We start from the raw sequence: 62,369 nt of genomic DNA on the forward strand, positions 1-62,369 counted from the left end.
ATATACTGGAAATATGTGTGAGCAGAGGCATAAACTGAAGGTCCTGGGGCCCAGTGTAAAATATATAATGTGCCCTATTCTACCTTGTTCCATCTAGAATAGTGGTATCTCATATATATATGTCTGTCCATCTGTCTGTCTTCTATGTGCGAGCAAATGACAGGACCGATCTTCACCATATCTGGCACACAGATACATCAGGTGTCCGGTTTATAACTGGGCCACAACTCTCTTGGACGTACCGTTCCAGAAATACAGTATTCCCGAAACAATTACCTGCATTAGCCAATACAATCCTGCAAGTCTTTCAGTCATATTCCAACTGCCACATACACAGTCACTCCACATGCACAATCTAACACTGATATATTATCCAAACTGATATCCAAACTGAGATATACACATCAGAGGATAAGATACACAGCTCAGAACACAGTATCACACATTGGTGGATTAGATTCATGTCTGAAGATTAGATACACAACTTAGCATACAGTATCACACGATGTAGGATTAGATACACAGCTCAGCATACAGTATCACACGACGGAGGATTAGATACATAGCTCAGCACACAGTAATACAAGTTGGAGGATTAGATATACAGCTCAGCATACACCATCACACATCAGAGCTTTACTCCAGGTTTCCATAACAACCCAGCCATTTTTCTTCACTGCTATAGGTCAGCTTTAAAGGGGCAGGGCGCTGTGGATGACAGTGTTTCACAAAGTCACATTCACGCAGCTTTACTCCAGGTATCCATAACAACCGATCGAAGGTTTTTCACTTATATCCAAACTGAGATACACATGATGCTTATGGACACACACACACAAAAGACATACAAAATACCCCAGTGCAAAACTGGACAATTCTTATGGGGACACTACACAAACAAAAAATGAAATATACTTGTGCGACTCTGGATCATTATGCTAGTATTTACCGTATTTTCCGACGCATAAGACGACTGTTTAACCCCAAAAACTTTTCTGGAAAGTTGGGGTCGTCTTATACGCCGGGTATACAGTGGGGCAGGAGGCGGAGGAGAGGGATCGCAACGCTCCTGCCGCCGCTGACTTCCTACAGCGGCAGGAGTGGAGCGATGCTGCGGCCGCAGCCTACACAGCATCCGCTGTGCTATTACAGCGGATGCCGAGTATGTAAAGCTAATTGCGACCACTCTGCTGCAGAGCGGTTGCCATAGCAACCGGGTCTCCGCTACACGCAGAAGCGCGAAGCTTATGCCCGCAATCAGAATGCATTTTAATTGCGGGCATTAAAACTTAACCCCCTGCCCCTCCCCCCCCAAAAAAAAAAGAAAAAAAAAAAGAGCAAAAACACCCCCGGGGCCGGTCCCCACCGGCCCCATACCTTTAAAGTTGCAGGCCGACTCCTGAGCGGCGAGTTCGCAGGAGCTGACCTGTTTTTATGACAGCCGGGAGCCTACTGAAGGCTCCCAGGCCTGTTATAGCAATATTAGTATTACGGCTGGTCTATGACCATCCGTAATAGTAATGTACAGAATCTTCCATAGACGGCAATACACTTGGGACTATGGGACTTGCAATCAAATGATTGCAGGTTCAAGTCCCCTAGTGTGGTTAAAAAAAATGTAAAAAATAGTTTTAAAAAACATATTAAAAATTATTTTAAAAAAAGTTCTAAATCACCTCCGTTAACTAGAATACATATAAAAGTAGAAAAATACTGCGATACACATACACATTAGGTATCGCTGTGTTTGAAAATGCCCGGTCTACTAATAAAATATTTTTCCTTTACGGTGAATGTCAAAATTAAAAGTGCCAAACTACCGTTTTTTAAATGTTTCACGTCCGATTTAAATATAAGAAGATCTAAACAATAGACATTCCCCAAAATGATATAACTACAGTAAATCTGGCCCCGCCACATTGTCCGTGCAAAAAACGTTTTCCAGGCGTAGAGGCCTCAAACAGACACCAGCGGTTTGCTTTACCACCCATTTAAATGAATGAGTTGTAAAACAGACCACCGGCAAGCCGTCGCCTGTCCAGTTTCTTTGGGGTTTAGGACGGAAACCCCAGGCATACAGCGGCGGTAGTGTGAAAAAATGGTTCAGGACTGGAACGCAAATAAAAAAGTATTAAAGAGTATGCTAAGAGGTAAGTGTGCATTAAGAATAGGTACCTAACAGAAGAGGTAGTCTTATACGGCGAGTATATCCCAAATTCTTTATTTTAACTGGAAAATTTGGGGGTCGTTGTATTCGCCCAGTCGTCTTATACGCCGGAAAATACGGTAATAAAAAAGAGGGAACCTTGGGGCCTGAATATGCTGCATCCCCTATGCGACTAAGTGTGAGGTATGTAGTCTGCACTATTTTTTCTTGCCATTTAGAACAGTACAGCATATTATAAAAGCATCAGATTTATACCACACGTATAAGGGCTCGTTCACATCGGCGCCCAGGGTCTCTGCTTTCAGGTTTCCGTTTCCTGCCCGAAACTGGTCATGGAGACGGAAACCTGCCGGCATTCATTTGAATGGGTTTGAAAAGTGTCTGGCCGTGAGCCCTGGTGAGCGTTTTGAGGTCTCCGTGGTTAAATCGCTTTTTTTTTTTAACCGGACACAGAGTCAGACATGCAGGACTTTGTGTCCGGTTTAAAAAAAACGGTTTTGCCACAGAGAGCTCAAAACGCTCCCCGGTCTGACAGGTTTCTGTTTGGTATGAACCCAGCGTCAACAGTGTATGCACCTTCCTAGTTCTACTGCCTAAAGACTTCTCTCCTGACAGGGCCCCCCCGAGCAGACTTGCTTGGGAGACACATAGCACCACAGCACCCTATGTTTTTTGGTAGTAAATTATATGAAAAGTTTGTGAAAATTTATGTAATGTTTAAGTAATGTTTTTATAACTTTCTTCCTTTAGGTATTTATTAAAGTCTTAGATTTGTGGTGTTTTTCCCGCCTTTTTACCTCAGCTGTTGGTCCAGGGTTTATCAGCAGGTCACTCCCTCCAGCTGATTCCACTTCTGGAAACTTCTAAAGGGGCGTGTACCGCTAACAGCTGATTGGCTGATTACATTTATGATTTATTTATTATTTATTGCATTGATTGTTAACATTTGGTTTACCTTAATAAACGCCGTGGCCAATATTCACCATTAAAAACTTGTGTCTGTGTATTATTTATTATATTGTATTAGTGCTTGTGGTGCCACGTGCTGCAGCTGTACTCTGGAATGCTCCATGGATCCAAGCATACATGTTTATGGAATAGGTGTGAGGGATAGCTATCACCTAGTTTTCTTAATACGTGGAGACAAATATACATCAGATTCTCACTTCCTATTAATATGGTGATACAAGAGAATTTAGCAGGACTTACTTAGGAAATAGCTCTCCGCGCATCACTCCTCCTTCAGACTTCTGTGATCAAAAACAGCACGGTTACATACAGGTAGACATGTACAGAGCAAACACATGCAGATGTACGTGAGAGGAGGACTAAAAGATGCAGGCACTGCAAAACACTGTCTAGTCCAGAATCTATGGCGTGGTCCCTACTATAGGGAAATACATGCATTGAAGGGATAACAGAAAACATTACTTTTGTCATAACTACGAGCCCTGTGATGGGAGAGATCAATGTAGCATGCTTGGGATTAAGGGATGGTTGAGCTATTAAATCCTTTTTTCTATTACATAGATTCTGAAGTTCTCCCTTCTGCATTGTGGGTCATTCAGTGTCAGTAACGTCATCTGTATGTAGGTATATACTATATTTACCTATCCCTTATGCCAAGCACACACGCACAACCTCAACCCACGCCTTGCAGTGAATTATTTCCACACTATATATGCAGATATCTAATCCCCCTTCTACTACAGTGTAGGGATCTCCCATGCAGGGTTGGCAGGGGCCACAATGATCATACGTTTAACAGTCAGAGCTGTCATTCTGTATCCACCAGAAGTGTGGCTCAGGTGTCATGGATGTGAGGATGGAGCTAAAGGGACCCTGCTGGGAAGAGAGACGAGGGTGAGCGTATGCGGCCACAAATCATTGTGACGATGAAATAAGAGGTAAAAGATGATATACTCTATAATCTACTGGTACTTACTAATGCCAATTGTAGGGTTAAAATCTCATTTTGCCTATGTGCTTGAGCTTTTGTAGAAAACTTAAATTAAGAGGAATCTCTTACAGGATCAAAGTGTTTAATAACGTGGCGGAATGGGTTAAAAATAATAAAATAAGCCAAACACACCTTTACCGATCCCCCTCCTCTCCTCTGCCATTGCAATTACTTTGGTTTCTATTTTCTGGTTCAATGTCAACATCAAGGATTTGACTAGATATGCCCTCATAGCCTGTCCCTGGGACTAGAAAGGGTAGGTAAGGAAGAAGAGACCAGCTGGGACGGGGTAAATGTTGGAATGGCAGCGGCGATACATGGGTGAGTATTGCTTATTTTATTTTTTAATCCCTCCTTTCCCCTTATCAAACATTTGTATTCACACTAGAAAACCCCTTTAAGAGTAACAACCGGTAACCACATCAAGCTGATCGGTCTGATGGGTTCAGCAACACAATATTGTATACAATTTATATTGAATACTCTTTATAGCCCAATAGTTATTTCAGGTCATTTGTGATTTTATTTCCTCCATCTATATTCTTCAGTCTCTAGACTGAGAGGATCATTGTCAGGGAATATGCTTATTCTACATCTTGTAGTTTTGGGTCTACGGTCCATATTTTAATGTAGTGTATATTGGCCATTTCACTGCAAAGTATGGCTTGTGGACTAGTGAAGAATTAAAATGATTTAACACATGTGATTTTAGTCCATATTGTGAAGACTGGTGCCCTTACTTTAACACTGTTGTTCATCGGTGGTGGTGGAGGAGCTTTGCCAATAGGCCTCTCATCTGCGACATTCTGCCGGTAGTCCGGCGGTGGGATGTCATCTGAAACGTCCAGGAGATCATTGGTACTGTGTGCACTACGCAACACAGAGGACCTGCACAGACAGATCAATACTGTCATTATAGGACTGCACATCATATATAAAGCTATACTTACTGTAGTATCATATCATTTGTGTTATTCTAATACTCTATTGATGTAAAAAATGCACCTATCATTATAAATTATACATTGTATCTTACCTGGGATTAAAGTCTGTATCCATTGGTTTTACATATGCCTCAGGAAACCAGCCAGTCCTGCGAAGACAAAGGGAGGAACAATTGGGGATCATATTGCCTATTATATCTATTGCTTACAGGACTATAAATGTCAGTGTTGTAGTAAAAAATAGGTTCTCTTTATTATCTCTAGTTATACGACAGCGTTGCTCAATGTTCCCTCATAATGGTTAACCAATATTACTGCCACAATCTTTTACTAGTTACAGGTTTACATTATATATAGCCAAATGGGACAAGGAGGATTGGGTATGTTGGATGAGAGCTTGATAGTTTAAAGGAGTTGTCCAGCTTCAGACCAATAATGAGAGACATTCGTTATCCAAACAATAACCTTTGTCTCTCAATATTGGTCTCAAACTGGACAAACCCTTTAAGTAACCTGATAAGTGCTTTACTCATCAACAGATACTTATTGATCATTGTTATTTCTATGAATATCCACGAGGTTTCATCAGTACTATAATACATTAGACTGACCAATATACAGTATATTGCTGCCTTACGTGGACAAAGCATCCAGTCTTCCATATAGCCAACCATTCCTTGCTTCTGACACCATTACAGTGATAACATTGCCTTTTGAAAATTGCAGCATTGTAGGGTCCCCTCTTGGTTTGTGGTCTACAATGGCTTGGACCTTCCTATTTCCAACATTAGTCGCTGCTGCTACAACCGCAGCTACTGCAACCTCACCAAAGGAATTAGAACGAGCACGAAAACTGGTGGTGGCCCCTGTAAGAGACGCCATAAAAAAACTTATTTATATCTGGTCAAATGATGGCAAGAGAAGTGAGATTAGAGCTGAAAGCGTTAGTTACCATTAGATGGTGTTCTTTGCAGACCTCTTGTAGTACTTTCAACTGGACCTCTGATGCTGTTCTGTTCTTGAAGATTTACCATGGTTAAAACATCTGACACAGATCTTGGCGTCTACATGAAAAGTGATTACATTCGCTTTAGGTATATACTTTATTCTATTCTATATTTTCAATCGAGGATCCTAAAATTGTCCATTGTGAATCGTGACTAGGCCAGATTTCAGTTTAGACTTTGCATATTTCTTAAATAGAAGTATGATGTTTATTTTTTACAGCTGAGTCAAAAAAAAAAAAAAAATCTGAGCCCTAGAGTTGCCACTTTACACCAAAACATGGTGAAGAGGATCAGAAGACAAGTAAAGCCTGGTTCACATCTGCGTTCGGTATTCCATTCAGGAAATCCACTTGGAGATCCCCTGAACGGAATACCAAGCTCATTAAAAAGCGGTGAGCAATGAAAGCACACAGACCCAATAGACTATAATGGGGTCCATGTGTTATCCGCGCTGTGTCCGCATAAGTCATGTGGAGAGAAAAGTACTTTCAGAACTACAAACTTCCGGAAAACACACGGACCCCATTATAGTCTATGGGGTCCGTGTGCTTTCATTGCTCAGCGCTTTTTAATAAGTTCGGTATTCCATTCGGGGGGTCCACAAGCGGACTCCCTGAACGGAATACCGAAAGCAAATGTGAATTAGGCCTGAAATATACCTTTAGATATGGTTCACAATCTAGAGTTCATTAAAGATGTTCCTGCTTAAAGGAGTATTTCCCATCCCGATAGTAAGAACGTGGGACCTGCACATGTTCTGTGAACAGCTTTTGGGCCCCAACATCCAACGCCCAATGTGAATGAAGAGGTGGATACATATGACTACCTCTCTCCATTCACTTCTGAAACCAGCCATATAAGCATGTTCAGCTGTTTTGGAACTCACACAAAAGTTAATGGAGAAAGCCATACACGCACATCCACCTGTTTTTTTCACAGTGGCTGTGGGACACCCTTGTTCTCAGGATAGTAGCAAGTCTCAAAGGTGGAGATTTTGTGGATATGCTATTAATATCAGTGATAGGAAAACCCCTTTAACAGAAGACTTACCATATTCATTGAGTCCCTTGGGCTAGTTGTTGGCCTACCAGATGTATAATTCTGAGTGGCTGGGACTGTCTGACCTCGGCTTGCATCAATCTGCTCTTTCCAGTTAGGCAGTCGTCCATTAAGCAGACCATGAGCCTAAAAGCATAATGAAATGTAAAGGTTTTAGAAGGTAGGAGGTCTGATCAGAATGGATCACGTACTCTGTGTGCTGAGCCAAAGCATCATTGTGTGATTGATCAGAGACAATGATAATGTTTCAATAAAAAACAATTGAACAATTGAAGGTCTTTGACCAAATCCTAAGCCTACCGTATATACTCGAGTATAAGCCGACCCGAATATAAGCCGAGGCCCCTAATTTTACCACAAAAAAACTGGGAAAACTTATTGACTCGAGTATAAGCCGAGGGGGGAAATGCAGCAGCTACTGGAAAATTTCAAAAATTAAAATGGTCGGAGTTTTTGGGTGCAGCAGTTGCTGGGTGCTGGGGAAGGGGAGGGGGGGTGTGTTGTCTGTCTGTCCCTTCCCTGAGCTTGAGGACTGAGTTTTTTTCCCCCTCTTGGAATTCAGCCTGGCTGAATATAGGGGATCTAGGGAAAGGAGGGATTTAGAACTTTTATTTACTTTATTTTTTTGTTATATTTTTTTAAAGCTTTTTTTTTCACTATTTTATGGGAGATTCTATACATTACTATTGCGGCTGGTCATAGACTCCCCCTCCCAAAAAAAAAATTAAAAAAAATTATTTTTTTTTTTTGCTTGACTCGAGTATAACCCGAGGGGGGCTTTTTCAGCACAAAAACTGTGCTGAAAAATTCGGCTTATACTCGAGTATATACGGTATATTTGCCCAAATGAATCAAATTGCTGACTCATTGAAGTCCACTATCTTCAACACGGTAATGTTTCTAATCTTAGATTTATGTGACAAAGCTTTGAAATAAACATGAAGAAACTTCTTACCCGATTGTGATATTGCGTGAAGGAGCTGCACAATAACCAATGTCGTTCTGCCAGAAATCGGTATCTGCGCTTCTCCTCCAGCTCTGCAGCTCGCTGGCTCTCTCTGACAAATACAAGCATGTCTGAATGCAACATGTTCACTTTTTCCTGCATAAAATGGAAATAAAGAAACACACACCAAATTTATTGCATGCTTTCACTTATTGAACAGTCTCCCTGCAGTGGCGGAGCAAAGCCTAAGTCCAAGTCATACTACAGGTCCCCATGGTTCGCTCTTAATAAAAGACATACATTGCATGTGTCTAAAGTTATAAGGCATTGTGCCTTTATACCATTACATAGGCATAGAACAGTAAAGGGGGTGTCTAAGACTATCAAGTACCGTAAATAGGAGCTGAGCTGCAAGAGCACAGCATGGCCACTATGCAGTGTACAGAGCCATCTGCTTCTGGCTCCATACACTGTGTAGATAACAACTGATTAATAGGGCTGCTGGTGTTGGAAGTACACAGATCTTTTTGTTGACCTATTATAAGGATGACAACCATTAGGGGCATGAAGACCATGAACAATGCCATGGAATGGCGGAGCATTGATTTATTGTGGTTCACATCTGACAGTCTGATGGAAAAACTGAGGGATGAGCAGTCACTAGGAAAATACTTCATAACTGAAATTACAGAGCTGTAGGGATCAGAGAGGGAGAGGGAAGGTAGGGGGCTGCTTTACAGCATAAAATGGACAACAGAGAGCCGTCACCTTTCAGGTCTGTGGGGGTAATTTTGGGCATGGTATCTCCTGTTTGCCCCAGGCACAAAGGGAGGCAAATACATTAGTTTTGTACAGTCAGATTATGACAGACAGGCCAACACAAAGGCATCAAACACATTACCTATCAACACGTCAGCTCCAGATAACCAATACTCTGACACATCAGTGTACCCATCGTGTCACTGTCTCTCTGAACAACAATGACTATGTACAACTACACAGTAATGCCAGCACAGAACAGATTTCTACTACATGGTATTGCCATTGTACTGGAAATAGCAGTGACACAAACAGCAGTGCCCATACTGCAGTGCCCATAGTGTTTGGGTAACTGTTTGTATCTTGTCCTTACTTTCATACTTTGCAGGTTACGGTCTCTTTGTCTTTCCATTTTCCAAGCGTCTGACATGCATTTATCAAGGGTGGCCGCTCTCTGGCGATACTCCATTTCATAACGGCTTTGGCTGTCCTATTAGAAAATACAACAACAAACCCAATATGAGCAATAAAATGATAAAACTAAAGTCTATTTCTTTACAAGTAGGAGAAGTTCTGGTCATAGGGGAAGCAAGGCAAGTAAATCAATTGTCAATTGTCATATCATGAATGTTGTGATGGCTTTAGACTCTCTGTTGTCACCTTACACATGACATTAACAGCTAGTAGTAACTGGAGAACACATTTTCTATATGGAGAGCTATGGCTTTGTGAAGTATCATGAGAAAATGCAGCTAATGTAGTCTCCTTATATTCAAGTACAGGATATGGGGTTGTTCGGTTTAGAAAGCCCATATCACATGCACTGTTGGGAATTTGGAGTTAAAAAAGTGGGGTCCCATGTTTAGGACCGAAATATCTTGGGGAGCAGTTAAAGAGCGACTTACACTATAGAGGAGCCGTCCTGTCCTGCATTACACATCTGAATGGGTAAAGCATCAATGTAATGAATGTAATGTTTGGGGAAGATGAGACTGTTTCAATGAAAAAACTCTTGTTGCTCACACTAAGATTAGGTACGAAGGACAATAAAGATAGCGTATTTGTTAGACAATTTTCATGAGTGCCCCCTCACAAGGAAAATATATTATACAAAAGTTATATGGCGAAACCTCATTTACACAATAATTTGCAGTTGTGCGTTTCTTCTCTTCACACTTTTTGAACTTCCTCCTGCTCAGTGTTGTACTTTTACGTCATACTGAGCATATATTTAGTACACAGTGCCGTGATAGTATAGGGCTGAGATACAGCAGGCACAGAAGCTAGATTTACTACATCTAATCTGGACTCCTATTATACAGCTTGGATGCAGCTCTTGTTGCCGGAGTCAAAAATAACTACAAAATATAATGCATAAGCGAGCAACAACAAAATTTAAAAAAGGCTTTAAAATTATTTTAAAATTATAATAAAAATTAAATACATTTTTTTTCTTATTTCCCATAGTTATAAAAATAAACATAATTGGTATTTTCTTATGCATAAAAAGTACAGAATATTAAAATATGATGTCTCCCCCCCAAAAAAAGGACTCTCATACGGCTTCATCAGCGAAAGAATAAAATATGTTATGGGTCTCAGAATACAGTGCTCCCCAAGCAAAGGGAAATTACTTAGTAATAGTGGTAAAATATAATAATGACCCATTGAAAAAATTATATTTAAACAATTATGATGGAATTGTCTTTTTCACGCTTGTTACTGCCTTGTCTGAGATTACCTTTAGTGAAGTCAGTAGAAGACAGAGGGACATATGTAGGATGTGAAGAACAGCTTATGTTCTGTATATACTCACTCGTATAAACTGCATATCCAGCTTTGTGTTTTTGTCCATTTGTTGGACAATTTCACCATGTAATGTCTGAAACTAGAAAACAGTCACGTGTTATTCTGGCTCACACATGATCTTTGTATATTTGGCTAAGGTTTAAAAAACTAATGACACGTCTATAGAGCAGAAATATATAAGGGAGTTGTCTCATGGCGGTTTCTAAGAGCTTATGTTGAACCTGTTAGGTGGTTTGGGACCAATAAATCGCCTGCATGCTATTACGTAGCTGGGGCTATGGGTCTCAATACTGTGGGAATGACTGGCCTGCTCCTGAGATGACTAGAAAATGCAGTTATAATTCACGGGATGATGAGCTTGTAAGATAGGGCAACAGGAGTCAAATCAAGAATGAAATTCACCAATGAATCTGATGTCCACTTCATGTTGCATGCAAATACAGCTACAGCATCTTCATAGTGTTTGGGACCTCTATAGTGTTTGTAGCTTCTCAATATCCGTAAATCAGTATTTATATAGTAACAAATGGTGTCTTGGTAGATCTTTACCCAAATCGTAATAAATGAATCATATACTGGTTATATTGAGTTTAACTGTAAAGTATGGGCTACTTTCCCACTGTCTACTCAGGCTATATCAACTTGAAGATGTTTTATGTCCTCAGGCACATGCGGTTTTATATACAGCTAGAATTCAACGCACTGTCAGTTTTCTAGCGGTATATAAAACCGCATGTGCCTGAGGACATGAAAGGTACAATTTAAACAAAATGAACCTCCTACCCAAGAACCTGTACTTATTTTGGCACATGCTACAAAACGGAACCCCAAATCCTTCTTTAACACTAAATTGCGTCATAACCTCCTTCATACGGGGTAGTTCTAGGTATAAGCTGAGTATGGATACTTTACAAAGACCCAGAACCCAGGGAGCAATAGCCCTGCCAGATTTCTACTTATATTTCATGGCTTGCCACCTATGCTTCCTTAATACCTGGACATGAGGCACGGCTTCTGCCTCCACAAAACATTATTTAGTCTTCCATTTGGGCATTAGTAGATTGTGGCCAATGCTGGAAAAACCAAACTTGTTCCCCAGCTGTCTCCTCTTACTTCACAGGTATTGACGGATACCTAGGAGATATCTCAGTACCATGGTCTTTCCCGCATATATTATGGATATGCCATAATGTCCTTATTTTAGGAGATTTGTATTGCGAGGAACCCTCAGATCCTATCCCCAACTACAAAACATTTATCAGTTGCCTCAAACCTTTTTTTTTATAGGCCTCTTGCACTCAAGTCCGTTTCCAAATGTGCAAATGAATGATATATCAATAAACTGGAAGGTGAAATGATTCCTTAAAACAACCCTCCATGCAAAAGACACAATTTAACTATATAAGTCATGTATTAGTCAACATGCCCAATACAATACAGTCTGCTCCTGGTGTTGTGTTTCCGTTGCTCTATTCGGGTTCACTGTCAAACAATGGTCACTGATTTCATCAGGAAAAGAAGGCACCAGCCATTTTAGGATAGAGCTAATGGGGGAGCTAAACAAGCAATGGAGAACTGTGAGGTTAGATGATCAAATCCAATCTAAACAGAGTGTGGTAGATATGTTGACAAATGACTAATGTATTGTCAAATGGTGTCTTCTGCTTGGAATGTTGCTTTAAGTTTGGTATTTTTTTTTATTTTGTTTAATTACTGTTACAATGACATGCCTGTTCTGTTGTGGGAGCTATTTTTGCCATTTTTTTTTTCAATAGGGAGGTTCCATAAACATAAACAACCAAGTGGGCCATCCCATGCTCCTCTGAGGGGGAGTCCAATGATGAAAATAAAGCAGGTCTCATCCCGCTTTATGTCATCGCAGAGAATGCAGAATGCATCTGAAGCCCCCATAGAGGTTAGTACATCACTGAATGCACACTTGGTTGTGTGCTACCACAATTTACAGTGTCCCTCCAATTCACAATAAAAATTTCACAATAAATGTATAAGTACCTGGTATTTTATTTTCCAGAATTTGCTCAATTTCCCAGCCCCTCCCTCAGTTCTTTATACAGACTACTCTGTATACACTGTGCTTTGGTAACTTGTGAGACTCCCCTCCTTTCAGTTGGTCTGTCCAAGAGCAGGGGGCGTGTCTCAGACTACTAAAGAAGTGTGTACAAAGAGTAGCTGGAGAAGCTGGTGGCCATGTTATAGAAATAAAGAGGGGACTAGGAATCGGATGAGAAAGAGTACAAAGGAGAAAGGAGTGCATTGGATATTTTAACTATATATTATGCATTTTTGTGATATTTTTTTATTAACAGGAGGCTATTTTAATAGAAAAAGAGTGTATCCTTGCAGGTAAAAGTAAAATAGTTTCCAAACTTGACTCTAGCTCTACATAGCAAAGCAATATTTCCCTTATAGTGGAAGCATTTTATGTAAAGCTCCTTACCACTACATTGAGCCCAGCACTGGCATTTTTGCAGCTATCAGCCATCTGGATAAGCAACTGGCCTGAAATGGTAAAGGAAGAATATACAGTTATGTCACAGAATATCTCAGCTCTGGATACACCAGTTAGTGTCCATTATCCAGAATTCTGCAAGATGTACTTCCCTGACTTCAACGAAAGGCTATACATGCAACATTATCCAATGAGACTCATCATACTCATCTCCAGGTCTGTATAAAGGTTTGGGTTTTTTAATGTGGCCATGGACAGAATAGGCGTGGGCTATTTGGGACATTAAGCCACTGATCTATAAGGACCTGGGGGTGGTTTAGTGCCCCAAATAGCCCTGATAGGTTTCCTTTAAAGGGGCTTTCTAGGATTTAAAAACATTTTCTATGAGCAAGGAATGCTATATAGTAAAAAAAACACCCATTATATCCTCTACAGCTCCAGCTCCACCATGCCAGAGGTCCTTGGTAGGCTTGTTGATGATGAGCTATACATGTGCCCATGACTGCTGCAACTAATCACTGCTGTTCAGTTATTGATGGATTGTGACTAGGGTTGAGCGATCGGGATCGGAAAAGATCGGATTCCGATCAGCGATCAAGTAAATTTCACGATCACGATCGGAATTCCGACCCGATCTTTTCCAGTGGGATTGAGATTGGAGGTTATCTCAAGATCGGCTCAACCCTAAAAGTGACTTTTCCCATAGAGAAGCGTTGACTAGGCTTGAGAATTGTGATTGGAAAAGATCGGATTCTGATCAGCGATCAAGCAAATTTCACGATCGAGATCGGGATCGAGATCGGCTGGAAAATGATCAGAAATCGGATTTTAAAATCGATCTTGAAATCTCAAGATCGGCTCAACCCTAACTGTGACAGCTGAGGCCTGTGACTGGCTGCCAATCATGTGCCAATGTATGGCATATCATCCCAGCAGCACAAGTCTAGGGGTCATCAGAGAGTGACACAGGGGTGGCAAGGTATTAAACAGGAATTATAAGCATGTTAAATCCTGGGCAATACTTCATAGATTCAATGTAGAGACTTCTATGGGGATCTAATATTCCTCTGTATTTAACATGCATTACTGAAAGGAGTTCCTATGGGTTTCCAACTGTCCAGAATTAGCTGAGGTTATCCCGACTTTTGGGAATCAATCTAAGAAAATTTGGTAAATTGTGGTAAGTATGTACCTCGTAGCCATAACATGAGAATCTGAACATAGGCGATCTTACAATTATAGTATAATGTGAGTATCTGCCTTCCTTTTATTGGCAGATATGTGTTTGATGGGTATTATTAAAGCAGATATGTGGGTCAGTTCTTTTCTAACATATTTGAACAAACTGAAGTTGACGGCATGAACTAGGAATGTAAAAAGTTGCTTTAAAATCTAACAAAGAATTGACAGTCTGGGTGTACGTCACCACAAGGAGGGTGTGAAGGAAGTAAGTGTGCGCTTTTTTCTGTTCTTTTAGTGTCAAAGTCCTTTGTCATTTGAGTGAATCTCTACAGAGAGACAAGATAAGCGCTGACATTACAATACTTTCTTCCTGGAACAGATTTGTGTTACAAGATCAGAACGCGATGTTTGGTTCTCTGTCAGTTCTGATTGTCACAAAGACAGACATCTGGAGATAAAGGAGGGTGTAGAGATGGCATGGTGGCCAGATAAGCTAATACTTTGGGGTGCAGAGTGAAGAATAATAATATTGAAGTTCATCTTAAGATATTGTCTATTAAAGGGAATATTATTGCATGGGGCGACTGAGGGGGCATTTCACTGAGATGAACCACTGATGGACATTATATTCTATGGCGCCACTGTAGGGGGGCCAAGTGAGGAGGCACTGAGGGGGTATCATATTGTAGGGGCCATTTGGTGGCATTGAATTATGGAGGCCACTGAGAGGGCATCAAATTGTGTGTGGGTCACTAAGGGGGCATAATACTGAGTGGGACCATTTAGTGGACATCATACTGTGTGGTGGGAACTAAGGAGACATCACCAATGTATGTTATATATTGAAGGGCACTATTACTGTGCCAGGGCACAAAGGTTAGGGCCCAGCTGATTTATTAAAACACATGCCAGTTTCCTGGTGTGACTTGGAGAGGGAATCTATGCCACTTCCCACCTGTCAAAGATTTCCATTCTGGTACTGGGACCCCTAACAGATTTATGCAGCCTCTACATGAATCTCTCAGTCCCTGTGCCATTCAGGTTTTTTATCAAGAGTGGCGTATGATACACTAGTCTTAATAAATTTGCTCCAATGTGTATAGCACACTATACATGTGTACAGAACAGATTGTCCTTAGTAATGGCTATTGGCAAAGTGTCCAAGACTTTCCAGTCTACTGTTAAACATTTCTGCTATCACTACAGAGATAAAATAGACAAACTGAGAGGGGAAAAAAGGTCCTTCATGACCTGATCACCAATAGTCCCACTGCAACTTTTCCCCGCATAAGGTGTTATTCTCCTGAAAGTGCCACTGGCCCAGATAGGTGCATGTAACAAGGGGGATGAGAATGATGGGAACCTGTTGTGAGTGAGTCTTCATGGTGGTCTGGGTCCAAGAGAAGAAAAGGGAAATATAAATGCTGCTAAAATATATGAATGAGTTGTGGCTGACAGTTGTGAAGAGAAATTTTACATGGGGATCTAAGCTGAGCTTCTGTACCAGAGCCCTTGAGCCTTTACGTATGCCCCTGACAGGACTCTGACAAGGACTCTGCCCTACGTTCAGTATACTAAGTAGGAAGTTCCTGGATTTGAGAGGTGACAGTGCTGATCCTGATCAGCACATTATTCTGCAGAAATGTTTTATTTATCATAGTATCCCAGCAGCGGACTTGGCTTTATAATAAAATAAATGCCATTTACAAGAATACTGGATGCAATAGATCACTTAGTTAATGAGCTCAAAGTGCAAGGACTTTTATAATATTGCACACATATCAGACACCTTCCATTCAGCCTCACTGAATGCCATGCTCTATATTTGTTGGGCATTTATTTGGTTGTCGTACTAATTATGTATCCAATATGTTTTTGGGCCGAAGTCACTGATAAATCGCACAGATAGAGCCCCAGTCCTTGTGGTGTCGCTCTTTTGATTTTTGTCCAGATTCTACTTTATCTACTACCCTGTTGGAGAAAGACAGTGAGCATTACCCTTGGGGAAGCCAAACATACTAACAGCCCTGATACTGTGAATATGAAAGACACCGAGCTTATGCAAGACCAGCTCAAAAGTGGGCATTTTTGAGGATATTCACTGGATAGAATTTAAGGTTAAGGCCCCACATTGCGGAGACATAGCTTATTTTGCTGCAGATTATGCTGCAGTTTACTGAGACAAACCCAAGAATAGCTACAAAAAGAATGGGAAATATATAATAAGCTCTTATACTTCTACCTTCTGCTCAATCCAATCCTGGATTTGGCTCAAAAAGCTAAAACAAAATCTGTAACAAAAAAAGAGCTTAAAGGTTCCCTTGAGATATAAGTTTTAGGATGCACTTGAGACTGTAAATGTTGATTGCCGAGGTAGCGCATTCCAGAGAACTGGTGCAACTTGGGAGAAGTCTTGGAGATGAAAGAGGAAGGTTCAGTGCAACCAATGCTTCCAATGGAAGACTCTGACATGCCATTGTAAAAACATAAAAAGGCATAGGCATCTCCCAAATACTATATATATATATATATATATATATATATATGCACTGCATAGAAGTCTACTGTATATAGACAATATCAGTCCATTAAATACCAAAAGGGACACATTTTGTGCCTTTGTTAAATAAATGGGGCAATATCTATATACTAGAAATGGACGTTGGAAGTTTTCATCAGCATGTAGTTAAATATAGAGTTCAATTTGATGGGAACAGAGCCATAGAAGCTGTATATTAAGGGTGTAATGTATACAGATATTTATATCATCGTTGTTAGTTTATTGTTGTAGCAACCGTCTCTGCCTTGTTATAACTCATGTGCAATCCAGAACAACGTTCCTAAGATATGGAATGGCAGGAAGAAAACAGCAACCGCTGACCTCCTAAACGCTTCATATATCAGCTATTAGACGTCACTGCTGAAATACTGATGTCATTTAGTTAGGTGTGATACCTCTCATAAACTGTAGTCATAAAGGCAGCTGACTATCTATTTTCAAGAATATGCAGTCAATAAACTTTGGACAATCAGCCTGATCCAACACGATATTTCACAATATGTAGTTCATGGTGGATACATTGAACACACTAGTGTAGAAACTATTGCTGCAAAATCTCCAGAACATGACTTATATCCATTCAAAAAACTGAAGTGCAAAAGTTGTGTCCGGCACAGGTGACATCATGATCCGCTATATATTGACACCATATGGTTTAAACAACTATATACTGGACACTGTAAAAACAAGATATTAACTTGTATCCATCATTTTGTAGACATCTTTATATCATTGAGTAAACCTCATCGATTCTCTACATTGATTTAACTCAGATTTTATTTGGGGGCTCCACAAGTTTGAGTTCCAAGCTAAGACCTGTCAACTTTACTCAATTTGAAACATGAGCTGAGGATAAAATCATCTAAAGTACACATCAATCGCCAGAAGTGCCAAAATGGCTCCAATAACACCACCAGAGTGACCCCTTTAATAGAGTTGGCAGGGTGCCTCTGCAAATACAGTGGTCCAGATTTACTAATAGGGCTGCATGAAAACTGTCCGAGACTAAGGCCCTATATTTTGCCCCCCCCCCCCCATTGGTGCATTTCAGGTACATGACAATGACAAACATTTGTAATATGGTTTTCTCACCAAAGGGCTCAAAACGCAGAGAAAGTTGTGGAGTAGAGAGGTAAGTGGCCATACAGGTGCTCATCCCCAACACTCACAAGGGATGGGGATTGGGTTTTTTTTTTAACAGGAAGCCAATTGACCTATCAGAATATTTTTGGTATATGGGAGGAAACTGGAGTACCCAAAGGAAACTCATTGCAAACATGGGGTGAACATACAAACTTCATGCAGATGTTGTCCTTAGTCAGATCCAAACCCAGGACTCCTAACCACTGAGCCACTATGACACATCCATTCTCCTGTGCCCTGCTCAACACTTTTTGTGACAGTGGGTGGAGTGTGGAGAGAATCTAGGTGGGCAGGAAACAAGATATTTTGGTAGACAGATTTATCATAACTCACACCAGAAAAGTCTATACCAAACTTCAGCAGCTTTGAGACCAGGTGCACAGAACCTTCCAAAATGCGCTAGAATTATAAAGAGGATGGAGCTTATGAATAATTATGGCGCATCTAACATCTGTAGGGGAATGAATTAAGAATCTCATGAAAACATGAGTCTTAATAAATCTCCACCCCATCCCAGCGTCTACAGAGTGTCACATAAAAAAAAAGTGGCAGGAGAATGCCCCCCCAAAACACAAGCACACTCTAAACACTTATCGCTATGCTCTAGAACTCTTTGCACTTACCCAGTCCATAACATGCAGTGTTCTGTAACGCTTGTTCACCTATCTTCTTAATTGCATTATAATACGACTCAGCAACTTCGGACAGAGCTGTGGATAAAGAAGACATATAGACACATTATTATATGATATGCACCGATTCATAAATTCATGTACAGTCTGTAAATATATAGTATTAATGTTAATATGATTTTACAGGTAAACAGTTGTATTAACTACAAAACCCCATGACCATTAACAATGATTGTTCATTCCCATGCATTGTCAGAGTTAGGTTAAGTCTAAGTCTGTAGTGGGTTACCCGCCAGGTCACGGACGACCTTCTCCTATATTGTATATCTCACAACCGCGGGTGTTGTTCCCGGCCATCCTCTGTGAGTTTGCCCGTTTTGGACATCTTAGCAATTTTAAAGTTAACCTCTCCAAAACGGAGGCTCTTAATGTTTCTCTCCCCCCGGCAGACGTCACTCACCTCGTGCATGAATTCCCATTTCGTTGGCAATCTTCCTCCTTCAAATATCTCGGGATACATATCCCGCCTGACCCTTTCCACCTGTTCCGACTGAATTATCTCCCACTCCTTGACAGGGTTACATCCGATCTACGCTCTTACGGCGCCAAGTCCTTATCCTGGTTTGGCCATATACATGCCCTCAAAATGGACATTCTCCCGCAGTTCTTATATTTGTTTCAAACTCTCCCTATTCCGCTGTCCCGCGATTTCCTCAATCGCGTCCAGTCCCTGTTTGGGAAATTTGTTTGGGGGTCGTCAAGGAGTAGGCTCAGTTTCCGTACTCTTTCCCGGCGTAAGCACAGAGGGGGAGCAGGCTTACCCGACATTCGGTTGTACTATCGCTTCTCAGTCTTGCTTTGTCTCTTTGACTGGCAATACCGACGTTGTGACAAACAATGGGTCGCTATAGAGGCTGATCTGATTTCTCCCTCCCTCTCTGCCTTACCATGGATCCCGCTGCACTTCCGCCCTAAGTCTTTCCGGATATTCTGTCCTCTCCTTGCATTTTCTTAAGGTCTGGGATCTGGTGTGCTCCACCGGGAGGTTGGCGCGAGTTCCGGGCCCACTGACTCCTTTGTTTGATAACTCTATGTTTCCCCCCGGGTTGCTCAGTGTCAAGATTCCTCTGCTGGGATAAGAATGATGGTGTCCGTCTCCGGCAGGTTGTTGGAGATTCCTCCCTCCTTCCTTTTACTCAGCTGTGTCTATCCCACCCCGACCTCCACCACTCCTGGTTGGAGTATGGCCAGCTTTCATCCTTTCTGAGAAAGTTTGCTATCCTGCCCCAGCTCTCTGCGCCCTTGTTGGCCCTGGAGTCCATTGCTGCTTCCTCAAACCCTCTCCAACGCACGTTATCTCTTTTGTATGACCTCCTCCTGAATGATGCTACGCCTGGGTCTCCCCCGTATGTGGCTACATGGGACGCCGAACTTCCCTTGGGTCTGCCACTTGCTGATTGGGATAAGGCTTTCACCCTGTCTTATAAATTGGCACTGCCCTGTAGTGCACAGGAGAGAAGTTTTAAGATCCTTACCAGATGGTACAGGTGTCCAGACCTCCTTCATAGGGTCTTCCCCTCCGTTTATGACCATTGTTGGTGCTGTGGTTCCGAGAGGGGAACCATGCTCCATGTTTGGTGGGAATGGGCTGCTCTCCGGACATTTTGGGACGCAGTCTTCTCCCTGTACTCTAGAGTGTGTGAGAGTACTGTTGTAGTCTCGCCTCAACTGGCCTGTTATCGGTCATTCCTGGTAAGATGTCTGCTATTAAGAAAGACCTTCTGGGGCATTTCCTCACGGCCGCCAGGGCTGTCATTCCGAGGCATTGGCGCAGCCCCACTCCGCCTACTCTTCTCAAGTTCCTTCAGGAATTCTTCCTTATCCGGAGAATGGAGGTACTGGTTGCTGAGGACTCTCCCGACCCCTCCAGGTTTGAATGGTTCTGGCGGCCCTGGGTGTTATTCCAGGAGTCTTCTGACTTTTCCTCTTCTTTCTCCTGAGGGGGGGCCTGGTTGTGTTCCTGACCTTCCCTTCTCTTCTTCTTCTCTTCTCTCCCTTCCTGGTTGCCCTTCTTGCTTTTTTGTCTTGTTTTCCACCACTTGTCCGTGTTTGTGGCTCTGTCGTTCTGTTTGTATGTCTTACCCTTTCGGGGCCTTGCCTCCTCTGCTTGTTCCCTTTGAGTGCTTTTTTTTTTTTTTTTTTTTTTTTCCTGCTTATATTGGTTGACCAGTACAGTCAGTTCGTATTTTGTCTATATTTTGTTTTAGTAATGATAGTTCCTTGTATTATACTGTGCCTTATCAGTCGGGGGTGTTTCCCCCTCGTCTCCTCACGTCGATTGGGGCCTGCATGCCCCATTTGCAGATCTCCTTCTTTGTTTTTGTTTTTTTATGTACAAAACCTTCAATAAAACCCGATTATACATAAATATTCTTCATGACCCCTCTACTCACTTGTTTTACACTCAATAATGTTAGTTTTTGGATAGGCTTTGAAGTTTGCACTACTTGGATTTTTCAGGTCTTGAGATTTCTAGATTTTTCTGGTTGGCTCTTCAAAAAGATCCAAAACCCCATTTCAGTGGACATTCCTTTTCAGTGACAGTTTCCACAAACCTTTCTGTTCATCCTGTGAACCCATCTCATTGTGTGAGACCTAATGCACCAGAACATTAGTTACCCATTAAAGTAGCGTTCGGCCTACAAGTGCAGCTTCACTAATGCTGACAATACTCTCCTCAGTCCTGTGAGTCATTTGTCTTTGTGCCAATAAAGATCATTGATTTATGCAGGTGATAACTATTGTATGTCATTGCTTGACATATTGGCCTTGTTTTATCTAGGTACCAATAATGGCATGTGACCCAATAATAACCTTAACATGCTATTATCATACGACTGAGAACTTATTGTACTATATATTACCTATGTACCTTACTTATACCATAAAATATATATTATTGCTCTCATATTAAAGTAATGTTCACCTTCTGTTCACATCAAGCCTATAAAGAGTGTGGACCTTTCAACACCATCTACTTTTTAGATCTATAGGTAGATACTTGTGCAAGTGCTGTGACCCCTTCACAGTTTACGTTGCACGTCATCTGTTTTATAATGCCCATGCAATATAATTATATAGAAATGGAGGGGTGTAATTACATTGCAGTTAATACAGAGCAGACGCTATGCCATGTAAATGGTAAAGGGATCACGGCACTCGCACAACAAGCCCAGCCTCTTTAAACAGCTGATCGTCAGGGGGTTTAGATGTTGGACCCCCACTGATCTCTTATTGATGACCTATCCTGAGAATAGGTCATTAATACCAAGGAATCAAAATAACCCTAAGTGGGTTTTTCATTTTTTAAAACTCTATTGCCTACCTTTAACATCAGTCATCAATTGTAGAGTGGCAGGGTCTGACTATAAGAACTCCTTGGAGCACGTAGCTCCAAGCATTTATACGCTGGACATTGAGCTGCTCACTCATCAAATTCTTAATAATAGCGGTTGTGGGTACTATAGCTTTATCCCTTTCAAGTTTATGGGGCACTGCTACAGCACCCATGCCCATCACTATCAAGAATATGCCACAGGGATAGAGGAGGGGGCCTGGTCTCTTTAGTTAAGCAAATGAGTGACATGTGCTATATGTGTCTAATATGTGACTGACGTGTGCTTCATGTTTGGTGGGGGAAGACAAACTTCTTGCACAGGGACCCTTAGCTGTCAGGGTCTGCCCCTGATTAGGAAACCACAGCATTCATAGATGGTACCTTACAAGGCGTAAAAGGCACCACTTGCTGCACAGCCAATAGGTGCAGCACGTCAGAGAATCATCGGACTGCCTCATGTGCAGGAAATACCAGAAGCAGCGTGATGACTCAACAATACATTTAAAGTGACAGTGACACAAAATATACAGTGCAACAATGAGTTATCATTATTGGCATTAGCTGAACGCCAATGCTAGTACACAAAAAAATGCACATAAGGGTACAAAAGGCCATCTTGAGTGGGGACTTAACATAAGGCCTCTAAACATGAGGGGGGTTACTTGCACCACTTTAAATGTGGCTGCAGTGAACAAAGAGCTATCTACGTATGCGTGGCTTTCTCCATTTGCTTCTATGAGAGTTTTGAGAACAACCTAGCAAGGATGCTTGACTATCCATAGATGTCCCATAGAAGTGAATGGAGAAATACGCACATTTGCAGCCACATCTTTGCAGTAGTGAGACAGGGGATGGGAATACGCCTTTAACCACGGTTCAGCTGATAGCTATTTGTATGTTGTGAGTCTGGACATGAATTGTTTGAAATAGTGTAAAGCAAAGAGTGGCTGCCATCCAATACATTGCTATCAGAACCCCTAGAATATACTCTAAAGTCTATGTGCAGTCACAAGACATGACAGGTGACATTTACTCTGGTTACATCAATATCATATATCTAATTTATGCTGGAAAATCTTGCCAAGAATTAGACACTAGTGGTAGACACTCACCATTTAACGCCCGTAGGTAGTTATTACCTAGGTATACAAGGTTTTCCAGAGCTGGATTAAATTGACCTAAAATTTTCTGCAAAAAATAAATGAAGAATAAAATAGACCAAACATGTCTTTAAGATTTGACTCTTTAATGTATTATATTTATTCATGGAAATACAAGAACATAATAAAACTAAGTACAATTTATATGTCACACTTCGCAGCAGAAGTCATAGATCTTAATGCTTATAATAAGACATCCAGGGGAATTCATCTACTCTGCAGCTTCTGGAGAATCCCTGCCTAATCTCAAGTCTATGAAGTAGCAGATATTGGTCTTTATAAAATGTCTTGTGTCAAGATGACAGGGGATTCCCAGCAACTTCTCTGACGCATATCGCTTCTGCTTCGAATGCGAGCAAGTCCAAGTAAAATTACATATTAGGGAATTGTAGTAAACCCGAACTTTTTTCTCTAAAAACTGTGAAAAATTACCGATAATTCAATTTCTGATTACAGAACAGAAAAGACATAGAATTCCCTTCATCTGCTAAATGTGATCATTTGTGAACAGGGTTATAAAGCAGGACAGATGTCTTCTAATTCTTTTTATGTATCTATGAGATATCACAAGAGGAGCAGGATCTCACCTTATATGATGCAATTGTAGAAGCATAACCTAAATCCATTTCTTGAGCCATGGCTGCTCTCCTGGAGCCAGCAAGGAGAAGAAGAAGGGTATCTCGAGCAGCGGAGTTTGAACGTTGACCATAGGGAGAGGGGAAGAGAGGATGGTTTAATAATTCACCAGGTACAATGATACCTGATCATGCAGGTAACAGAACACCTTAGAGTTTAATAAGTGCTCTGGTAAGGAGTGCACCACTCGATTATCTAGGAACAGATGACAGAGACATAGAGTCTGTGCCTTCCACTGCAAGGTGACGCGAGACCAGCTCCTGCCCCATCACATCTGCTTACAACAGGGGATAACTGATAGGAGTTAATACATGTACAGTCTCTAAAAAGGGTTACAACTATTACATACTCAATAGGCCAGGCTGGTTAGAGATGGACAGACGGCAGAATTTAAATGCATTCATTTCTTTTTGTATAGGCAAAAACCCTGTTACAATTCACAACCTCTCCTTGTCCTTTAAAAGGTACTTCCAATTATGAATCAACTTTTTATAGATTAATAGTACAGGTGAATATAAGAAATGTTGTCACCTATCTTATTAAAGAAAATGCTTCTTTCTCCACTTATCAGTGTTTTCCTTTATCCTACTTTTGAACATAGAAGTCTATGCAGAGGGGAGAGGAATGGAGGAGACTACAGGAACGAAAAGGAAGATACAGCCGATGGCTGGTCAGGTAATGGAGGGGGTGTACATCTCACCCAGACTACTAAGGTGGGTGAGCTCCAGAAAGAACATTTCTCAGCAGATAACTATTGTCTGCTGAGGGTTATTTCAAAGTTCCAGTTACTGGGCTGGATTTTTAGGAATGGCAGGTAGGATTGGTAGTGGGACCTGTCATTCCACCTCCCCTCCAGTCCACACTTTGGGGATGTTCCGGCAGCGACTCAGCTGTAGAGAGTCTCCTCGCCAAGGAGGCTTAAGAAGTCAGCTCCAGCAGCAGACAGTGGCAGAGTTTGGCTGGAGAGCCAACAGAGAGGTCATATTTTTAGAACTGTGTCCTGAGTGATTCTACTGGCTTTTGATTTCTGTTATTCTAGGTGAGGTAACCTATTCTATGTTTAGTTAGAGCCTAGCCAGGCAGGTATTTATTTTAGTATTGTTTCCTGCTGCACTACCTTTTGTGAGTGAAAATAAAACTCCACTTTTGTTTTGGACTAAACAAACTGGACTTGTGTGTCTATGCCACCCCACCTAGCAACCCCAGACCCTGACCATATGTATATATATATATATATATATATATATATATATATATATATATATATATATATATTATATATATATACACACACACACACACATATATACTGCTTTTTGCTCTGCTATCCAAAGTATATAAACTGCTGTTTGCTCTTCTATCTGTACGGCAGTGAAAGACTACCCAGTCCGCGAGTATGGTCTTAGGAGGTCAACCCATAACGATGCTCCTAACCAGACTGAACTAGTTGCGCCTATTGGCTGTGCAGTGGGTGGTAAAAGGACGCCATTCCGTGCTTTTAGCGTCTTTCACGTGGAACTCTGTTATATCCGAGAAGCAGCACTCATTGGAGTTGAACACAATTCCCTGCAAAAGGTGGGCAATTTCTGTATGTTGCCACAGGACCACTGATCTCACACTGAAAAAAGATTGCTTAGTGTTCTAAGTAACATCTGTCAAGTTTGAGCCACTGGAGATAGCCAGACCTGTGTTAGTTTGAGTGTGCTTTCTTTAACCGTATTTCTGAAAGCACAGAGGGACCCAGCTGCCCTTTCCTTGGGTAAGGTGGCAAATAGAAGTCTGTCTCAGCAATCTTATTCATATTAGCTATATATATAGATATATCTTTAGTGGATTTTTTTTGTGTATGTTCGGGTTATCAATCTACCTCAGAGGTTTGTGGGTATATAAGAGGGTGGGGGTTGGAGGGGAAATTGGTTTTCTCTGGCTGTACATAACCAGATGTTATTTTATAGTTTTATGACATTTTGGTTGGGCAAAGAGTGGAAGGGGCGTACCCCTGGGCTGACCTCCAGAGCCAGCAGAAACACACAGCTCTACAAAGTATTGAAAGGGATTTCTCTCTCCTAGATAAAGATGGGTTGTTCCTCCCCCACCTCAGGGAGTAAGAGGAATGAGGCACCCTGTCAGGGAAATATGGCTAAAAAATGTCCTTAAAGAGGATCTTATACATCATGGGGCACATGTGGTGTAATATACCGCTAGAAAGCCGACAGTGCGCTGAATTCAGCTTTCATTTTCTGTGCCCCGGTGAAGAGCTATCAGTGCCGGTACCATAGTTCTTCACTGTCAGAAGGGCGCTTCTGACAATCAGTCAGAAATGCCCTTCCTCACAGCAGCTTCTTTAGCGATGTACTGTGAGAGGAGGAATTGCTTACCGCCCAGCCATGACGTTGAGGACCCCCCCCCGCCCAGTACTCGTCTATGGATGAGTACTATCATGAGGGGAGGGGGGCGTTCCTCACTGCTCTCACAGTACAGCGCAATAGACGCTACTGTACGGAAGGGCGTTCCTGACTGACTGTCAGAAACGCCCTGATAGTGAAGAGCTACGGTACTGGCACCGATAGCTCTTCACCAGGGGCACAGAACGTGAAAGCCGATACCGCAATAAAGCCGACGTGAATTCAGTGCACGGTCAGCTTTCTTGCAGTATATAAATCCGCATGTGCCCAAGAAGGTGAAAGGTCCTCTTTAAGAGACTATGAGGCTGGGTTCACACGGAGTTACGTGCCGCGAGATTTGGCACGTAGACGCCGCGTGACCCTTTGCGTGCCGTACACGCTCCCATTAATTTCAATGGGAGCGGGGAGCGTATGCGCCGCGCTAGTTTGCGGCCGTGCATTTATTCACGGCCGCAAACTAGCGCGGCGCATACGCTCCCCGCTCCCATTGAAATGAATGGGAGCGTGTACGGCACGCAAAGGGTCACGCGGCGTCTACGTGCCAAATCTCGCGGCACGTAACTCCGTGTGAACCCGGCCTGAGACCTTAGAATAGATGTCACATCTGTTGAAGCCAGCTAAGAGAGTTGGATGTGTCCATCTCCAACAAAAGGTCTTCCAACCTTCCTGAAATCAAGATTAAGTATTTTTATTTTCTCCAATTTATTTAAGGCTATTTGCATACTGTGTCCTTTGTTATTGTTTCTTGTACATACAGTACTGAAGCCTTTGGACATTAAATTGTTAAATTTAAGCTTACTTTGTGTTGCTCTATAAACCCATTACCCTATTGCAGTGATGGCGAACCTATGGCACGCGTGCCAGAGAGGGCACGCAGAGCCCTCCATGCTGGCACGCGTGTGGTCGCCCGGATCGCTCACCAACAGGGAATCCGGTACAGGATTCCCCGTTGATGAGCGATCACTGCCTTCAGTTGTATGTGCAAATGCACATACAGCTGAAAGCTGTCAGGGTAGGCCGCGGATCGCGCGACCGCGGCCTACACTGGCTGCAGAGTTTGACCTCTGCCCCGACGCGGGCGCGATGACGTCATCAGCGCCGCCAGTGACAAGAAGGTGGATGCCGGCGGCTCTTCAGGGGTGAGTATGAGAGTGGCTCACTGTGTATATGATGTTGGGGGGAGCGCTTATAATACTTGGTGGGGTGTATGATACTGGGGGGGCTTATAATACTGGGTGGGGTGTATAATACTGGGGGGAGTGTATAATACTGGGGGGAGTGTATAATACTGGGGGGAGTGTATAATACTGGGGGGGCTTATAATACTGGGGGGTGTACTAAAGAGCATATAATACTGGGGGGGGGGCCTATTTATAAGCACACAATACTGTGTGTGGATGCCACTGTGGAGCATATAATCCTGTGGGGGGGGGGGACACCTACTGCGGAGCATATAACACTGGGGGGCTACTGTGGTACTGTGGAGAATATAATATTGTGTGGTGGGCCCACTGCAGAGCATATAATACTGTCTGGGGTCCCCTCACTATTTATATCACACAGTATCTGTTTTATAGCAGACGTGATATTAGTACAGGATGTAAGAATATTACACGGTAACTATAAAACAGATCCTGTGCGATGTAAATAGTGAAAATTAATTGTTCAAAGTACCAAATGCCGAGACCTTTACATTTCAGTACAACGTTGTTTGTATTATTGAAAGCTCTGTAAAGCCCCACATGACTGTAATTTTTGGTCAGTAACTGTCCGCAATTGTGGATCCGCATAGTATTAAGTCTATATTGTCGTGTTGGCACTCCGCGAAAATTTTGTGGGTTTTGGGTTGCAGTTTGGGCACTCGGTCTCTAAAAGCTTCGCCATCACTGCCCTATTGAAATGTGTTTGCACCTGACTGCTGTGAGTGACTGCCTGTAATGGCTAGATATTACTCAGAGTGGGTCAAATGGTGAACCTTGGGTACTGAACGGATATGTTCAGGCAGCAGAATTTGGCACAGATTTTGAGATAGAATCCTCCTCCCTAATCTGATTCCCACAGAGGTTGAGGCAGAAGCTAAAAAAAGTACCCTACTTGACTTTGACATAGATTCTGAGGAAGATTTAGCGACAGAAGTCGTACAGCATGTGGAACAGAGCTTCAGTATGGGAGAAGCTGCTGGGTGAACATTACATAGGTGAAGCTATAGAATGCAGTAAGTACAAGAGACAGCATTAGTCTGTGAGGGAGTGAGAAGACCACAAGATATACCGTATATACTCGAGTATAAGCCGACCCGAATATAAGCCAAGGCCCCTAATTTTACCACAAAAACCTGGGAAAACTTATTGACTCGAGTATAAGCCTGGGGAGGAAATGCAGCAGCTACTGGGAAATTTCAAAAATTAAAATGGTCGGAGTTTTTGGGTGTAGTAGTTGCTGGGTGCTGGGAAAGGGGAGGGGGTGTTTTGGTTGTCTGTCTGCCCCTTCCCTGAGCTTGAGGACTGTTTTTTTCCCCCACTTGGAATTCAGCCTGGCTGAACATAGTGTATCTGCAGTGCTCCTATTAACCACTTCCCGACGGAACAGGAGCACTGCAGATCCCCTATATTCAGTAGACCGGGCACTGTCAGACACAGGGATACCTAATGTGTATGTGATTCACAGTAATTTTCTACTTTTGTGTCTATTCTAGGAAAAGGAGTGATTTAGAACTTTTAATTATTTTTTTTTTAAACTTCTTTTTTCCCCCCACTATTTTATGGGAGACTCTATACATTGATATTGCAGCTGGTCATAGACCTCCCCCCGTCCTAAAAAAAAAAATAAAAAAAAATAATTTTTTTTTTTTTTGCTGACTCGAGTATAAAAACTGTGCTGAAAAATTCGGCTTATACTCGAGTATATATGGTAAGTGCCCCAGGCTATACGTGCACCTCACTGTGAGTTGATTTCTGGACATGAAGTGCTAAAAATGATATTTCTCTGGCTAGATACTTGTAAATCCTCTTATCTAGTGACAAGGCTGAAATTACATTAGCCCCTTCCCACCTTATACTGAACTACGGGTTCATCTGATAAATAAGACGCGTGTTTTTTTAGTCTTATCCTCCTCCCTTGTACAATTTTTGTGTGGTATTTTCTGAAGGAATTTATCAGCATTTTTAATGTGCCAATCTTGGTATTATCACATCCTAGTAGGTACTTGTTTGACATCTTCCTTCTAGGAAACAAGCACTTTCCATAAAGGATTTTCTCTCGGGGATGAGGAGTGGGAAAAAAAAAAAGCAAAACAACATGTAATGATAATGTTTTAATTTTTACTACATTATATAGTCACTGTTATACATGTTAATAAGGATTACAATAAATAATTTCTAAAGATTTCAGTGCATGTTGAAAAAAAGAGCAGCAATAATCCAGTATTAGATTATAAATAGTCAATAGACAAAAATGACAACTTTCAAGTGCAATGTTACCGTTACATAAACCTAAATGAATGTATTACATAAAATAGCGCTTCAGTATTAGTCTAACAAATACATATCTGTGACAGTAGCTGCATTACTGCAATATACACTCAGGGGTTCCATATTCTCCACAGCAATACCCTCATACATGGATTTACAATTGGTGTCCAAAGGCAGACTATGGGCTGCTGTAAACAGTAGCCTGCAGTCTGCTGACAGATACACACTGCAATCTTGGAGAGGTTTTGGATTAGATGACCTGCATTTTACCTCCCATATTAAACCTGCAACTCCTAGCCCAAATGCAGATCTAATGACCCAAACTAACAGCACTATAGACCCTAAAACACTATTTGGGGTCCTTAGAACCATGTTCAAGCTCCTAATACAGATGCTAAAATGTGACCACTTTATGGCTGTCTCATACAGGTCATACTTGAATGCGCTCTTTGCAATTCCAATGCTAATGCCAGAATAGTAAGTTTCTAGTTAGGCAGCTCCCTGATATATTCATGCCGGTTAATAAAATACATAGCTACACTAGTAGAAGTATACTGGTTTGCATCATCATGTGTCAATTCCACATTAAGGCACAGCAAGGAATCATTGCATTTAGGTTACTTGATCACAAAGTCGTACACTGCAGATTTATCTGGTAACTAGAGAAGGCAGTTTTAATCCACACCAAATTTCATTATATAACAGGGTTTCCCAGTCTTCCAATGAACAGCACTTTTCCCCTATCTACAGAATATGGTCGAAATGTTCAGCGATCACAAGAGTTGGGGGTCAAGTGTCCTTCAATGGAGCGGTGGTGATGCATTGCTGCTCTGGCTAACTCTATGTGACTATTGGAGATATCCGAATACAGTGACCGGCTATTAATAGCAGCCACATAGAACTAAAAGGAGCGTCAGCAGAGATGTGCGGCCGCTGTTTTGTTCAAACAAAAAAAGATACCTGACCCCCTGTTCTCATGGTTAGTCAGACCCTCGGCAAACCTATTCAAAAGAAAACAAACTTATAACTATTTAATATGTTCTGATAAGTAAAACAGTACTATTATATTTATTATCTCACTTTGATGTAAAGGATTACTTCCAGAGCCTGAATACATGTTCAGATCCAAAACGCCTTCATCTGAGGGTTTGTTACGGGATCTCCTGTATCTCTAAATACATCAGCAGCATAAATTTCCCTCCTGTCCTGAGTCATATACAGTGCAACACTGTAGATGTATTAGCTTAAAGATTTGTTCACACCGTGCGCTTTGGTCTGTCCATACACTTCACTATTCTATTTATTAAAATAAAAAGTCTTCAAGTCATTCACTCAAGTCAATGGAATCAATTAAGAAATGGATCATAACCAATTTACCGCATCCATCATTGCACTTGAAGTTGATGGAGAGGGCACATTATCTAGAGGTTCCTTCTAGGTATTGACTGCATAGCAATAGGGTATTTTATCAATGTCTGTGGTGGAAAAAACTTCTTTTATTGTGCTGTTTAACAAATACAACCAAATATTTTCAGGATCCATCTTTCCAAACACCACCAAGAATTGGCCATTTCTCCAAAGTTATAGAAAATATGGCCAAGAAGATGAAGTCCAAATTTTAGCAGCTAGGAAGTGCAGGAGAAATCCTAACCAGTCACTTGTAAGATGGAGATGTCTGACATTTCCATGCCAAAGGCCGATTACCGTTTACCAATGAACTGTATAGTTTCTTTATGGAAGACGCTTAGATTTTTCATGTAGGAGATTGTTCATTGATTGAGGGGGAACATATAGCAAATAACTGTAGGGATCAACCACAAGCAGTAAAGATAGACAGTTAATGCTAAATGGGCCGTCTGACTGGTGAACTTCTTCAATGGTCGTCTGCCAATCCGTACAATCCATTCCATTTTTCACCGAAATTACATTTTCATCAATATCTTGTCAGTCATTACACCTGAAAAACATATATCATGGTCACAATTTATTTACATATTATTATGACTTCAAAGTTTAAATATTTCCCAGTGGAATCAGGTTTAGATAGCTATGATCAAGGATTAATAATAATAATAATATAAATAAAGATAGATAGACGTACAATTTACAGATCTATAGACAGATACAGATGTCCTCTTTCCATCTAACATGGGTATATTAGTCTGAATACAGCCAGAGAATGCAGCACATGTTTCTGTCAAGGCGTAGAGAGCTACTACTGTACATAGAACTTACTGTTAGGATCAGTCGTCAGGGCGCCAGTAATAGTCTCACCAATCTGTGTAGTTCCTCCCTCTGCTGGAAGATGTAGATCTGGGTGTCCCACAGCATGTTAACTAGCACAGCATCACTGACTTCATCTAACATGACATCTGTCTGTAGTTGTGGGCTCAATCTACATTTAGGATATCAAAAAGGTAGTACATTTTTATCCTGCATGCTTTCAAGAAGGAGCATGTGGTAAATAAAGAAAATTATAGAAAACGTACGCCCAGGCTGCAAAATATGGACTAGAAGAGGTATTTATCCAGCCATGTAAAGGGATCTCCGTTTCGGGCACAGAACATAATATATGGCACAAGACATAGATATTGACGTATACGGTACTATCTATACAATGGTAGTCTGGGACTCCTGTCGTATGCCCACTGTTAATGAAGACGTGGCCATGAACACATAGTTCTCTTTACTCACTTCTATGGGAATCCAGAAAAACAGCCAAACATGTTTACTCCAATGTTTTAGATGCCCCATGTTAATCACAGGAGAGAGCTAAGCAGGCAGCCATCTTGTCATTCACCGTGTCACCTATTCTCTTAAATGTATATAGCAGAAGCTGGATATATATAGCATATTCTAGGGTGATGCCATAAATGTCTGAGATGACTGAACTCCTTTACATAGCTTTATGTTTACCTCTGCTACTCCATAGTGAACAGAAATATTGAAAATTTCTTCAACTAAAAGTCCGTCCACAAATATCCTTTATGCCACGTTCAGACATTGGGCCAGTAATATGGTGATCATCACAAAGAGAAGTGCCTATGTAGTCACCCAGAGGTAACTGGAAGCTACAAAACCCATCTTCTTCTATAACTCCCAGATTATTTATATAGCATATTAAAGGACAGATTCAACAACATACTAACCTGAAGTATGGGACATCTATCATTTCACACCATGCCTGGGCCCTATTTACAGCTGGACCATCTGAATCTGTGCACTAAAAAGACACAAATAATAAGAGTAAACCTGTGTACACAAATTGAACATATATGAGGAATGCTCTGAATAATGGATACATACACAGTCTATAACCATCTTGCCCAGTTCTCTTGCGCCAACCACAGTCTTCATCACCTCCCATGGGTTAGATGGCCTGAACACATCAACAGAGCTCACTTGTATCTGTGGAGGCTTCCCAGTGCCCAGAGATACCACCACACCTAATTTTTTTACCTGCTCGCCTTTACCCTGGATAGAACAGATAAAGAAATGATAATATTATTTAAAGGGATTTTAATCCCTTTTACGTTAACACTTTTTTTGTACAATGTAAAAAATAACAAGGTAACATTTCCATTCACTGACAGCTAGTTGACCTGTGAAAGACTAATACATAAGTTTCATTTTGGAAAGACTGGCCGACATAAAATGTGTTATGGGGATGTTTCAACTCTCTCCTTGACAGCAGACGTCAGAAGAAAGATGGATCAGGTGTGTGGATGGAAATATGTCAGATCCTTTCCACTCCATAATCTGGTGCTAGAGGTGTCTGGAAATGGCTTATTCCCTTTTCCCCATTGAGATCACATGCACCCTTGGCCAAGTCGGCTTAGAACTAGACAAGATGTTCCAAAACCTCATGCAGAATGATAAATTTGGTGTTTCTTTAACAAATCACTTTTCTCTAGATTTACGCCAGCCATCTTTTTGTAGCAAGATTGGCGCAAAGTGGAGCAACTTAAGCTGCACCCCTTACCTATTAAGTCACAACCCCTTCAGCCCAAACTAAGCCACAACTGTGGTGCACTTTGATCGGTAGATCTACCTCATAGTTTCTCACTGCATACTCACTAGAGAGAATACGTCACACGTTAAACTACTAACATTTATTCATATTAGGTAGCGCAAAGAGGATTGCAATAGCAATGAGGCGGCTGAAAGACCCTAAAATGAGGAATCCAAGCACCTAGAGAAACCTATAAAGTTTCCAGCGGCCAACTCATACTTCAGTATCTTTGATATCACAGATACTTTCCGCTGTTGTCATCTATAAAGCCTCAAAGCTGTAAAACAATCGCAATGATTTATTAATTTTCTATGTAAATTAAGGTTGGGCTCCAAGAGTCCTCGGGTCGGGATTGATCTCAGGGCTGCCTGGTGCTATACCACAGCATTCAGTTCTGTATGGCAGTATTTAATAATGTCTCACTTGTAAATTTCTAGAAGATTTTCCTCACCTGGCGTTTCATGCATGTATTGTAGTCATGTATTTCAGTCATGGCATCTAAAGTGGGATTATTAGACAGCAGCCCGCCATCCAGGAAACGACCCATAGGGCGAAAATAGGAGGGAGCAGCACCACTGGAGCGGGCAGCGCGCCATACCAACTGCTCTGTGTTCAGGAGAGAAGAAAACAGCAAAAGAAGAGAAAGAAAGGAAAGAGAGTGGAGACAAAAAGGAGAAGTAAACAGACAGACAGGTAGACATCCATTAAAGTCATCTGCATGAGGACATTACATTATACTTTATGCATTGGATTCTTCTTTGTTAAGGACTAAATAGTGGGTATTAAATGATGGCTAAATAAAAGGACCTAGAACTACTGTGATACTACTGTTCATACACTACAAGTGACTACATTAATCCAGCACCTAGAGCGTGTCTGAGTGGGGTAAGCTGGTGAGATTTGCGGGCAGACACTGCTCATACCTTCCCACGACAGCTCAAAACTTTCTCCCTCTTCACCTACAAGTGGTAAGCAAGCAAAGTTATACAACGTAAAGCTCCAGCGACAAACCACTTCTATACACAAGTAAAGATGACTGAGGTGGACAGTGCAATGTATGGGCTGTCAATAGGAAGATTTTATCTTAGGATAGTGGTAGTACCCAACACAGCTACACCACAGTATACAGAGCTGTCTACTTCTGGCTCTGTACACTTTCAAAGTTGACAGGCATGGCATCTGATCAGTAGAGGTGCTGAGCGTCAGACCACTGCTGATCTGATATTGATGACCTTGATCAATATCAAGGCTTGGACAAACCATTAATGACCTAGTATAAGGCTAGGTCATAATACCCTTACATAATACCCTTGGAAAATCCTTTTATTGCTGGCCAAATCCACTAGTACTGATGGAAACAAGCAACCTGTATATGGGGGCTCCCCAACCCTATTGTTCTAAGAGGAGATAGACAGCTACAGAGGAATGTGGCAGCAGCTTACTCCAGTTTCCCCATTGAAAACACATGAATGCTTGGTTTGGTGGAAAGGTCACATGCATGGGTAGATGGGGGAAAAAAATCATATAGGAAGAGCTGTTGGCTGAATGAGTGTTCGGCTGACAGCTACTGGACGTGTATGGCCAGCTTAACCATAGCTTCTGTTTACATACAGCAGTCTTACTTCGTCTTACTTCTATACAAATGGAAACAAGCAAACTGAATATAAAAGTTTAGTAGTTTTGTAAAGTATTTTTGCCTAAAAGAAATGTCTTCTCACAGACATATTGAATAACATGTCTGCAATAGCACGTTCTGGTGTTCAAAATGGTCTGGTCTGTGGATGTCATTCTAGTTAGGCTCTAATGATCATGCATGCCTGGGAGAATACAATACAGCTTCTGCTGTATCCTCAGTGATAGGATTCAGGCTGGACATGGGCTTTACTTCTATCTCCCAGGGAGAAAGCCCAGCATGGGCAGAGGTATTTATAATAGGAACAGGTACACTAAGCAGTAACGGGAACTTAATACGACAAGCACGTCACCTCTCTATGCTGCTCTCCTCCTTATCAGGGACTGAGTTGGAGAAACTGTAACATAATAAATATATTCCTCTGGCGGCCCTGGGTGGTGTTTCAGGAATTGTCCACGTTTTCCTCGTTCTTCTCCTGATTGGAACAACTTTCTGTTTTTCCTTCCCTCCTCAAAGGTTCCTTACCCTCTTCCCGATGTTTTCCCTTCCCCTTTTCCTTTCCCTTATATGTCTTCCTATGTGTGTTTTGTTTGTCTTTTTTTAGATATACCTTAAGCTATTAGTTTTATGTTGTCGTATACCTAGGCCCTCGCACTCTTGTCAGTGTATCATGCCCTAAACCGCTGGAGGGGTCCTCCCCTGCCCTTTTGTTCATTGGCAAGGCCTGCACGCCTTGTACCTTTGTTTTGTTTCTATTGTGTTCCTTTTTGGTTTTTCTTCCTTTTCTTATTGTTAACAAAAAACCCTTAATAAACTCTGATTACACATAATAAATGTACTCTAAAGTGCATATTCAGTTTACTTATTGCCATTTTTATTGATGGTACAACCTTTTAGAGAAAACTGATTAATGGATCAAACATTGCATGAAAAAGAAGGAACTAACTGGACTTCGTGTACAATGTAGCGTGCACCTGTACACCACCCTACCATAAGTGAAACACAATGGCTTTACCATAGGTGCAGTTCAGTAGGAAAAGAGCATTGTCTTTCCTACTGATATAAACAGAAATATTTTGGAACGCATATCTCTCTGATTTACTAATTTACCTTCTGGTCCTGTTACTGGACGGAATGAAGCAAGCCTCTTGAATGTTGGTTGCTTGCCTGTATCAGGAGGTTCATAGTTTCGGAACAGATGCAGTTCTGCAGGATGCCTATCTGACAATGTACCAGACACAATTACCCTGGTGAGAGGGAAAAAACATATATTAGTCACAGATACAGTACAGTTGCAAAAAAAGCTAGTGAACCCTTTGGAATAACCAAATTTGGTTCATTTAAGCTACACCCCCTTTTAAGGAGATTTCACGCCCACACATTGTGTATGTTAAAAAATTGTAGGCCAACCTGGATCCGTCACAGTGTGCCAGAGATGCAACACATTACGACAAAGATGTAGTCGTAACCACAATAGTAAATGTGGACCAATGTAACTACCAACTACCAATAACCAATGTAACTAAACACACAATCCATCACTTTTCTTTGAACCCTTGAATTTAGTCACCTGTATTTTGGGCCATTCCTCCCTGCAAACTTGTCTCAGTTCACCAATATTTTGGGTAAGCTGCGGTGCACAGCCCAGTTCAAGTTGGACTTGCAGGACTTTGCGTTTGTGCAAAAAAAATGGTTTCACAGCAGACGGCTGCATAGGGACACTGGCGGTTTGCTTTAAAAACCCACTGAAAAGAATAGATTTCTAAACTGACCGCCGGCAAGCCATCCCCAAGCTGTTTTTCAAGGCTTTTTGGCAGAATCACGGCGGGTGGACAGCGGAGCAAGTGTGAACGCCCCCTAAGATTGCATTATTGGGTCAAAGCTACAACACCCTGTAAAGTCACTACAAAGTAGCTGTTGTGCATATACCACATATAGAGCAGAAAAAACAATAGCAAGGCTGCTGGTCTTTCTTGACTTCTGCAGTCTCCAATGTAAAGTCCCTATTCTCAGGGTGCCACAAAGGACATGTACATATACGGTACTTCCAAAACCCTTTCAAGAAAACTCATAGAAGGAGGACAATTTCTGTTCTGTAACATAGACATATCTTAAGCCCAGCCCAGGAGTTACTCAAGAGATGTTCACAGATGTAAGTGAGAGACCTTTATACCACTCATGTATAGCTGGTAGCTCATAAGGATAAAACATGCTTTCACCCTCCCTCACTCCAGAGACTTTATCTTTCTGAAGGGCTGTAGAGTCAGAAAGAAGTTACTATGACCTCAAAATAAAATGATTAATTATATAATTATTAATATTGTATCATTAGGTGTATAATTTGCTGCAAATTTGCTTTCTAGAAACTCAATCACTGGCTTTTTTCATGATTTAGAGGAGCTTTACTGCTGTCAGCCATTTATGATCAGAAGAAAGGGGGGGGGGTCTAGAAACCCCCCAAGAAGGAGAGGAAGTCCATTCTTACCAAAATAGGTCCCTTTATTAGTCCACAAACACTATGTGTTGCAGGAAACAAAACACCCCTTTATTAAGTGCATATATGGTATGATCATATAGCAGTATACTGAGCAATTTATAAGAACACATACTAACTCCTCCCCTCCCAAAATGTGGAGAAGCAAAAGCATACCACATTAAGCATGGGGGAAAGGTGAGGCTTTTAGTGTGTGTTCTTATAAATCATTCAATATACTACATGTTCATAATATACACTTGATAAAGGAGTGTGTTGTACCCCAAAACGCTTTCATTTTTAATTACAATAGTTATTTATGAAGGAGACGGAGGCAGACTGTAAAAAAATTTGGAGTAGTTAGAGAAGGGGGTTTGACTCAACAGCCCTGTTTTTAGGTCGACAAAGCTATTACAACCCATGTTTTTTCAGTAAAGTAATATTGAGTTCAACGGGTAAAAACCGAATAAAAATATATATATATATATATATATATATATATATATATATATATATATATATAGGAAAACAAAAAAACAAATGCAGGCAAAAATTAAAAATATAGGGGTTAAAAAAAGAAGAAAGAAAATCCACTATGGGACACAAAAGTAATGAGGAAGAAACTGACACAAGAGTCAGAATAGCGAGATGGTAAGAAGAGAAATAATGGAACAAAAGCATTTCCTTTAGCCGCTACTCACTTGGGGTGCGTCACATCTGTCATCTTTGTTTGCTCTCCAAATTCCTTTTTTAAAAAGTCCTCCAGAGGTCCAGATTCATAAGGTCGGGAGCCTCGAAAAACCTCATTCTTCATGCGGAAGTACAAGCAGCGCAGGTATTCCATGGACTTTCCTGCAAGAAGAAATATGTACATACATAAATACACACAATGTCTTGCAAAAGTATTTAAACCACCCCCCAGGAAACAAAATTATGGCTATAGTAATTTTAAATATTCCACAAAGTACGGGGGAAGGGGAGGTAGTTGAGACACTTTGGATCTCAGATAAGATATCAGAACAGATGGAGGCTTCCTTTGTCACCTGATGGTCAGCCCCATTGACAGGAATCAATCGTACCGAGGGTTTTAAGGGACAGCCCTGGGCCTAACAAAGGTCTTAAAGTGATTCAATCACTAGAATCCCATTTTTAGCTAAACCCACGTTGGAATAGCCTTAAGAAAGGCTATTCTTCCCCTACCTTTAGATGTCTTCTCCGTGCCGCCATTCCTTAGATATCTTGGTTTTTGTCCATATGCTAATTAGCTTTCTTACAGCAGTCCCCAGCACTCAAACAGCAACAGGGACATCCCCAGTGCTGTGAGAAAACTCTCCAGCAGCGCCTTCTTCTTTTCATCACCTCTGCCTCTTATTTCCTGATTGGTCCCAAGAAAGTGGCCAACTGCGCATGTCTGTTGGCCATTTTCCTCTGGCCTCTCCCATTCGGCCACAGGAGAATGGCGATAGGCATGCGCAGTCGGTGCTTTTTGAAGAAGGCGTGATGGCACAAGGAAGAAGTGGCAGAGGCGATGAAGCCTGGCTGAATATAGGGTATCTGCAGTGCCCTATTAACCCCTTCTGGACGGAACAGGAGCACTGCAGATTCCCTATATTCAGTAGACACATGGATACCTAATGTGTATGTGTTTCATAGTAATTTTCTACTTTAATATGTATTCTAGGGAAAGGAGGGATTTAGAACTTTTATTTACTTTATTGTTTTATAATTTTTTTTTTTAAAGCTGCTTTTTCTTCCCACTATTTTATGGGAGATTCTATACAATACTATCGCGTCTGGTCATAGACCCCCCCCACCTCCCCCTACCAAAAATAAATAAATAAATAAAAAATATTGTTTTTTTTTTGCTTGTCTCGAGTATAAGCCAAGAGGGGCTTTTTCATCACAAAAACTGTGCTGAAAAATCCGGCTTATGCTCGAGTATATACGGTAACCTGCCGATTTTGTAAAGACTGTCCAACTATCTAATGTTTATGGGAGCCCCCTCCCTCTGACATCAGGAAAAATATACATATGCCAAAAGAAACAGAGGGACCTATACATGGGTTGAACCTGCATGTGTACGAGAGAGTTGGCCAAATGAGTATCAAGCCAAGCATTATCTGAAGTGTCTGGATGACTTAAAGGCTTTTCTACATGGTCCAAACATCTCTAACTATTGGCAGGCGTCATTAGGGGAACGATCTGCTAATGCAGCAGCAAAAATGACCGGCTGCTGTCAAACTATCTTCCCATGTGAACAGGGTATGAGCTGTTGACAGAATGTAAACAGTATGGAGACAAGTGATCGTATTATAGGATTGTATTAGCAATCGTCTGTTCCCTACAGTTTACAATGGACGGTGTAAAAGGCCCTTTAAAAGGAGTGCTGATCAACTTTCCTGATCAGTTTACAGTATGGCATACCCGCTTGTGTGAAAAAACCAAAACTCTTAGTTTACATACAGATGTATCAGAGTTATCCTGAATTTCTGAAACTATAACTGCTGAAGCGTGATCATAGAAGACAACAAAAACCTATGAAAAAATCATTGAAAAGTGTTTTTTCCAATAACTTTTCATAGTTTTTTTTTTCTTTCTGTGATAAGATATCATTCTGCAGAAGTTTAACCAATAGCAGAAGTTCGGGTTAACTCTAGAGATGAGCGAACACTGTTCGGATCAGCCGATCCGAACAGCACACTCCCATAGAAATGAATGGAAGCACCTGGCACGCAGATTTTGCCGGCGGCCGGCCGCTTAACCCTCCCACGTGCTGGCTGCTTCCATTCATTTCTATGGGAGCGTGCTGTTCAGAACGGCTGTTCTGAACAGTGTTCGCTCATCTCTAGTTAACTCTACTACATCTGTAAAAAAAAGTTACCCTAACCAAAAGTTTACAGCTGGCTTCATCTTGAGAATCAATGGGAAATCAATCAATTAATTAATCAATCAATCAGATTTTCTAGATAAAAGACGCCCTCATTCAAGGACTATTGGTCAGATTATAATAAAGGATTGGGATATGCTGGAATCCAAAGAAACTAGAATATCAGGCCAGATGGCACGATGTACATAATGGTTATAAGGAAATGAGAAGCAAGGAGGATGCGCTTAAAGTGTAACAAGGTTTCAAAGGAAAGTCATATATACTGCAGTTAATAATAAATCCTTCATTCCTTGTACAAAGTCCTCAAGTCTTCAGTGTTAGCTCAGCCCATACCGAAGTAAGTACTGTGCAACAGTATGTATAAGGCAAAAACCGGGGGGGAGGGGGAAGAATGCATAGAGTAAAATATAATGGAAAGATCTGCGCCTCTTGTGTATTTTGGACACACTCCTGGTTTCGGCTTACAAATGCTGATTCAAAATGCTGGCCAGAATACTGTCAGGTGAAAGTTACTGGGACACTGCCAATATATAGATATTATGCAAGTGCATTTGGATAAAAACGTATAAATGAATTGGCAGATGGGCCAGATGTTACCATCTGGGTGGAGTGTGCTTACGTACATCTGTCCTAACAATGCTGCCGATGTCAGGACAACCTCGCTATAATAAGTAGAACAGTATCACCCAGTTGTCAAATTTATTCATAAATCCTTTCTGTGATATCCTGCAGTTTTTATTCTTTCCCATTGCTCCTTTATTGAGAGCTGTTCCTACTTATTATGGTGTATGGGCTTGTACGTGTGTGTAAAGCAGAAAAAGGTGAGGAGGGTCTCTTCATACAGTTATATCTTGGCCATTATAATCTGGTCTCTCAGCCTCTCACTTCTACCAAATCAGTTCTCTCTAGGCTGCGCTGATGAAGTCCAACCAGACAGAAACGTTGCCGTCCGTAGCTGAGAAATTGATTTGGTTATAACATTGCATTATGCAGTAAAGACTTCTGGGAAAGTCGGGCATGATGTTCAGGGTGCTTCCCATAGAGGGCGGCATAACAGAGGCACTGTCTCCCTATTTACATCTTGGGAGACAGATTTGCATATTCTTCCCATGTTCCTTTGCAGTGGAGCGACTATGGCTGTATAAGTCTCCACACACCTAATAGGTGGTCTCTCCCTAAGGAGTGACATTATCCCCATAATCTAGTTGAATACAGTCGGGATTGAGAGCAGCTGCATAAAAATATCCCAATCCTGACTGTATTTTCAAATTTATGGGATGTTCACAAGGAGGATCTTAGAGCTGATTTTAAGGCACATTCTGCCTCAAAATCTGCTCCAAATTCTGCCTCACATCTCAAAGGCAATTTCTTTAAGAAGTGTCTTCAAGAAGTGTCCTGTTCATTCTTCAGGCGGATTTCGCCTGAAAATCCCACTGGAAAGCATGAGCTGCAGATTTTGAAGCTGTTTTTTGAAGCAGATTTTGAGGGAGATTTTCATAATCTGCTTCAAATTCCAGAAATAGAAATTTTCTACCTGACAAATTCAGCATGAAATGTCTGCGATATAACTATTTGAAGTGACCCCCTCCCCACCCTTATTTTCTATTTTCCCAGCCTCACACACAAGCCTGTACACAGTGAGAAGCAGGGCACAGCTCTAAATAGACAAGGATGGGAAAGAATAAAAGGAATGCAGGATTTTACAGAAAGGAGCTAAAAATTGTTAATAAAATACATTACAAAATATATTAATGACATAAATACTGTCAGAAAAGCAAAAGCTGTTGGAACGTTTAGTTGCACTTTTAATGCAGAGTAAGTATCTGGTCGGGAACTGGTGTGACTTCATACAGTCGCTCAATCGATAGGCTTGTGCTGCCCTCTGGAGGACATCAAAGAATTTCTGATCCTTAAACAGCTCCTTACTCCCTAGTCCATATTGCGAACACATGCATGCTTCGCGAGGACATGGAGGAGATAGCTCTTGATTGAACAAGTGTTCAGCCAAAAGGCATCTTATGTGTATTGTTCGCCTTTGGACTTGAAGTAATATAATTATGAGGAGTGGTAATCTATTCCATGGACATAGAACAATGGATCATCAGTCTAAACATTACAATATACAAATCAAAAACCAATAAAGAAAGAAACAAACAAAACATTTTGGTAAAATAAAAGGAAAATTGAGACTTACCATGTACTATGGCTAATGCTAAGATACCACCAGTACTGGTACCAGCAACCCAGTCAAACAGCTCTCTTATGGGCCGGCCTGCTAATTTCTCTATGGCAATAAGCAGCTGTATAAGAACCAGTCCACGAATTCCACCGCCATCCAGGCAAAGAAGACGATCCTGCCTACAAATACAAACGTGTTTTAACCTGTTCTGTGTGTAATATTTCTACTGTCTCATCATCACAGATACAGGTATTTGGGTTACTAATATTTGGGTGACTTTTAACAGACTGCCTGCAGGTACGTGAAAAACTAGGCTACGACCTAAGACTTTGTTAAAGGGATCCTATCATGAAAACTCAATTTTTTTTGTCCCTAACACATAGGACCTACCTTTAGATGTCGCTATGCAAATGAGTTCTCTCGCAGCACTGGGGACGGGCCTCAGCGCTCAAACATCACTGGAGGTGTCCCCAGTGCTGCGAGAGAACTCTCCAGCTTTGCCTTCAACTTCTTCAAGAACAGGCTCTCTTCGCGTCTTCCCTAGTAATCTCACATCACTCAGGGTGACCCATGTTCAAGCCACAATGAACAAACCATTAAGTGACAACATGGAGACAACATCTGTTCTCTAAAGTGTCACTCACGTTCTCAGGCCATCTCCTGTAAAGTCCACACAGTCTTGTGACGCCAGCATACTGCTTAATGCAGTGGAAACATAAACCAGATCCTGGAAACCTGGGTAACAATTACATTACAATTTTAAGGTTACAATAAAAGATCTAAACGGTGGAAAAAGTAAATGAAATAAGCCAATGTACAGAATAAAGGATCCTTTCACCAAATGATTAAAGTTGGTGAAAATATAGAAAAGTGATGAAAGCAATAGAAAGTCAGAACTGAAACCTATTCCTGAAAGATTTATTTAGCAAAGGACATTATATATTGGAAGTAAAGGAATTCTGTAAGTAGATTTGATCCCTCAAAATATACACATGCTGTATATAGAGGTGCTATCCAATATGGAGGGTGTGCAGAGAAGAGTAATTTTACCTGGTATAATGGTCATGTAGATTGGATGAAATCCTTGTTTTACCATCCCCAGCCCTACAAGAGCAAGTGGCCACTAGGCAGCTGCTCTATATACAATGCCCAGGGCTCTATGTAATAGTGCCCACCTCTGCATGGCCATGATGCCAGGCATGTTTAGTGCGCCTTCCCCATTCTCTATATATCTGAGGGGTCAGAACTTGTGACAGAATCTCATTAATTAGGTTCCTATTTAGTACATAGGTACATCTGAGCTTTTATATACATACAAAGCTCTACAAACCTACAGATATAGATTGTAAAAAAAAAGAAGCTTACAAAGAAGAAATGATTTGTGCATTAAAAGAGAAGTTTCCACAGCAAAGGGTTGAACACAGAAAGAGCACCTGGAAAAAATAAAAGGAGCGGCAGAGGTTTGGAAAGGAAGTTAAAAAAAAAACATAAAAGGAGTAAATGGAGGTAAAATGAGTCAGGGTCAGGTAACCGCCATTATTGAGACCTCAGAACCATAGCAATGCATAACATATTTTTTCAGGTTAAGAATATCAAGAATTAAACAATGCAAGCCAAAAATCAAGTTCTGAGTTATCATTAAAGGTATGACTGCAAAAGGGAAGATCTGCAGGAGACAGACAGGTTACCTATGCTGCTAGTTCTGTCCATGGGTGGCGCTGTTGTAGGGGAGGATGCAGCAGGTGGGAGCTGGGTGTCTGGGGGAAAACAGCGCTCTGCTCCTACGTTACAAAGCATGTCGAGTAGCACCTTGCGATTGGATCCTTTAAGAGGGGGAGGGGGAGAAAAACATCATATATGGATGGATGAAACTCTTGAAATGGTAACGGAAAACGTGATCCGGCATAGAAGTAACTGAAGTGGATCATGGAGAGGAATGAAAAGGTTATAGAACATGAAAAATACAATAATACACTGAAGGAAACTCAACAACTGGTCTGAAGAGACAGCACAGAGGCTCTGTGAAACAAGACAAATAATGAATGGATGAGGCTTGTTCAATCCCAGGTACGTGTTTGACTTATATTTTGCTGTCAAGCTGTTGGAATTCTATTTTGGTCTGGGTGACAACCAATAAAAAGGCAAATTACTGATCCAATAACAAGTGTGAAATGGCTACACACGAGATGGCTTTCTCTCCTGACTACTCTCACACATAAATGATTGGGTGGGCCAGGGGTGTATGTATTCTAAAGGGGAGAGGGGACAGAGTTCCTGCCCTTTAATGAAGGCTGATTTCCCATAAATCAACCTCTGTCATCAGGGGAAAACCAGGAGGACCCCAAAATTGTCTGATTGAGCCAACATTTATCTAACGTGTCTGGCCGCCATCACTCAATGGAAAATCTGCTTAGACATACTTAGGGGGCGTTCACACTACCGTCGGTTCCGACATGTAGTGTCCGCTCAAAATCTGTCACGGACACTAGGAGCGGACACTAGATGTGTCTGTGACACCTGTCATTCACTTGAATGGGCATCGGGTGCGTTCTTTTGCACTCCGTGCCCGTCCTTCCCTGTCCGCAAGAGAAGATGTCCGACTTCTCAAGCGGACAGAAAAACCCTGCATGCATGCACAGGGCAGGACAGGGAAGGACGGGCACGGAGTGCAAAAGAACGCACCCGATGCCCATTCAAGTGAAGGACAGGTGTCACGGACACATCTAGTGTCCGCTCCTAGTGTCCGTGACAGATTTTGAGCGGACACTAGGAGCGGACACTACATGTCGGACACCGACGGTAGTGTGAACGCCCCCTTACAGTTAAAGTTATCAAAACATATTACCTTTACTTGACCTGGCTGCAAGGAGTCCTGGTGTTTCCCCAAAATCATTAGCCTGCTCCACATCAGCCCCAAAAACCATAAGGGCTTTAATAAGCTCCAAGTGATCCTTCTGTTGAGGAAAAGCTATTCAGATGACAGTTCTTCACACATATCATGGATGGATTCACATGTGGCAGACTTTGTTGCAGAAATTTCTGCAGCTTCCCCATTCATGCAAAAATTCATGTGTTCACCACCACAACAACCCTGTTTAGATAATTGGGATGGTTACTAGTTTCAGCAATTTCTGTTGCATGTGAATCCATCTATAAGAAGTCATTATAATATTATCTGTGATTTTGGCCATGACTATCAGTTCTGTAATATCATCTGAGCAATGTGCTAATAGTTATAAGAGCAACCATCTAAAGATGCCCATACCTATGTAGGAAGAGAACCACCATTGGGGTGTGTGGAGTCTTATTAAGCCATGAGCGCTCCACTGTGCAAAGGAACATGAGAAGAATATGCAAATCTGACTTCCATGATGTAATTAGGATGCCAGTGCCTCAAGTATGCACACCAATAGAGGACGCTAACTGAGAATGTGCGCCAAGCTGATGAGATGCAAATACATTGAAATAGCGGTCCTGGACTGAGAGACTGTATCTGGTAAAATCCCAACATCATTGCAAACAAAGGTCTCTGAGAAGGTCGGCATGATGTTAAAGGGAGTGCCCTCTATTGGATGTCTTGACTGAGACTGTCTTCCTAATTACATCATGGAAGATAGACTTGCACATTCTCAGTCAGCGCCCTCTATTATTACATCATGGAAGTCAGATTTGCATATTCTTCCCATACCTATGTAAAAAGAGAAACTAACAGGCACAATGCCACCTAGTGACCAAACTGTGGTAACTACTGTAGAACATTAAAGGCAAATCCTGTAGACATAACACTTTTGGCGGATTATGTAAAAACTGTAAATTGACTAGAGCTGCAGGTCACTCACAGACCAGATACTTTCCATCCTGTGTCAACAATAGTGTTCTCAAGGCCAGCCAAAGAGCTCAGACCCAGCCATAATCTATTTCTCCACCAAATACCACTGCAGAGTACCCTGGAGAAGGTTTAGCATCATGCCTGATCGATGTAGAAGTAAGACGATAAAACTATAGTACATGAGCAGTATTCAGAACACTTGCCCTTTCAGCTTTTATGCCATTTCTACAAAAAACCCACAAGAACCAACTGCCCATCCCCTTTGGCAACAACAGCATTAGGAATTGTCCTTACCTTCATAGCAAGGTGCAGAGCTGAATTTCCATGTTCACCCTTTGCATTTGGATTTGCTCCATTGGTCAAGAGCACCATGACACAGTCAAATCGGTCCTTCCTGACCATAATGTGTAAAGGGGTTTCTGCTGTTTTACTTACAGCATTTACTCTACTACCACGCTCCAGCAGTAATGCCGCCATCTACAAAAAAGGGAAATTAAGAAATCATTAGGCCTGCCAGGAACAGGTTTGGCTGATATGACCCCCATTCCCTACACTGAACGGACTGCTGAAAGTGCAGAGGGTCATATGACTGCTACGGCCAAACACTGGCTCAAGATGCTGGGTACTGGTGATGTATCAGCAATGACGCCACTAGTACCGAGCTTGTGACCACTGAGGTCAATGATTGGCTGCAGCAGTCACCTGACTTTGGGCCTGACAGTTTGTTTATCAAAGAGCAGTCTGCCCAAACTGAGAACCGGGGGAAGATGAATATTATTTCTATATTTTCCATTTTTTCTCCATTCCAGCCCCATTGAGATTTTATTTTAGTCCAGACAACCCTTTAATGATAGGCCAAACAATTTTAAAAGGTGGGTAACTTTTTTTGAGGGAGAGAGAATGGAAAAAAATTCCTCTATGACTCCTTGACATTTACTGTTATAGCATTCACTGCCTGGAATAAATGATGGTCATTTTAATTTGCAGATCATCATGGTTACCGGCATACAGAACACACACAGTTTCTCTTTTAATAATTCTGCACAATTAATTTTTTTAAAATCATTTTCATATTTTTATTATTCCAACACTAGGCCAGTATGAGGACTTGTTTTTATTGCTATCATTCTGGCATAAATATGACTTAGGCCTAACAAGCTTACATACATGGTGGGCCTTGGGGTATTTGATACCGTTTATTCAAGCCCATAAAGTGCTACAATCACTACAACACAGAACCTAAGGGGCTAAATGGCCAGGATCGGAGCTGGCTTCAATCTCGCCTCTACCAACAAAAGCTCAGCTGCATGTTACATGTGACACTGCTGCGGGCTCAAGAACACATCCAAAAAGATTCCCGGTCTTTACATTTATGGCACTGTACAGGAACTAAATGGAAATAAGTGTGAACAAAACCTAACCAGTGCCTATTTGTCTAGTTTCTAAGTCTATCCTTAGAGATTGTGGTCACCTATCTCCATGACAAAGATGATCTAAACTCACAAAAAATGACAAAAGATTTTATATTATTTTTATGTTCAACCACAGCATACCTCAGCAGTCTTTGCCCAATGTAAAGGGATCGCCTGATATTTAGGATCTTCCACGTGGGCCTGACTTGCGGAAACATCCAGAATTGCTTCAGCACATCTAGGTAAAAGACATGTTGGTTGTTTTTACCGGTCTTGCAAGAGAAGCCTACTCAGAGACAAACTCCGACTATATAATTTTATTGCTTTTATTACAATATTTTAGATATTATATCAGCACCTTGGAAAAGTAGAACAGAACTAATGTGATTTTTTATATCCAACAGTGGTTGTTACTTTTGGAAATCCAAAACACCTCAGAAACAGCTTAAGGCTAAGGCCACATGGGACGATATGCAGTGCTAAAGCGCTGCAGGAAAAACTGCAGCTGGAACGCATTACGGTTCTTCCCGCATCGCTTTGAGCAGAGAGTTCACGGAGTTTTCCTCCACAGACTTTCTATTGCAATTATATCTAGGGGAAAGCCACTGGCGTTTCCGTAGATATAATTGACATGCTGCGATTTCTAAAACTGCTCCGGTTTTCGAAATCACAGCGTGTCCATGCTGCGGTTTTAAACATACAGTGAGCATGGGATTCACATTACTGTAAAACGCTGCGATTTTTCTCGCAGCGTTTCCAATGGGGGCAAATCGTGGTGCTTCTGGCCTGTGGAGCCCCAGCCTAAAGCTGAGGCCCCATGATGCAGATTTTGATGCAGTTTCTTGAGCCAAAGCCAGGATTGGATTGAGCAGAAGGTAGAAGTATAAGAACTTCCTTCATATCTCCCATTCCTTTTGTCACCATTCCTGGATTTGGTTAAAGCCCCCCCCCCCCCCCCCCCGATATGGAATGTACTTCCGCAATGTGGGGCCTGAAGTATGGACACTATGAGGCTCAACTATGTACAGAGAGAGAAATGTTAATGGATGGATGTAGCTCTGCTTACAGTAAATATAGTATATGTAATAGCACAAGCTTGTGACACAGAGGACAATCTTATCATTGTCAGAAGTAGTATCACCTCACCCTTTCATTGAGTATTTCATAGCTGTGTGAATGGGGTATCCATTCTTTCCAAGGATATCACAACGTGCATGGCAACGCAAAAAGGCTAGTGCCGCCTCAGTTTTGCCCATGCGACAAGCCACATGCAATGGAGTTTCTCCAGAGTTGCTCAGGTGGTTAATACCAACAGAAGGCATGGAACACAGGATCTGGACGTGTAAAAATATATAAAGCAGAAAAGATGTAAGACAAAATGTACATAAATAGAAGCACACAGAGGGTGATTCAATGGGTGGTCTTAAAGTGACTTTTATATCCTATCCACAGCATAAATGATAAATGTCTGAACACTAGGTGCCCCAAAACTTGGACCTCCACAATCACTAGAAAGGAGTCCCAAGCTTTCCCGCTCATCCCCATTACATGGCTTGAACTGAGGTGTCACTACAATCACTTGCTATCAATTGCCACTCCATACAAAGTTCTTCTCATGGCAATGGCACTAGGACCTCTGATCTTGGAAATCAGAAATGTATTAGATATGTTAATGGCGAAAAATCTCTTCAAACAGTAGTGCATTCACAGTTGTAAAACCTTGTTCACATAAGATAGTTTTGGTGCATAATATCTGGAGCGGATATTTTTGGCTGGTGTAAGTCTTTTCTGCTTGTGTTGTTGTGAATCAGCTCTTATATTTACCTAGCCTAATATATGAACCCTTTCATGACAACACCATATAAATGAATACATGGTAACTAGTCCTTGTACTTTCAGCCGGCTGGTTTACATGTAGAGCCCCCTCCAGTGCACAGAGACACTGACAACCCAATCCTGTACTGGGAAAGGACACACAAAAAAAACCCTAAACACGGCACTCAGATTGATGTCTGTGTTCCCAAATACAGTATATAAGTATAGCTTTCACATCGAAGTTTTAAATAATAAGAAAGTCCATTTCCAATTAAAAAAAATAAAAATAGAAATATCATCTTCTGGCATAGATTAAGAAAAGAAAGGAAAATTTTACCTTTAAAATATAGCACTCCATTTTGCTCTGACATGGAGGTTGAAAACACACAGACACGAAAGGATTAACAAAAATTTACCAAACCTGCAATGTGTGAACAAAGGCTAAAGTGACCCTGTCAGGTGATTCCTGCTGCCCTATGTGACAGCAGGACATGATGAACAGAGAGAGTCTGAGCTCTGCCATATACTTACCGTATATACTCGAGTATAAGCCGACCCAAATATAAGCTGAGTCCCCTAATTTTACCACAAAAAAAAACTGGAAAAACTTATTGACTCGAGTATAAGCTGAGCAAAACTGTGCTGAAAAATTCGGCTTATACTCGAGTATAAACGGACTTTCTTATTTAAAACTTCAGTAAAATATTTATTTGACACGGAGCAGGATTTCTGCGTATTTCCTATTAAAGACAGTGCAGGCCCACATAAGATGATTGACAGCTTTCCCTGTATCCGTGTGTGCACACAGAAGGCTCTCAATCATCTTGTGTGGGACAATCGGGACTCTCACTATCTCTTCTAGAGCCCAGCTTCTCACTCTCCATCATATCTTGCTCTCAGATAAGGCAACATAAATCCCCCAACATTAGCATTAATGGTAAGGCACACTAACACGGCTTGGTGTAGCTACAGTGAACATTACTCAAGCACAAATCAGAATGTGCTAAAGAAAACTCAATATAGGACAAAAATAGTAACCTCAATAACACGGGGATTGTTTTGTCGAGCAGCATAGTGGAACACGGTCTCTCCATTAGAGTCAGCAATATCCTGCCGAGCCTGGCACTCTTCTACCAGCTCCTGTATGCATTCAGTATCCCCCTTCTTGCAGGCCAGGTGTAGTGGGGTGCAGCCCCCATCACATTCTGTACTATTAACACTTCTGGAAAATATATAAAACAGACAGTGTACTATATACAATGTATGAGAATTGAGTTTACCATAAAACATGATGTATAGTATTGCCTCAAATAAGTAACAGCAGAAACTACTTCAAGCGGTTATCTAAGGAGTTAATTCTACCCTCTTGCTCCGGTAGTTTCTCCACGTTGGACCCAGGGGTTCAGGTCTAGTTGCGACCCAGTGTCACTTAATTTGAACCAGCCTTCGATAGCCTTCCCACCGACATAACACAGGTAAATACCTGTGAAATCAGAAGAAGGGGGGGGGGGCTGTTTCCGTTCATGTAACCCAGGCCAGTACCCCCGGGTCCAGCATGAAAAAAAATCCGCCAGAGGTAGGACAGTAAATTGAATTCCCAGACAGCCCCACTTAGAGAGGCACAATGTACCATTATCTTCTCCCCACCTGAGAATGCCATTGTGCTTAAAACTTTCCCGAAGACCCATCTCTACGGCCACATGTGCCAAAGACCAGTTGGGGTGTCCACGCAGACAGTCTGTAAGTAGCTGAACAGTCTCAAGACGGAGACCCTGTCTGGAGCTCTCATAAAATGGACGCAGTTTGGTTGCATATTCTTGGAACTGCCGTAAAGCTTCAGTCTCTGAATCCAGTTGAAATAGACTAAAAAGAGATTTAAACCAATAAATTATTGCTAAGAAAGGTAAAACAAAGAAAACCACTTCTTAATCCTCTGTGACTGGCCTTTATCAGTGGAGGAAGTTGCTCAGAGAAAGTTTAGCCTTGATGTCAGCCATGCAAATAAATGGACATCCGTATAATGCATGGATATAATGGGATCGCCAGCACAAGAACCGTTCTTCTGGACACAGCAACAATTTATTGACTGGGACCAAAGTCTCCAAGATTACCATTAATAACACACTATGCCGTCATGGATTAAAATCGTGCACGTGTTCAGACCCATGTGAAGTTCAGCAATAACCATCTGGATGATCCAGAGGAGGCATGGGAGAAGGTCATGTGGTTAGATGAAACTAAAAAAGAACTTTTTAGTATCACCTCCACTTGCCATGTTTGGAAGAAGAAAAGGATGAGTACAACCCCAAGAACACCATCCCAACCGTGAAGCATGGGGGTGAAAACGTTATACTTTGGGGGTGCTTTTCTGTAAAGGGGACAGGACGACTGCACCATATTGAAGGGAGGATGGATGGGGCCATGTATTGTGAGATCTTGGCCAACAACCTCCTTCCCTCAGTAAGAGCATTGAAGATGGGCTGTGGCTGGGTCTTCCAGCATGACAATGACCTGAAACACACAGCCAGGGCAACTAAAGAGTTGCTCCATAAAAAGAATTTGAAGGTCCTGGAGTGGCCCAGACAGTCTCCAGACCTGAACCTAATTGAAAATTTTTGGAGGGAGCTGAAACTTAATGTAGCCCAGCAAAAGTCTCGAAATCTGAAAGATCTGAAGAAAATCTGTATGGAGGAGTGGGACGCAAAATTGAGGGCGCAAAATTACGCGGCGTATACGCTTGTAACTCCCATTGAAATCAATGGGATCTTTTTGAGCGCGCAAACTCTGACACGCCGTATATGTGCCAGATGGTGCTCCACTTTGCTACGTGTGAACGCAGCCTAATTCCACTCCTTCATAAGTGGCTGCCAGAAGTAGTAAAGCTCCTCTAATTCACAAAAATGCTAACAACTGAATTCATATGAAAGTAAATATGGAACAAACTATGCATCTAATTCATTACACAATAATAATAATTGTATAATATAATTAAAAATAATCATTTTATTTGGAAACTGAAAGTGGAGTTGGTTAATTTTTTCCTGACTGCACGCAAAACTGGCCCAGACACTAAGGCAGAATCTGCCTCAAAATCCTGACCAAAAAAAAAACAACTCCCATTGAAATCAATGGGAGCTGGTCATTTCTTTTTTCCGTAAGTGGTTTGTTCCGGGTCTCAGGAAAAAAGAAGCAACATGCTCATTCTTCAGGCGGATGCCGCGGCCGGACGTCCGCCTGAAGACACTCCCTCCCGAAAAGGCACATTCATTTGAGCCTAATCTGGAGCAGAGTGCTGTGACTGGATGTCAGTGCACTTCACCAGCATCCAGTCGCAGCTACCAGTTTTTTTGGAATGGAATCTGAGGTGGCTTCCGCGTCAAATTCCAGTCCAAAATACTTTGTGTGAACCCAGCCTAAGTCTGAGTTGACACAGAGTTTTTCGGTCAGGAATTAGGTCAGGAAAATTCATGAGGTGTTTTTTTAGGCATTTTTTGAGGCATATTCTGCCTGAAAAAAAACAATGCAAGTCAATGGAAGGCGGAAAATCCGCCTGGCATTTTTCTGCCTCCAATTGACTTGCATTGATTTTTTCAGGCGGAAAACGCTTGAAGAATGGACATGTGTAGAGATGAGCGAACACTGTTCGGATCAGCCGATCCGAACAGCACGCTTCCATAGAAATGAATGGAAGCACCTGTGACGCTGACTTTGCCGGCGGACAGTGTACGCTCATCTCTAGACAAGTGACTTCTTTTTTCCGCTAGCAGAAAATCTGCTAGCGGAAAAAAACCCCCCAGAAAACAGATTACATAGGACTGTATGGTGAGGCGTTTTTTGGAGGAGGAGGAATTTGAGCCGGTTTCCTGACCAAAAAAACTTTGTGTGAACTCAGCCTAACGCCAACTCCACAGCCCTGGTTAGAAGTGATGGCATATAGGCTATCCAATAACTTGGTGACTGGTGTGGGTAAAACAAAAATTTTCACTAATACTGCCCGGTCACAACAGTATATAACAGGTATATATGGTTGAAGTCTATATCTGAGAGATGATAATTATAGCTCTCATTCTCAATCTGCCTGGACTCCCTATACCAGATGTGCATGGCAGTTAGAGCTCTGAAGCGGCAACCCATGTATTATGATGTGTACAATGTTGTAGGAACAATGTATCCCCTCCTGTCCTGAGGCTACTGGCCTAATGCCACACCAACAGGACTGTGAAAGGAAACAAAGCCCAATACAAATGGGTATAAACCACTTCAGCGCTGCAACTGGCATTTATAACTGACTAAACTGCCAAACTGGATAACCCTACGCGTTTCCTCTATTAGATTCATTGGAGGCTCTCAAAGTAGTAGACAAGTAGTAGTAAAAACAGTGGGGGTGTCATATGTCAGCCTTCCACTAATCTGATATAAACGATCTATCCTATGGACAGAACAATAATGTTAGGTCTTGGAGAACCCTTTCAATGGTTTGGCCGACTGTCGCAGCAACTGCCACATCCATCACTCCCAAGATGGCAGTGGTCAAGTCATTTACCCATGTGACTGCCTCCTGGGCTGCATCCTGTGCTGATGAGAAAAGCCGAGATGTGGAGTTGATGTCTTAACTTTTTTGGGTGGAGTCAAAGTCCCAAAAAAATTAAGACATATGTTTCATTAGAAGATCATGTCAGCCATTTACGAGGACGTCTGAGATGAAGCGGGAGTCGAAGTCGTGCTATGGAAAAATAGAGGAGTCAAAGTCAGAGGTTTGACCTACTGACTCTACAGTCCTGACTAAAAGTGTTCAGCTCAAGCTCAGATACCGGCAAGTTTTTAAATAGGACACGGCAGCATAGGGTGTGGGAAGGGTTTCCAATGAAAATTTAACCCTGTTTGGATTTTGTGCTGCCTATGGTTCATGTAGCATAAACCTTCTTAACAATGTAATGAGTGTAGTGAGATGCTGTGAAGAAAGTCAAGTAGATACCAACCGAAAGGCATTCTGCGGAGTAAGTGGATTTACTAAGAGACATTCCCACAATTTTGCAGTCTTGCTCTTGTAAAGTAAAATCCGCCCATCTTCTCTAATTCGAGGGCAACCAACATAGTCCAAAAGTGCCACCTCCCGCACTCGGTAAGGATTTGTGAACAGGTTGCTTACTGCGCTCACAGTATTGAAGATTTTTCCAAAGAGATCCATGGAAGTCACTAAAAACAAGATTATCAGAAGTTATGGGTATTAAAAAAGAACAAAACCTCAAATAGTCAGATGAGAAGGTATTTCCAAATCCATCCATAGAGAAGTCTGCACCACTTGGCATGTGATTTTATTGGACATGGGATTTTTAACCCAGTAATAACCCATCAACCAGGCAGAATTGCTAATAATAATTATGGGGTAGAATTACTAATTCCGCCTGGTTATTAAAGATCTACGAATTCTAATTTCTGCCTGTTTGCATGTCCGTCTGTTCTTTATGAGCGACCAAATGACTGGACTGATCCTCACCAAATTTGGCACACGGATACATCAGGTGTCCAGGAAGGTTTACACCATGTCTCAGCTCTCTAGGATGTACCGTTCCTGAGATACAGTATTCCCAATAAATGACCTGCATTCGTCAATACAAGCCGGCAAGTCTTTCACTCATATTCCAATTGCCATACACATGGTCACATGTCCTTTTTCAGCCAGTAGAAGATCGCAGGCGTTTAGTCTCCACATGCACACAGCTTTACTCCAGGTTTCCATAACAACCGATTGCAGGTTTTTCATTGATATCCAAACTGAGATACACATGATCACATGACACTTATGGACCAATGGAAACTCGCAGGTTCTTCAGTCTTCACATACACACAGCTTTACATCAGGTTTCCATAGCAACCAAGATATTCTTATGGGGCCATTACACACACAAAAAATGAAATATACCTGTGCGAAGCCAGGTCCTTCTGCTAGTATAATAACAGATGTGGTGCACAGCATTTAGGCCATTTTTGTCTCCAATTTAGCCAAAATTTGGTGCATTTAGCTTAGCAAATTTTTCCTACTGTACTGTTTTATAACAGATAACAATGACGATAATAAGGCCCGTCAGGTGTAATTTTATTTAAGTTTTCCAACATGTACAAAAACAAGAAATAAAAATGCGACAGAGTAAAAATGAGAAAATGCCCATATACAGTCCTATGAAAAAGTTTGGGCACCCCTATTAATCTTAATCATTTTTAGTTCTAAATATTTTGGTGTTTGCAACAGCCATTTCAGTTTGATATATCTAATAACTGATGGACACAGTAATATTTCAGGATTGAAATGAGGTTTATTGTACTAACAGAAAATGTGCAATATGCATTAAACCAAAATTTGACCGGTGCAAAAGTATGGGCACCTCAACAGAAAAGTGACATTAATATTTAGTAGATCCTCCTTTTGCAAAGATAACAGCCTCTAGTCGCTTCCTGTAGCTTTTAATCAGTTCCTGGATCCTGGATAAAGGTATTTTGGACAAAAAATTCAAGTTCAGTTAAGTTAGATGGTCGCCGAGCATGGACAGCCCGCTTCAAATCATCCCACAGATGTTCAATGATATTCAGGTCTGGGGACTGGGATGGCCATTCCAGAACATTGTAATTGTTCCTCTGCATGAATGCCTGAGTTGATTTGGAGCAGTGTTTTGGATCATTGTCTTGCTGAAATATCCATCCCCGGCGTAACTTCAACTTCGTCACTGATTCTTGAACATTATTCTCAAGAATCTGCTGATACTGAGTGGAATCCATGCGACCCTCAACTTTAACAAGATTCCCGATGCCGGCATTGGCCACACAGCCCCAAAGCATGATGGAACCTCCACCAAATTTTACAGTGGGTAGCAAGTGTTTTTCTTGGAATGCTGTTTCTTTTTGGACGCCATGCATAACGCCTTTTTTTTTATAACCAAACAACTCAATCTTTGTTTCCAAAATGAAGTTGGCTTCTCCAAATGTGCTTTTGCATACCTCAGGCAACTCTATTTGTGGCGTACGTGCAGAAACGGCTTCTTTCTCATCACTCTCCCATACAGCTTCTCCTTGTGCAAAGTGCGCTGTATTGTTACCGATGCACAGTGACACCATCTGCAGCAAGATGATGCTGCAGCTCTTTGGAGGTGGTCTGTGGATTGTCCTTGACTGTTCTCACCATTCTTCTTCTCTGCCTTTCTGATATTTTTCTTGGCCTGCCACTTCTGGGCTTAACAAGAACTGTCCCTGTGGTCTTCCATTTCCTTACTATGTTCCTCACAGTGGAAACTGACAGGTTAAATCTCTGAGACAACGTTTTGTATCCTTCCCCTGAACAACTATGTTGAACAATCTTTGTTTTCAGATCATTTGAGAGCGGGCTGTCCATGTTCAGCGACCATTAAACTTAACTGAACTTGAATTGTTTTGTAGAAAGAAATGGTCCAAAATACCTTCATCCAGGATCCAGGAACTGATTAAAAGCTACAGGAAGCGACTAGAGGCTGTTATCTTTGCAAAAGGAGGATGTACTAAATATTAATGTCACTTTTCTGTTGAGGTGCCCATACTTTTGCACCGGTCAAATTTTGGTTTAATGCATATTGCGCATTTTCTGTTAGTACAATAAACCTCATTTCAATCCTGAAATATTACTGTGTCCATCAGTTATTAGATATATCAAACTGAAATGGCTGTTGCAAACACCAAAATATTTAGAACTAAAAATGATTAAGATTAATAGGGGTGCCCAAACTTTTTCATAGGACTGTAGGTTGGACATAGATAAGAAAGAGTTAACAGCGATGTTTTTATTTTATATTTTATTTTGAGACGTTACTGCACAAAAAAAAAAAAAAAATCAGGCTTGCAAGATGTTTTGTTTGAGATCCACAGCATGGATGACATCCATGTGCCACCCATGCCTCATTCATTGAGATCAGTGATCATGGGCTGCAAAATGGACAGGAATATCAGTGAACCCAAAAAATACATGGTTGTGTGCATGGTACCGTGGAATTGAATGGGTCAGTGTCCTTACTGTGAGAAACAACCTTTTTATGAGCCCTAAAGTCAGGCTATAGCCGCATCCAGTGCTCTGTGTGTCACCACTCAAGGTGCTGGCTGATTTTAACTGCAGAAATGACCATCAACTATTTTAGCACAGTCAGTGAAGAAAGGAGGGGAGGGAAATATGGGGGGGAGGGTGGCAATTTATGGAGGTTCTTTGAACCCAGTGTGCAATTTTTATAATGTCTTTCAACTAAATTAAAAGTTAAGTTTTATGGAGTTGCTGATTGCTGGAATTTATCTTCATGATCAACTATTTTAGGCGAAGGTCCCACGTGTCATCCCGCAGTTGAAAAAAAAAAGCACTACAGGAAAAACCACAGTGGCAATGCATCATGGTTCTTCCTGCAGCGCTTTTGACAGAGAGACTGCAGAATTTTCCTCTGCGGACTTTCTATTTCAATTATAGCTATAGGGAAACCACTGGCGTTTCCTAGGTATAATTGACACACTGTTATTTCCAAAACTACAACGGTTTTGGAAATCGCCACTTGTCCGCAATGCCTATTTTAACACAAAGTGAGGATGGGATTCATGGCATTTCCGCAGTGGGCAAACAGTGCTGTTTACACCATGGCTAATGGCTATTTAAAGGGATTGTTCAGGACCTAGCAAAGTTGGATACTGAGGAGCTATCCACAGGAGAGGTTATTAGTACAAGATCAGTCAGGGGTCCAACACAAATACTACATTTGGAGTTTCGGCCCCCAAACCCACTTAAAAAATTAATAAAAATAACACTCACTACTCCATTTTTGTTTAGATTTTTGTGGGTATTACAAAAAATGCAAATCTAAAGATGGCAAAAAAAGAAAGCCATATGTGTCACTAAAAAAATATTTAATAGCTCTCAAAATATCATGTATGAAAAAAATCCAAAACTGTGTCCGGTCATGAACCAGGGTGAACTGCCCAGGTATAAGTGGAGAAAAGTTTTGTTCACCTTCCAATTACAGCAAAAATGGGCTGCCAAGATGGCAGCTGCCTTCTCCAGTGTGCCCGCACTAAAAGGGCTCGGAGCATGCTCAGATACAGGGTGTCTATGGGTTCCCAATATAGTGCAGAGGTCTCCTTTACAACTTTCAGGACAGGTGCAGCAGAGAGAGTAGCCGCCATCTTGTAAACTTAAAGATGCCACGGATTGTTTACGCCATCACCCACGGACAGATTTGCCCACAAGGACAGCGGGGGAAAATTTGCTATGGACAAATGTTATGACATTACATATCAGTGTAAGACATTCCTGGAATTTGTTAGAAAAGTGGACAACCCCTTGAAGCTACATAAATGATGAATAACAGACTGAGAAGATACAGTACAGAGGGAGATCTATTATTCAGGACTATAGAACAAGCAGGAGCCTATCAGACACCCCGGCCCATGCCCTCACACATAGTCACACAAGGAGCCATTGTATGGTTTATATAGGGCCCTGTAGTCACTCACGTGATCCTGCACTTCACGACAAGCCGCCAGCACGCGCCTCCTGTTCACGCCCTACCGAGCTAGGCGGACACTGACAGCTGACAGCCAGGCTCCCCGACCAATCCCCGCTCTTCTGTATAAGCCTCCGTCAAAAATCAACCAATAATAGCTCTGAGAGGGCGGGACATATCGAGACACGAGCCAATGGGCAGCGCAATGACTGATCCAATACAATAGTATACGGAAACAGCTGGAGGGAAGTCACATTGAATCAATACGAAGGCCTCAGGAATAATCCATGACGTGGCCGTCATGGATTGGCTTCTCCTCACTGCTCTAAATGCTCTCTGATTGGCTGCCATAAATCCTCTCTGATTGGCCTTGTGGGCGGAGCTATTCAGAACAGTGCCGAGTTACCCAGGAAACGGAAGCTGCAGTGAATGGAGACTGGAAGGTAAGATGGAGGGAAGAGACAGCAGGTGTAAGCAAGAGGGGGGGAAGGGAGATTCAGGCTGTGTGTGAGCAAGAGGGTGACATGGGGGTGCAAGCTGTGTGTGAAAAAGAAGGGGGGTATGAGGGGTGCAGGCTGTGTATAAGCAAGAGGGTGATGCCCGGTTGCATGCTCTTGCTCGCGCACAGCCTGCGCCCCTATTCCCCCTCTTGCTCATGCACATCTCGCACCCGCATTCCCCCCCTTGCTCGCGCACAGCATGCTCCCCCATGTACCCCTCTTGGTCACGCTCAGCCTATGCCCCTCTATGTCACCCTCTTGCTCGCGCACAGTCTGCACCCCAACTCCACCTCTTGCTCATGTACAGCCTGTACCCCCATTCTCTTGCTCACCCCCATGTCACCCTCTTGATCACACACTGCCTGTAAAGGTTTATAAAATAAGGCTTTGTTTGGAGCCTTCAGTAACCCTTATTTGATGGCCCCCTCAGTGCCCCCACACTCAGGGGAGTGCCTACATGTTATATAGTGGCCCTTACTCTGCCTCTACATGTCTGCAGCCTGCAGTAGAAGTACTAATATTTTGTAATGCATTACATAAGGGGTCTAATAAATGCAAGAAAAAGAGTAAAAATTAAAGTCAAACATTAAAGGAGTGGTCCAGGATAAAATGGAATTCCTATACTAATATAAGCACACCCCCCCCGACTACTTTCTAAATTACATAATTTATCAAAAATATATATTTACCCCTATCCCTGGGGCTGTCATGTGACCGCCCCAGGGACATTTTCTTGTTTCCGGTGATGTTCCGTTTTCAGAAACAGAATGTCAGTACTACTCCCCCCACCACTTCACCCTCTACCCCATCATACTTGCTTCTCTTTTCAGACTTCCTCCTGTGGGATGTCTCCTCCCTCTTTGCTGTCAATCCACCTCTACTATGCAGGTGTGGGAGCAATAGCCTCTGATGCCTGCGTTGTAGAGGTGGATTGATGACTGTAGAGCAAAGAGCAGCAGCGGGATTATTGCGTGCTCCGGCAGAGTCAGAAAAGAGGGAGATGCTACCTCACCGGAGGAAGTCTGGAAGTAAGAGAGAGGCAAGTATGATGGGGCAGTGGGCTAAGTTAGTTGGGAAGGTCTAGTAGTGGGCTGGATAGCTAGCAAGACGGAGGGGGAGGTAGTGCAAGTCAGCCTGCACGTACCATGATGCATTAGCTAAGGCCTGGTTCACATCAGTGTTCTGTATTCCATTTGGGGAGTCTGCTTGGGGACCCCCCTCCCGAACGGAATATTGAATGCATTAAAAAGCGATGAGCAATGAAACTACATGGACCCCACAGGCTATAATGGGGTCTGTGTGTTTTCCGCACGAATCGTGCTGCTTGCAGGATTTTTCTCTGCGCAGTTTTCAAGCGGAATAGGGGACAGAAGCCTCTAAAGGAAATATTGCAGGTGTGACTCCACCTATTGCTAGTAACAACCAATCCCAGAGCAGTGTAGGTGCGACCCCTCAGGATCTAACACTAGCTGTTACCGCGGCCCCATGAGATGTCCATTATTAAGTATATACTCTTTTAACGTGATGTGGTCTAGAATTCCCTTCCCCCGCCTCTCCCCTTCCTATTCCCATTCCTTGTTTTATTTGGGTCTTCCCCTCCTCCTCAGTCTTTCTTTTATAGGTTTAAAAAAAAAAAAAATCCTTAAATTATGCTGTACATTATGGGTTTTTATATGTGATCTTTATTTGTATGCCTCCTGCACAGGGTTTTCTATATTTTGAACCTATATTGTGTTTTCTTTGTATTTTAATATATACATTTTTGATACTAAATATGAAATTAAAATTGATTTTTAACTAAAAATATTCATTGTCCGTTTTCTCTGTGGTCTGAAAAAAAAAACTTTAATCAAACAGGTTTTCTGGGCTGATTTCCCCCCCTCTCCCTTAGAATAGGGTCACCGGTATTGCATCAGTAGGGTCCAGAACTCAGTGCTTCCAGCCAGTCTCCAGTGCTAGAATCTTGAAGGCTCTGTAGACTGTATATAGGTGGTTAATACTGCAGCTCTGTACACTGTATATAGGTGGTGGTTAATACTGCAGCTCTGTACACTGTATATAGGCAGTGGTGAATACTGCAGCTGTGTTCACTGTATATAGGCGGTGGCTAATACTACAGCTGTGTTCCTAGTCATTGGAGGCAGGGCTGTATTGCTTCGGCAGCACCACTATACCAGGGACACAGATGTCGGCTTCCAGCACCAGAGGCAACAAGCTATTCCCTGTAGGAATAAAAAGTAGATCACTGGGGATCTGACCATTGGGACCCCCACTGATCACATGTCCTGTTTCTCCCCTATATGATCCACAATGTGCGCTGCTGATTCGTTCATCTCTTTGAGACTGCCAGAGATAATTCTGATCTCGATTTCTTTTCAGCAGTCCCATAGAGATGAATGGCGCAGTAATACAAATACAGGACC

The 62,369-nt window shown here is 41.8% G+C and overlaps 2 protein-coding genes across 6 annotated transcripts in view; both read right to left on the reverse strand.

The window, feature by feature from the left end:
• Nucleotides 1-23,851, reverse strand: part of BAIAP2L2 (BAR/IMD domain containing adaptor protein 2 like 2) — a 24,386-nt gene extending 535 nt beyond the window's left edge. The window contains exons 1-13 of the mRNA XM_075286223.1: nt 23,783-23,851; nt 23,148-23,223; nt 18,630-18,716; nt 13,110-13,171; nt 10,659-10,730; nt 9,216-9,332; nt 8,093-8,239; nt 7,129-7,263; nt 6,024-6,135; nt 5,709-5,937; nt 5,164-5,220; nt 4,868-5,015; nt 3,377-3,417 (exon numbers count right to left, since the gene is read on the reverse strand). Coding sequence (XP_075142324.1) covers nt 3,377-3,417; nt 4,868-5,015; nt 5,164-5,220; nt 5,709-5,937; nt 6,024-6,135; nt 7,129-7,263; nt 8,093-8,239; nt 9,216-9,332; nt 10,659-10,730; nt 13,110-13,171; nt 18,630-18,716; nt 23,148-23,223; nt 23,783-23,833 — 1,334 coding nt within the window. The 5' untranslated portion in view covers nt 23,834-23,851. The remainder of the gene's footprint in view (nt 1-3,376; nt 3,418-4,867; nt 5,016-5,163; nt 5,221-5,708; nt 5,938-6,023; nt 6,136-7,128; nt 7,264-8,092; nt 8,240-9,215; nt 9,333-10,658; nt 10,731-13,109; nt 13,172-18,629; nt 18,717-23,147; nt 23,224-23,782) is intronic.
• A 5,743-nt stretch (nt 23,852-29,594) lies between these two features.
• PLA2G6 (phospholipase A2 group VI) lies at nt 29,595-59,540 on the reverse strand. 5 transcript variants are annotated; one of them, XM_075286805.1, is made up of 19 exons: nt 59,457-59,540; nt 54,926-55,142; nt 51,594-51,809; nt 50,985-51,168; nt 49,278-49,465; nt 48,273-48,369; nt 47,014-47,196; nt 45,736-45,844; nt 44,579-44,713; nt 43,535-43,625; nt 42,906-43,069; nt 38,526-38,676; nt 36,462-36,598; nt 34,642-34,677; nt 34,170-34,324; nt 33,013-33,180; nt 32,856-32,929; nt 31,942-32,101; nt 29,595-31,663 (listed from the first exon to the last, which is right to left on the reverse strand). In XM_075286805.1, exons 2-18 carry the CDS (start codon nt 55,132-55,134, stop codon nt 31,957-31,959), a joined length of 2,442 nt encoding a protein of 813 aa, XP_075142906.1. In that variant the 5' UTR covers nt 55,135-55,142; nt 59,457-59,540; the 3' UTR covers nt 29,595-31,663; nt 31,942-31,956. The 5 variants fall into 5 exon arrangements, 4 of the variants coding, with proteins under 4 accessions (XP_075142906.1, XP_075142908.1, XP_075142907.1 ...); XM_075286807.1 differs by lacking the exon at nt 44,579-44,713; XM_075286806.1 differs by lacking the exon at nt 34,642-34,677.
• Between the last annotated feature and the right edge of the window lie 2,829 nt (nt 59,541-62,369).

This window comes from Leptodactylus fuscus, chromosome 9, assembly GCF_031893055.1.
Source record: "Leptodactylus fuscus isolate aLepFus1 chromosome 9, aLepFus1.hap2, whole genome shotgun sequence".
Lineage (NCBI taxonomy): Eukaryota > Metazoa > Chordata > Amphibia > Anura > Leptodactylidae > Leptodactylus > Leptodactylus fuscus.

What these genes read in the sequence shown, in the direction of transcription:
- PLA2G6 (XM_075286805.1), bottom strand. Translation starts at nt 55,134, where the DNA reads ATGGATCTCTTTGGAAAAATCTTCAATACTGTGAGCGCAGTAAGCAAC. An exon ending in ACAGGAGATGGCCTGAGAAC is followed by an intron (nt 43,070 to 43,534) that starts GTGAGTGACACT and finishes TTGTATTTGTAG; the next exon opens with GCAGGATCGTCTTCTTTGCC. An exon ending in TTTTGAGCTGTCGTGGGAAG is followed by an intron (nt 34,325 to 34,641) that starts GTATGAGCAGTG and finishes TCCTGAACACAG; the next exon opens with AGCAGTTGGTATGGCGCGCT.